Source organism: Streptopelia decaocto (assembly GCF_964273445.1).
Source record: "Streptopelia decaocto genome assembly, chromosome: 4".
Lineage (NCBI taxonomy): Eukaryota > Metazoa > Chordata > Aves > Columbiformes > Columbidae > Streptopelia > Streptopelia decaocto.
Genome location: NC_138658.1, coordinates 21,028,812 through 21,094,855, shown reverse-complemented (window position 1 = coordinate 21,094,855; position 66,044 = coordinate 21,028,812). Strand labels below are relative to the sequence as shown.

The following is a 66,044-nucleotide window of genomic DNA, read 5'->3' as shown; positions in this document are numbered from 1 at the left end:
ATTCATAAGCTGTAGTAAGCAAATGAGAAACTAAGCACTTTGTAAATGGTGCATCATTTTGACTACTTGATCTGCTCTACTGACAGAACAGTTTGGCATAATTGCTGGCATACATAATATTTTCAAATGACAACTCTCCAAACAAGCCAGGGCCTGAGCTAACAGCAGTGAAAGCTGCCTATTTATTCAGCTGAATTCTAGATTAGTAAACACTACAGACAACTAAGATGGTTCACGACATGAATGCATCTCTCTACCTTCAGTACTTTCCAGTTCCACAGCACACGCTGGTATCTGTCTCCAGCTGTAGCATTAGATGTGAGAAGCTAATTTTGCTGCTATACCCTTTTTCTGCCACTCCACCACAACTGTTTTGAAACAGGCCCCCAATGCCTTCAGTGTTGCCTCCACACGTAGTTTTGATTTAACATTGGTAGCATCACTTAGCTCATGCTGTTGCTTCTGAGTCATGTCAGGCAATTCCTAGTGGAGCAGCTTCATCTCCATGCTGCTGTAGATATTGGCTGGTAACACACGCAGGGGTACACATATTGTTGCTTTGCTACTGGGAAAAACACTTCATCAAGAGTGACTGTCAGAAAACGATGAACAGCTCTTCAAAGAAACCTGAGAGACAACAAAATATGGCCACTAACAAAGGTCCAGGGCTTCCAGCCACCTTTTGGTATTACACTGATGCCAGGATATTGTCACATTAAGACGGAGAAACTAAATTTTCAAACATCCCCATTTTGTTTTTGCGTCTCAGCATTTGGCTGTCAAGTTCCCAACAATTAGCTGGCACCACAATTAAAGAGCACCTTTTGCAGGTGCAGAAGCAGTCAGGCGAGCAAAGATACAGTGACAGCAAAGAGACTGATGGCAAGAGGGACCCACAGAGAGGACAACCAATATACATTTAGTGGCTGCAAATATGCCAGCTCAGAAGAAAAACTACAGCTGAGTTTCAGCTGTGAGCAGCCTGTAGTGGCATGGCCACCAATGTGGAGTTGGACAGAGTGACCACTAGTTAGAGTTGTATCATTACGGAAGAATGATATCTGTCTGCAAAAAGGAGCTTGCACAGCACAAACTATGAGATGTTCTGCATGTATCTGTTTATACCTGGTTTCAGAATAAAAGCTCAGCATTGAAAGTATTTTCCCTATCACCAGAAGGAGGCACTTTTCATTTTCATCCTAAATCTTCCAAAAGTATAATGCCTAAAAAAACTTGCTAACACTGATGCATAAAACAGCTTCTGAAACCTTAATTCTTTTTCCATAGTAGGAGAAAATCCTATGCTGTAATGCTGTTTGGAATAAGAAAATCTTGTAACCAGTAACACCATAATACCATACATAATGCAATTTTAGGTCCTTTGAATGTTTGGCCTATGTTACTTAGGTCAGCCAGGTGGTTACTATCAGCTTCGGGTGCTCCACCTGGTCAAACTGCATCCTTCGTGCTCCATACTGGGGAGCTGGCCGTGGCCTCCTGCTCTGGTCAGTAGCGTCACAGACTGCCTTCCCTGCTGTCCTGGGGCATGCAACTGGGTTCTTCTTTCCAGAACTAAGTTTCTGACAAGGAACTGCAAAAAGCCTGTTAAACTCTCAGAAAAATCTGTGACCAGTCTTCAACCTCACGGTCTTTTTTTTTTTTTTTTTTAATCATGCCATATTTTCAAGTATTTCTTCATAAGGACTAAAACTAGCAACGTTCTAAAATCTCTTTATTCTTCCAGGCTTCCCAAGGTGGAGAGGACAGGCAGCTACAGGCTTTGGGAAGCTACAAAATGCAAGCCTCCGCTTCCAGCTGGTACTTTATCTTTCTACTCTGACTACTAGTGAAGGTAATAACTGCAATGATAGTTATAATGATTTTGCTGTCAGACTGAAAAAGCTTCCAAAGCAGATCATCCAGATGGCAGACAAATATAATCTAATCAATAATATATGAAAAATATACCTATATGGCTAAGAGAAGACTAGAACTGACAACTTTCTAGAGACACATTCCAGACTATATTTTTCTTTCCAAGTTGGAGTTTAAGATCATGCTAAATAGCCATTTCTCTAAAATATAATAAATATGTCACTGATGGCAACATCTTGCCTTCTTGAAAGGCACTACCAGCACCCTTATATACCACTCACAGCATGTACATACCCTCTTTGTTAACTGCAGATCCACTGTCTAGGTGACTTATGACTTAAGTATGGCAGGGGAATCAATTTGATGTATATGGGGTGAACATACCCCAGATGAGAAGCTACTTGGTAGACTTTTGATACCTCCCACTTCAATAATAATAATGTCTATCTCCCCTCCTTGTGATTACTAAGCTAAAGGCACAGTCTGAGAATGAGAGCTTTCGCTTTTTTTTTTTTTACCCTAATGCTGGAATTCGGGTTTTGGGCTGAACCACTGTCCTCATGTAAGCTGTGATTCTTTTGTGACAAGGCACATTACAAAGAAGGTAAAGGATAGGTATGTTGCATAAGAGGTTTTTCCTTGAAGAGTTTTGGAAAGCTGAGGAGTTTCTGAACTTCTTAAGAATTTCTAATAAAATTTCTCTTTATTGTTTGTCCTAATGGAAACAAAATCTTTATGATGTCAGTGACTCTGCCCACATCTTTCTCCCAGGCTGAATACCTTTTGCATCCATAGGGCAACTGCAGCTAGATTTGAGAAAGGAGAGAGGTCTCAAGGCAATTATACTCCCACTAAGTTTTATGCAGAAAGGGAATGCACAAAGGACAGGGTCCCTGAAAATGCCTCTGTGTGTATGCCTACCAGGTATGTATAAGGGAAAGGCTGGAGCACAAAATTATTAAACATCTTGGAATCCACAGGGTCCTCCTTTTAGGATATTGCCCTAAGACTTTGTGTTAGCTATGAGAAAAACGAACCTCAGCCAGATCTTGCTCATTCTTGGATACTATCTCAAACAATAACAAAATGCAAACCGACAGGAGAACTAATCCCAGCACTCAGCCAAATACACTCCCAGATGAGCCCATCTCATTCCAGCACTTGGCCTGAATAACGGAGTCACTATTTTCCCAGATTTTGACCTTGAATAGTCAGGTTTATCTTACTGGGTTGTCATTGGCCTTGGCACACCATTTTTTTGAATTAATTTCCAAATCCAGTATGCGATGACTTTGTACCGGCACATCATACTCTGACTTATCATCCAAATGGGGCAACGTTAATGAATTATTTAAAATGTGCCAGTACAGTCCTGCAAGGGTCACCTGAATTTCCAGCTTCTTTTGAAGATGATGGCAGACTAGCTCAGATGATTAGAAGCAGATCTCACTGTATGTTTGCTTATTCTTATTGTCTGTAGCCTAAGCATTTGTGACTTGCCACTGTTACTCCAAACTGGAAGTGAGGCTACATGCATTAGTCTGTCTTCATGTCAGTGGTTCTTATATTCAGGTATTCCAACTGTGTTCCAAATTGCTTTCCAGGTCTTCATCAGCCTTTCATTTCAGCATCAGTGCCCAGAGCTTGTGACATAAGCCATACCTGTTGCTTTCTGCAGCTTCTCTGTTGGGATAGCCTCCTGATTTGCTGTTAATACTTCAAAAGATATAATTCATATACTGAAATTATACACTGTGGAAATACCTAGCATTTTTATAATTTCAAAATACTTTTAGATTTAAGCAAAGACTTTTGCACAAAACACATTGTCAGTCTGGTTTGTGCAAGGTCACCTTTTGCTTACTGAATATGCAAACTGAGATACAAAACGGATACATGTTAGGAAAAAAAAAATAGTGTCAATGTTATTTAGTGTTGGAGATTAAAAGAGAATCACCTTTTCAGAATGTCATGGTTTTTACATGACCTAGCCTTTGAGACAATATTTTTTGTTAAAGTAATGCAATTGGGAGTTTCCATTAATAGCCTTCTTTTTGAAATATAGTTTATATGAGTGAGTAGAAGCTTTTAATCAGAGAAGACAAAAAACATGGACAAAGCATGGGCACCACTGCAGGGCTGCATGGTAAAAATGAATAGTGCAGCTCTTCTGGAATGGTTTTGATGGTGTAAGCCTGGAATGACTCCCCACTGTGACATTTTTATTCCACAAAATCATTGATTTATTTTGGAAGACAGTACACATACACACAATTACCCTGAAGACCTATTCTGACCATCAGTGCTATGCGGGTGAGTATGGAGCATGATTTTCAGAGCCATATGCAGCTTTATTGTTGTCTGGTTCACTGAAAAATCTGTGGGAAGATCATGGTTTAAATCTGGCAAATCTCAACATAAAAGCTCAAGTCTGCAGCTAGAGCAGTGTGAAGCATTTTAATTTATATTAGCAGCATTTTGTTTTAGTTTATTGAAAAACATAAACCCTTTTCTTAAACGTATTAGTTTTCAATGTGGATTAAAACCAAGAGAAAATAAACTAGAAAACGTTCATAGATTTTCCTCTTCATGCTTTAACTAGCTAAGAAATTAACTGAACTTTTATAAACTGAAAACAGAAGTGACTGTTTCTATGCATGTATGAAAAAGTAAGGAGTTTGGAGATAACTTAATCTTTCAACAATTTTTTAAAGCACTCTGTGAATAGGCCAAGAGCCTAGAACAGTTTTCAGGCTGTGAGCCACAGAACCAGAGGAACTCGAGGAATTCAAGATGTCTCTGGACTGCTTCCAGGGCGTCACAGAAAGATAAGGAAGAAAAGACAGTTTGCTGGCCAGATAGCTGCACAGCCACAAGAAATGTTTTGTGAATCTGCAGCCGGGAGGCTGATCTAAACCGTTATCAGCAGTTAGAGAGGAGCCGTCTGTGCCCGCACGAAGTCCGTGTACAGAAACATCTAGAGAAGTCTGCAAAGTCACTGTTGTGTGCTGGCCTTGAACCCTATCAGTATCAATGAAAATCTCAATATTGTTAAAGAGCTTGTTGCTACTACAGTTATCATTTTTAACTGGGACATAACAAAACTTTTTGGTGTTACTGCTTATTCAGGAAAATGAACATTCTAGACTTTAACCTAAGGGTTTTTTTCTTTATAACTTGTATTAATAACATTGTGTAGGCAACAAGTTTTACAAGCCACGTGATTAAGTCAAGAGAGAAGGGATAAAACAAACAGAAAAATACCTGTCATAAATAACCTGTATGGTCATGTTGTTCTATATTTATATTCTTCTCAGAGGCCATAGCTGTATTTACACCAGAATTTCTGTGACTAACTAACAAGTTTCATCTTTTCCATAAATGCATACATATAATTTGTCTTAACTGGTTTTGAAAAACTGAGATAAACAGAAAAAGTAATAGTAGATGTGAATGCAATAAGTATATACTCCTCTCTAGTTGGGTACATATTCAAAGGTCCTAAGCCTCAACTTGAAAACTCTGTAGAATGGTGACCTATTTTCCATTTTCCATGCCATAAAACCAAACCTCAGCAGTAAGGTTAAACCTGTGATAGCCAAGCACATATCCCAGTATTTTTACATGCACAATTGAATTTTTAAAAATCTCAGCAAACTCCTATAAACAAGCTTAAAAAAAAAAAAAAAAAAAAAAAAAAGACCTCTATAAGAAGAGTGAAGGTGGATTTTGCACAGGATTAACCGCTTAGGAAGGCTAAGAGTGAAAAACAAATTAATCCTTATGTAGCTAAGAACTCTGTCTCTGATTCAGCAAAGCATTTAACAAGCCTCTATGAGATTTACTGGAGCTAATGAGATTTAAAATGCTTAACTTTATACTTGGATTCACATTGTTTTCTGAACTGGCATCTTTAGTAACAAGGGAGTTTGTTTAAAAAAGGCGAGAAATAAATAAACAGTTTGTACAATCTTCATGGATGCAAATCCTGTCTGCAGCTTACTTTCACTGAACTGAATAAATAGCAGAATAATCGAAAACTTATTTGTACATTAACTGAAAGTGAGCTGTAGTATCAGAAACACATACCTAGAGACAGAAATAGCTGTCAAGTCATTTAGCTCTGTCATGCAGAACTCGTATATATGTTCATAGATGGCCTTTTTCAGATTGATAAACATTCTTTGAAACTGCCTGTTTGTGGGATAAGAAGTGACAGTCCTGTTAATACTTTGGCACTTCTATTTCCAAACAGTTAAAAAAGCCACCAGACTTCATTTGCAGTCTCATGCAACCACAGAAATATAATAACAATTGCTAATAATACATTGTACTAAAATCGCTTGTGCAGACAGCTTGTTGTATTTCAGTCTCTACAGAATTTACACACTGTTTTAAGAAAATTCCTAACTATTTTGGTTATAAAGAAAATCACCATAATATGAAACAGTCCTCTGTATTTTTGGCTGTTTCCAGGCTTGCCAATGTAGCTATATCCCCAGTGTGGGGGTGTTTTTATTTAATAAACACTTCAAATCTTTATTTTAGGTCAAGCATATTGTTGTTGTTAAGCAATTATGTAAAAATTAACATTAATAAAGGATACTGATAGCTGGGAAGAGTAACTAAGAAACAGTGTGTACTACTGCCTCAAGTCATCCTGGGCTGAGTATCGGCTTTAAGTTTCAGAAATGACTCTACCAATGTTAGTATTTTACAAGTGTTACCCATACATTATCTGGATAGAGTTGGAAACCACTAAAAGAGGAGGTAGGAAGAAATGTTTTTGCATCTTGTGTAACTCATCCATCTCCACTTCTCGCTATATCTCTTGACATGCACGGGAAAAGGTAGTCCCTTTGAAGAAAACCAAGAACTTATGTACATGGCATATAAACAGCAGATAAGCCAAAGGAAGATATAATACTCCATTCAGAAAGAACACCCCAAAACATTGAGCTACCTAGGCTGACAAAGTAAGTTTTACAACCATACATAACATACATGTCTATGATATACCTGAAAAGTCATTGCAATTGCTGGCATTATGTTTGCAAGACAAAGAAGGTCAGTGGAAATGATCAGTATCTAAGAGATGCAGACTAAGTACCAAACAAAATAAACCAAAACAAAATAAAACAAAACATAAAAAATGTACAGTAAAAAAAGAGTGCATTTTGATTGTGGGATTATATGATAGCAGCAGCCCTTAGGATGTTAAATTAGATGTTTAACAAACGCAGCCCTTATTGGGGGTTTAGCAAGAATTTACAGGAGGAGAATGTATGATTCTGGTCAAATATTTGCAGCCTGTAATGGCCATGGCAGTGGCCCTACATAGTTAAATGTAGAATTCCCTATGGAAAATATAGTGTTGCTATCCAAAATGTGTAGGGTTTGTGGTCTTTTTAAGACTTGATCCAGCAACAGTGCTGTTAATCAGGGGGCTGAGCAAATGCTCTCCATCCCATAACCAAAGCAGAGGTTATGCTCATACTGTCACCAAATAAACCTGTTTAGGTCCAGGAATAGCTCTTATTCTCCACAGGCACTGCCCGAGACCTGGTTACCTAACACAGGTCTTCTGAGCCATTTTGGTGGGCTCCCACCCTCCTTTCCAGGTGTTATAAATGCTAAGCTAGGTCTTCCTGGCTAGACAGGAAACCCATAGGATATAACAGAAGGTTTGATGTGAATTAAACACTGTTATGAAGTTTATGTATGCATCTCTTCTGAGTGTATGTATGGCAAATGCCAACTTAATAGAAGTGTTCCTTGTTATGAATTCCCTTTATTTGTCTCAGTCACTAAGGTAAGCTTTTGATTTCTTCCTGTTAGGCAAGGCTGACTTCTTGCAAGATAGTTAATTTTATTAAGGAATTCCTTAAAGACGTATTTTTACAGTCACTTATAAGAGCAGCAGTATACAATGAGGAATGTAGTAGCCCACACCCATATAGTTTACAGTTTGTCCACTAACCAGCTGTGTTACAAGCAACAATATACATGCCAGGTAGTTCAAATATTGTTATTTTCTCAAAGGGTAATGTGCTCCAAGCATATGAATAAACTTCAGTTCCAGCTGTGTTCAAATCTCAATAATTATCACACTTGAAGAATGGGAAAGTGAGGAAATAGTCCATTTTCTTAAGGAGAAATTGATGGAGTATCACAAATACAGTAGCAAACAATCAAATTTTGAAGAAAAATATTTGACTGGTATCCTTGAGGGTGCCACATTTATTAAGTATCACTAACACTATTTACTTTCTCCTAACCAGTAGGCCTCAATGATAAAGATGAAAGCACTTAGCACTCTCCTAGATTACAGTTACAACTCTACCCTAAAGTAGTCTGTCCTCTGATGCTAGAAAATAAAAACCAAACAACCTGCCTTGTATTCATACATAAAAGTCTTGACTTTCTTTCAATTTAAGCTTCAAGAGACACTAACTAAAAAAAAGAGATAATTTCAGAGATACTCACTGGGTTTCACTCACAGCAGCAGCTCTGTTATTCCACCCACAACCATAAGAAGTGCCAAGATCAGGTGTGTCCTGATCACACCTCTGAAAGTGAGGCAAATAAATAGCCATGAGCATTTGGTTTCTGGTGAGGTGAACTGCTTACACACAGCAGTCCGCCTCTTCTGACGCTTTGGGGACTGACACAGACGGCTAGTCAAAGTACTTTCAAATAGTAGCTGTATGCTGATGGAATCCCTGTTTTTCAGACTCTATTCCCCCTTAAGAGTAGGTATTTTTTAAATACTTGCATCTCTTCAGCTTTTAAGACACTATCAGGAAAGCCTGTCAGCAATGTTCTGTGAGGACAGAGGGGAGGGAAACTTGGTTGTCAGTACCAGATTATCACTAGCTATCACACACTTCATGCGCTCTAAGGTATAAAGCCAGGAACAAATTTGTGTTACTTTGTCGCAGAGCTCAAACTCAATTGCTTTGTGATGTGGCCACATTGATGTAGCTGCTGAACAGAAGACCGCAATTTGGACTGTGCTTATTAGACTTGTAAATACAAGCAATTCAGGATAATAGGAGCAAAATCCTTCTTACTGTACAGCTACTTGGAATTACCCGTATCTATGTTTAGAGAAGAGAAATTTGACAGAGCAGTAAAAGCATATCTGTGTACATTATTCATGTACATTTATCTGTCAGCAGATACAGTTGAAATCCTCTTGATAACTCCTTAAAATATTGATTAAAATAGTATGCATGTTTTACCATTACTGGAGACAATCTTTTATGTATTCAATAAGCAGCACTTGATAACTCACTGGTGAATTAGCACGTAAATTAGTCAAGTTTATTTAAAAGAGGGAGCAAAATTTTGGCTAACTTTAAGTTACTTTATAAGCATCGCAGGAGTCTTACTTCTAAACTGTAACTGCCACGGCACAGCAACTCTGTATTGATGAGTTTCCTGTTACATTCCCTAAACTGTATTTATTTAGCTGTGCAGGAGGAGACTAATGATTAAAGTACTCATGTCTCTTTGTGGCTGAGGGAAAGCATCAACACTTCACAGATTTCTGGGAAGCTAATAAGATGCGCGGCCGATACTGCATGCCAAGAAGTGGGCAAATTGCAGCAGAAAATCATTTTGAGTCGCTTCACTCATCTGTGCTGAGTCATATCAGTTTCAGTGTCTGTGCGAGCAAGTCTGTGTGAATTCCACATCACACTTGAAACTACCAGAAGGGATTTTTGCCTGCCTTTAATATTTTTATGGCTAATTTACAACAGCTGCCTGAAAAAAAATGCAAAAACCAATTGAAAAATGCAGACTCAGATGGTATGTCTGAACATCTCATATAGCCATAACTTAACAGATCCTAATCCAATTGCGCATGTGCCATTATGGAAAAAGTGTTCTTAGGGTCTGTCTGTTAGATTCTAAAGTGATCATCAATAGGCAGAAGTACTATAGTACAAAATTGCTACTAATTCCTTTTCATTTTCTGACAGAGCAGCTGATGCATCTGTTTCTCTCATCCACGCTTTGCCAATTGTAGGCCTGGGAAGTGGCTCAAGGCACCTCCCTTTGGCAAGGTGGGTGAGCAGAGCAGAAACTGATTTATTTATCAGTGGAAGCACTGAGGCACTTTCACTCAGAGATACAAGTTCTGAACCCTGGTTTCCCTCCCTGTTCTCTGCATTGCTCCGCAAAAGGAAAAGAGGTGATGCCGACCAAGCAGCAAATTGTAATAGCCATGCTCAGCTCAACAGTCCTTACTGATAGATTGGGTCAGAAGGCAGAACTAGCATTCATTTTATTTCCCCTCTCTGCTTGTCTGCTTGCTGACAGCCAGAGAGGAAATAGCTCTCGATGATTGTCACGGCTTTAATTCAGACTCAAGTTAAAGGCTTCGGTAGCCTAACCTAACACAGTGCAAGCAATTTCTGCACCAATTCTTCATTACTGTGTTGACATATGGAATAAGCGCCTTTATTGTATATTCCAATAATCTACCCATGAGCAGATAATGTTAAAAATATACAGGCCCATGGCAATTCCTATTTTCTGACTAGATACAGACAAAACATAAACCTTTGTGGAAATGAGTGCCATTGCTTTACTGCCATTGAGGATCTCAAACTATCCAGATGGAGAACACAAGTGGTGGCTACATACCATCCATAAGAGAAATGGATACAATTCTCGCCTTACCTCTCTCTGCTTCCAGCGGACCAGCATTACCTCAGATTTATTATATCTCTAGTGAGGTCTCACCTGTACTCACCTGAACCAGATCAACCTTTCAGTGGTATGAGATGGAGAGGGATAAGCCTTGGTTTCACTGGCAAATCAAAGCAGCAACCCACTTTTTGCTGCAACTCTTTCAACAAATTCCAGTTTATGCAATAAAGGGATGGACAGAACTAGAGCTTTTGAGAGTGCCATTATTATAACGGAACTGTGTTAAATGCACCTTTACAAATTCTTTTTTTTTTTTAGGATTTTTCAATTCACTGTGAGTTTGTCTTTTTTAAAACAGCATGTGAAAAAATTATACTTGGAATATAAACCACTTTATGGAATCATAATTTCAGCAGACTTCCAAATAGTTTTGCTGGTAGAGAAGAGCAAGTCTATCAGAGAAAAATAAACATATTCTCCAACTCAGTGCTACCGTTTATATTGTCAGGAAGCTCCCTGCATCCCTAGATCATAACAACTTACAACAATGTAACCTAGGAGTTAGACAGTGGTATGAAGGTTTATTAAGTCATCCTACTTCCTAGAGCCGTGTGCTTTATTCAGTCTAGAGGATTCTTCCATTTCTCTTAGAAGATCGTTTGAACTAAAATAACTCAGAGAAAAAAAAGTTGCTAGCCTATATGCTGCAGTTTATCACATCTGTCTCTAATTTAATCATACTAATTAGCTGAGCTATCATAAATATCATATTCTCCTTCTGTCATCACTGTTCACATTCTCTGTGTTTATCTGCAGATGCCATGAGCACTTATTTGTTATTGCTGTACAGTGAACATTGTTATGTCAGGAACCCTACTGTGATAAATCTTCTCTTTAAAAAACATTCACCCTAAGGGAAAAAAAAGTATCCGCAGCTCTGTACCAAGTGGTAACAGGCTATCAGGTTGTAACAAACACTCAAAGATTTTACATCTAAGAGTTTGTCATATGTTAGCAGTTCAAAGCAAAGAGTTTCAGGAGCCTAGGACTAATATTAACTATTTTTAAAATCTTCATTAGCGTATTAGCTATGCAATTTAACTCCATGTAATCTTTCTTGTAAGGCAATAACGTACAATTTTTTTCAGGCAAATATAAGAGCCAATGTGATTATATGTGGTACTATTTTGTGATCAGGTAGAAATAAACAGTGCCTCTAGCCTCTTGGGAGCACAGACAGGAGTTGCAGCTGATCAGAGGAGAAAGAACAAGAAGAGTCTTAAAATGTTGACAGTTTTTGAAATATTTGGAGGCATATTTAAAAAAAAAAAAAAACAAACACAACAATTCAGTGCCATTGCTTCTACACAACTGTTATCTTCTACATGTGATTGTTTACGCAGCAGACACATACTTTAGCTTGAGAAATTTTGCAGGAAAACATTTAATTTCTATTTTTTGTTTCTCTATCAATATTCCATAAACTATAATCAGGTTGTGCTTTTTAAGGACATCCTTTATTACTAAAAAAAAAAATTAAAATCAAATGTTCAATGTCACATTTTGAGGTTTTATGCAGTATAACTGTAATCCAGGTCATGGATTTAGAAGACACATTTTTTCCTTATGAAGAAGTACATTTTGCATAATTCAGAAGAGTTTTACACAGAACTGTATGCTCAGATGGATAAAGATGTGAAAATTCCTCAAAATCAAAGGGAATTGATACCCAGGAGGGCAAAGCAGACAAAACAGCCCATCAGCAATTCAACCACATGAAAGACCACAAAGAAACTCCAAAGCCACCCACGCAGCTGCCTGAGGAGCCTGTCAAGGAATGAGAGGCTCTTGTTCAGCTCATGTTGCTGCTGGAAATGTGTTTGAAGAGTTTGGCAACACATCTGGATTTTACAAGTGGCACACAAAGATGAGAAAAATGAAATTGGATTGAATTATGTGCTGCAGTACACTGGTGGTGTCACATCGCAGCTAACTAGTATGTAATTTAATTTACAAGATAATGGAAAAATCTCCTGCATTTGTTTCTTCCAGAGGGGCAGCTGATAAACATATCCACAGTGTAAGTACAAACTTAACCAGATAATCACCTAAAAGGCAAAGAAGATCCTTTTCATAGTATCTTAAACTATGTTTATTTTTTATCTAGAAAGTCTCTGTTCCTGAAAAATGATTATTCAAGCCTTGAAAATCAGAGATCTATAAAACCAGACTAGGGATGGTGAAGAATCAATCCCATTGTTTCTGCACCCTTCAGAAACTACCAGTACTTACTGGTAGAGTAACAGAATAACAGCTATTGTATCACTTTTTATCATTTTCTACCTGTTTGTTTTATATGAATCTGACAGAAATGCCCCACCTTACGTTGTCTTTCCATCTACGAATCTGAAGACAACCCTTCTCAAAATTCTTTGCTTTCCTCAGTCAAAAAAGCATATGACAAGAGACTTATATTTTCAAAATATTTGTCAAGAAGTGTTCAAAATGACTCATCTTAAATTTTGATATCTACTACACCAGCGTAACTCAGCTGGCTGCACTGAAATGTGAAGAGACTTTTTGATGAGAAAACACTTATTTAAAGTATATTTTAAATAGATTATTTTAGATGCCTTCACATTGCTGCATGGAGTAGAGGGGAGAATGAGGAAAAACCTGGAACACTGGAGACACTTGTCTCCAGCGCTTGTTAAATGCTCCCTTGTTTTGTTCACTTTGTGAATCTGTAGTATAATGAACAGGATCTTAAATACACATGGTGAAGGCTGTGAACTCCTTATTCAGTCTCTGTTTAATCTCCCACAACACTTTTTGTTTAAATGTGTGAGTGACTCATAGCAGTGGCTTCAGCCCAGCTTAGCACAGACAGACTTTGTGCGTGCCCACACAAAGACTGATGAGTCTATTGCCACTGTTGGCTTGTGAGATTCCCACTATCACTACCTTGAACTTTTTTGAGGAAAGATTATTCTTTGCAAGGGCCTCTGCCAAAGTATCTCATACTCTGGTGGTGGGAATAGTCAGAGACAAAAGATTCTATATCTTCATTTTCATTTATGACCTAATGTAACAAATTGGTTTTTTAATTAGTTCACATGAAATATTTGTCCTGCGAATTATGCTTTTTATAGGCCCCTGTGTAATGCTATTTTATTTGCAGTTATAAAGCTCTCTAGGCAGTACCTTTTATATTAAAAAAAAGTATGTTGCAACAACATTCTCAAAATCAGAATCTGCTCACATTCTTATTGTTGCACACAGTTAGGAGATTTCAGTGGCCAGAGCAAAAAAATTATTAGCTTTGACCATCCAAATTAAAATATTAAATCCTCTCTCACATGAGAATCCTCTTCCTCATGCAAATTTCCAGCACAAGACGAGCTTAAAAATAGTTGTTGTACAGTATGTTCTGTAGTTGCCCTTCCATTCCCCAATAATCAGACAGCACGCTTGCTCAATATGCAGATCTTCTGCTTGAAATGCAGGCAGGAAGTGATTATCCATTAAGTACAGAAGGTTCAGCCTAGCGGATCATTGCTGTACTAAAATGACCTAAATTTTTAAAGAAAGAGTTCTACCCCACTCTAGTTTTCTGAGATGAATTATGTTTTTTCTGATGAAGCATTTTTTAGCCAGATCAGGTTATTCATATGGCTTATTTGCCAGGAGCTTGAATGCCAGCATCAAGCCTGAGGGAGGCTGTGGAAATGCACCCCTTGGGGCAGAGCAGGATCTCCCCTTTTGGCACTGCCCCTGAGCTCTGCTTGGTGTAAATGATCCTGCCACCACACTTGGGGATTCTGGTGGCCTGTTATTAAGTGCACCAGCAGTGGTGAAGCATAATGGGGTTTAGTTGTACTCGAAGTTTTGCAGCAGTTCAGCAGTGTGCTCTAAAACTCAGTGGCATATTTAAGGCATAAGAGCCAACCAGTTCTAATTCCTGGCTCTTATGCCTTTAAATATGCAAGAAATTTTAATATACGATATATACTCTACTGAGGCATCATGGGAAAGTGTATACAGTTTAGGATTAGGATAGGATTGAATTAATGAAATTTGACATCAAAATTGAGGTAGGAGTTGACGATATTGGAATCTCATCCTTAGAGTTTTACATTAATTTTGATGTAAACCCTGTACATACTTCACTGGATTTCTACTGCATTGAAATATACCTGAACTGAATCTGGTAACAGGCTACTTCTAACTCGAGATCTGCCTCCTGGTGAAAAGCATACTTGTGAAGCTTGTACTCAGGGAATGAATTCAAGTCAGGTGTTTTCCTGAAGAAATGTGGTGGCGACAGCTCTGATTTCAAGTTACACATTTCAGAACTTTTTCTTGGCATTCATGCTGGTAGACTAAGGCTTTCTTTGTCTGTAGGGAGACTACTATTACCTATGGGTCCCATAATGGACCTATAGCTCTGAAGATTTTCCTGTATTTATATGGAAGATGTGAAGTAGATAAATTCTGAACTGGCAAACCATAATTTCTGGTCCTCGCTTCACCTTTTTAAAGACGGCATTTGTTTCTCAGGCTTCACATAGGACTACTGTAATTTTCTCTGGATTTGCAAAGTCCCATTTTTATTGAAGTCACTCCAGTCAATCCTTAGTTAAAAATCTTACTCTTGGGTTTCACAACCAATATAGGCTGAACTAATAGTTTTGTGCACACAGCTGGAAGTCTCCAGATGTACTAAGAGGTGCATTTTACAGCTGACCAGCAAATTAAGATCCTTGAGTGTACAATGGCATGCATTAGGTCAGTCTAGACCTTAGGGCAGCAAAAATGACTCATTTCTCTTCTGATTATACCATCGTTTTTCCTTTTTTTCAGACCTATTTCTACAGCAATCTGATTGACAAATTGATTAGAAGTTGGGAGAACATGGCACTACATGAGTAAGCTTAAATACTACATAATGTAACATACCTTACAGGAAGTGACAATACAAGAAGTATCAAGAAAATCTTCTGTGTTCCTCCCATTTACTGCATTCTATAATTCAGTCTCGACTTGTAAAATGAAAGCTGAAAGATACTACTACCCAGTGATGGAAATATATTCTGGTATAATTCATCAAATACCAAGACAGAAATATAATTTGGATGCCTTCCCTTGCTAGCAACATTCAGTGATGGTAATCAAAGTGGTAAATAATTAGCCTGTTACTTTTCTAGATGTTTTTGAGACAAATGATCTTACAGATGCTTAAACCTATCCATCTATGCATTTATCTAAACTTCTGATGAAAACTGACAGCTTCCACATTCAAGCATCCTTTAAGCTCTGAGAAGGCTGGAAGAAGTTCATAAAACCTTTTGCTGCTAATGCTATAACATGAAATAAGCTTTGGGCTTCACATTAGTCATGATGTCTCATCACAACAATGGGGCATAGTGAAAGAAGGAAGTTGTTTCAAGTACTAGTTGGGTTCACATCATCCGCATGGCTACCAGATGGGGCTCTGAACTGCCTGGAGATTCCTCCTGGGGGCTTAGAGTTGTCCACGCACTCTGCAGCGGGATGAATGGGCTCTCTGTGTCACCGCTGCCCCGCGTGTGAAACCCAGCTGATCACATCTGGTGAGAATCTTGAGGTAGGCCACTGGAATAGACATCACCAGGGAACCCATGGGCAGAGGGAAAGGCCAACAGCACTTCCTAAAATTTCCAGGAGTTCCTTAACTGTCTGGTTTATGTGATTTATTAATTCTCTGGGATTATGCAGCAAACTTCTGCAGCTAGAGAGAGAAGGACATTTTCAGTAGCTGCATGGATTTTAGTGCTGTCCTACCAGCTGAAGCTGGAGAAGGCTTCAAAAATCCTTTCTCAGTCAGAGGTCAGGAGTTACAACAAGGGAACATGACAGGAAAAAGATGACTGAAATCTAAACATTTATGTTTCCATTAATCAGAATATATAATATAAATACAAAAGCACACCAGATTACTTATCTGTAATACAGAGAATTCTAACAGTAGTTATAATATTTTTATTTTTGATGTATTATGTTTAGCTGTGTATCACACAGCTAAAACTACAGCTCATTTTCTGATACTTGAAACATTTGTTTTCAGAGTTGGCAAGTAGATGTTGACTTGTAGTGAACTTAAAAATCAGACATAAATTTATACATTAGGCTAAGTAAAATATATAGAGCTTAGTCTCTTCAATTCATATATTAGTCACCTACTAGAGACAATGTATCTCAAACCACTTGAAAATAGTAGAACATCTTCACTCACAGGTTTTGTATGTGAAACCAGCTGTTTTAATAAGCTACTTCATTTAGAAATTAAAGCTACTTGTGTATTATTGCATATTTTAAAAATATTTTGAAATGCAATATGTGATAATTTTTAGCTTGTATAACTGTATGCAGTGGGTTGTTTTGTTTTCCTTAAATATCTCATTAGCTATTTGCTGGTTTGCTTCTTAATATGTATCTTTTTGTATATTCATATTAGTGAAGTCAGGTCAAGAAGTCTGTCTTGTACAGAGAAAAGAAGATGGTATGATTTGCAGTAATTCTTAGGTGTCTTAGAGAGATTGTTGAGAAAATTGTCTCTCTCTCACTGATGAGTTTGAATTTTCTTATGGTGAATATCATTGTATGACTGAGCTTGATGCTATATCCCTTGTGTTCTGGTCCAGTGGATTTCATGGATTTCAGGATACAACTGGTCCCACACTAGGAAAGGTCACATCTTGTAGCACTATGTAATGATGGCTGCACAGTTCAACTGGACCTGTCAAAAGTCTCGGGTACCTCAGGACACGAGGCTTTATGGTTTGGCTTGCCCATGTGGAATTACTCCCATTTTGAGTTGCAGAGATAGGGCACCACAGACCTTTTGGAATGCAAGGGAGAACAGCACTAGTTAATCCTTCATATTTTTTTACTATTTAGTCAAAATGTTGGAGTATGTGTTAACATCTACATACCTTGCAGGTTGAGCTGCTTGTAAAATTCTCACCCTTCTTATGCAAAAAGTATTGCTGAGTTATTTAAGAGATGTGACTCCCAGAATACTGGTGCTTGGTTTATCTTGTAGCAGCTTTGGTTTATCCTGAAAGCAGACATCATGGAAGGACGAACATCTGGGTCATGTTTTAATGCCTTTCTTAGCAACCATTAGGAAGCAACTAACCTGTTAAATTAAAACTTCAGTTTTGATATGAGGACATGGTGCCAAGAATAAGAGGTCTAAAAATGAAGCTCTCATGTGGTTGGTAATGTGGGAGCATTATTTTTTCTGAACAAATCATGAACTCACAAGTTTTGTGCTCCTAGAAGTGTCATTGCTTGAACAAGATATAAAACTAAAGTCCAGTACATATGATTAAATGAAAGATGAATAGAGAAATATTGATTGGGAAAACTGTATTCCATTGAGCTGAATCTCACTTCTCTCGTAACTGTCCCATCATTTTGCTCTGCACTGATAACCAGTCACCATGATTAAACCCAGAAGTATCTACCTTTTAATATTAACTATTAAGACAATTAATGTATTTGTACTCATTTTTCCTGAGTAGTGTCTGCACTGAAACATGAACACAAAAGTGTCTGACTCTTGTGGTATGTCAAACCCAAATGAAAAAAGAAAGCGCTTAAATCACCCAAGAGTTTGAGGTTTTCAACCTAATTTTCAAACTAAACCATTCAGATTTGCTTCAGAAACTAATTCAATCTTCTGGATCCTTACTGGAAATGAACCCGTAATCTTTATCCTTTAAAAAACTTATCTTCTTTTTCAGCAATACCAGACTTCCACTGATTTCACTTGCTACTTGGACTGTCCTTTATTATACACCATAAGAGGAAGACCAGCAGTAAACAATCTTCTAAACAGAGAAATTACTCAAAGCTGTATGTCAGGTACTTTGATGTCAGATACTCCTGTCTAGGAGGCATGTTCTCACCACATGGTTCTTGCAAGGTATTCACCACTTTATGAAGCATTGACTCAAAAATGTTCAAATCAAGGAGGAGAAAAAAATCCCTTTCAAGGATTGCAGTTGACCACAGTTCAGCTTTAAGACATGAAATGATGCACGATAGTAAATGCTGAAGCATGAGTGAAGAGTAAAAAGGCAGCCTGGACAGTGTCTCTGAAAGGTTTCTTCACTGTTTTGTTCACAGAAAAAAGTTTTATTTCTATTTTCCAATCAATTCGCTCTTCTTGTGCCTGATTGGTTTAGGTGAAGCTAAATAAGAAAATCAACCAAACAAGTGCTTTTTGTAAAAGTAAAAGCTGTGCATTTATGCGGAAATATAATTTCTTTTTGACAAAGAGGTCTTATGTGTTTTCCTTACCTGCCGCACTATGGGGAAACACACTTCCATTCACTTTGTGCAAACTGTAATCATTTGTACTCATGTTTTATTGCACCCTGTGCCCATTGCTGCGATTACAGAAATTTCACATTCCCTCAAGAAATATTTTGTAGTTAAAAAATACACACACACATATATATAGTCCCGAATATTCTGCAGCTGAGACAAGGAAAGTTACTCACTGGCTTGTCAGTTTAGGGGCTGATGCGTTCATTTGGTGTTGCACAGCACAAAAACAATCTGTTCTAGGATATACAGAAATATGGCTTCACAGCCAAAGACTAGAAACACTGAGAAGTAATACTTGGACAACTAAAATTAACATGAGGAATCAAACATATTTTCCTATGTTCTATCTCATACTATGGAATGGAAATGTTTATTTTGCTGGCTGATGTTTATCCACTAAAAATATTAACTGACAGAAATTTTATAAACACAACTAGGAGAAAGAGCTGATAGAAACAGAACGTGAACAAAGTTCATGAAATGTATCAAGGCAAGCACTGTAGGCCCCATTTCGTAAATCTAGAAGAAACATCCATATGCCAAAAAGTAAAGTTTAAGATGTTTTTTTACAGTGAACGAAGAAAGATGTGCAGTTAAACGTAGGAAAGGAAGACAAAATGTCACTGCACTGTAATGAATCCATTTCAAATTGTAATAAGCAATGAAAACCTTCACATGTGATAAGCTTCAACTAATGCCAGCTGTCACTGTTACCAATTTCTGCAGATGACCATAGGGATAGATGATATGCCATCTTCAAGGAGGCATAGTTCCTCTTATGCTGTATCAAACCTGGGGACTTTTCCGTTAGCACAGCCTAGTTGGGCAAGTCCTGAGGCTGGTGCAGACCTCAGCACAAATTTTACAAGCTACTCCAGCATACGTTGAGGGTATCTGGACCACAAATCACCCCAGTAACTCACCCACTTCATCCTTGTACATACAGACATCACTGACTAATTCTGCTATGGGACACTGAGAGCCAGAATGCTGTGAAGAGTCAAAGAGGGACGAGGAGCCAGCTCAGTTATTAGAGGAACAGTGACCTCAGAGTGTCAGTGTGGAGGAGCCTGAGCAGGTTAATACTACCTGGGGAGGTAAACTTATCAATTAATTATCCCATGTATACAACTGAGCATTCTTATTCCAGCAGGCAGGATGGATGGAGATTTTACTTAATGTATTCAAAAGTTCAGTCTGCATCATTCATATGCTAACCTGTTTGTTTTTTCTTGGTTTTATGAATTCTTTTATTTTAAAAATCAGAGTATTCTGAACAAGGAAAAAAAGTAGCTTCACAGGAGAAAGTGACAATTAACTGTCTACTAATCAGAAAAAAAAAAAATAACCTAAATTCAAGGGCAAGAATTCTGCAGGAAACGCCTGCAGGTTTGCTCACTGGCTAGCTAAAAAAATGTGAAGCACAGCTGAGATGAAGCAAAGGTGGAGTGAGCGGCTGACATGTGTAAGGCCTGGGCAGAAAAGCTCCCAGCTTCCCAGCCTGTCCCACCCAAGTTTAACATCTGTGGCCATTACAAGAAGCAGAAACAGAAGGGGAAAAAAGGTGGGAAAAGTGTTAAGAGAACAGAAATCACAGGGCTTCTCTTACCATGCATGAAGACTGATGAATGAGAGATCATTTTCTTCCTAATGATCTGTAAAGTATGAAAAGTTCTTGAATCTGAAACTGTGTAACTACTGCTTATTTAAGGGTATGTCTGTGTACATGGGGGTATCTATACATGATTAATTTGGGATTTGTGACAAGAGATGGTTTACCTAAGGGAGAACATTATGGTGTTAGGACCATAGTTCGAAGAGGAATAATTTTAAAATTTCCTTTGCAAACCTCAATATCCTTTTGGTTAAAAAAACTTAATGAAAACTGGTTTCTCAAAGCAGTTCTGTGAATATGGAGACAAGTCACTGAAGTGAGAAAACTTTATTCCTACTTAAATGAGAAGCTTATAGTTAGCTATAGAACCACTGCTGCCACAAATATACACAACCACCACAAAAAGGGTACCTGGTCTGCTATGTTCAGTTTCTACTATTGTACTCAGCAAAACACATGGTAGAAACACAAGTAACTTTAAGCATATGCTTAACCCTTTCCTGAATTGGAGCCTAAAATGTTTCTAGTATTCTTTCCAGTCCAGTGCCATCATTGGATTAGATGCATGGAACGTGAACAGCATAAGGGAATGTGCCTATTCTAAGGGAGAGATTCTTTTAAACTTTCTACACACCCTAGATTATTTTCTGTCCAATCTTTCTTCATTAATATTAATAAAAGCTTGTGTATTCAAGACAGTTATAATACTGCATTACATTAGTCAGTGGCTCTAATTATGTTATTTCTTGAATTCCAAATTGACTCCCAGCCTTACTCATTTTACCAGGTTTAAATAAGAATATGATTCATCATTTACAGAAAGCACATTACATAAGTTACACAGTTTCACAACTGAGCACACTGGCTGTCTGCACTGAAGCTACAAATAGGAACAGAAATACAGATGATTTTCTATCCTTAGTTTAATTTCAAACTTAGACTATACTAAAAATCATGTGAGCTCTGGCTGAAATAAGAACAGAAAGCATTCATCACATGTTTTAGATGTTCCAAACTAATAATAGTCTGGGACTGGTTTTCAAAGAAAGATATAGCTGTGCTTAGGAAGGGTGTGAATACCAAGTATAGCTGCTGCAAATAAAAGCTTTGTTTCTTTGTGTGTGTGTGTTGGATTCCTCATGAGGAAAATGTATTCCATATGAAAAGTGTTTGCTACAGGCAGATCATACAGCATCAAAATTCTGGTATATTCAGCAGTGTTCTGTGGCCTACAGATGTGACTCCAATAATAGTAAGTGAGCTCATCCTTAGTGTGGAAGATTATTCATTAGGGAGAGAATAATGTAAGTGATATGATCATTACATCACCTTTTCCTGTACATTATTCTCACTACAGCTGACAAGGAAAACATTTCTCAGTTTTAAGTTACATTATTTTCAAATTTTGCAGAGTCTAGATACAAGTGGTCTTTGAAAGTATATGTACTTTTAAAGTTTCATTTAATAACAAAGAAGGGCTAATGATGCAGTGTTGAATTATTTGTCCAGTATCTCTATCTGGTTTTTTTAATATAAAATAGCTATTCCATAATATTACATTCCACATCTATTAACACTAGCTATTTTAGTTTTAGGTAAATGTTTTGAAGAAAAGATGTTTTGAGTCTATATAATCACAGAATGAAGGCTTTTAGCTGAAAGACAGGATCAATCTGATTAGTGTAAAATAAGCTTTAATATTAAACTAAAAAAAAAAAATTGGCAGAAGTTACAGACTCGGAGAAATTACAGCAATAATGTTTCAATGACGATGGAGTCAAAGAGGAAATATGGAAAGATTTCTTGGCTCTTTATGTGCTTTTGGTAATAATGGTTTATACCCCTCTATTCAAGGATGAGGAGAAAACCACATTCATTATGATTAGGATGGAATTTATCAAGATAAACAGTGTGTTTACTGAAAGTACTGCATAAAGGAGGGCATAATGTAAATCAACAGCAGAAGCCTTCCTAATTTTGAGACTATGGCATTCACAATTTTGAAATTATGCATATCTTGGTCTTATTTTTCCTAATCACAGAATCATTTTGGTTGGAAAAGGCCTTTAAGATCACAGAATCCGACTGTTAACCTAACACTGCCAAGTCCACCTCTAAACCATGTCCCAAAGAACCTCACCTATGCGTCTTTTAAAGCCCTCCAGGGATGGTGACTCAGCACTTCCCTGGGCAGCCTGTTCCAATTAAATCAGACGGCTCTTCCACACATTCTCAGCACCTGCCATCAGAATGAGAAATACTATGAGCAGTTTGTATAAGCCTCAGCCTAGACTACATTAGTACAGACATAAACATTTGTGTATCGTGGCCTAGTTCTTCAAGTTTCCACTAAACGAGGATGTTGTGAGGATTTGGAATGCTTATGTGAAAATCTTACATAGCATTTTTAGAACTGAATTAATTTAGCAAAAATACCCGTTTCAGAATGTAATCAGTAGTCCTATTTGTATTGCAGACATTCTTCAGACAATTATTTTTTTAAAATAAACCCATTTGCCCTATTTAGTGTATTTGATTGAATATTAAGGTGGGGTGGGGAACAAAACTGACTTGATTCGGTTCTGCTGCTTTCACTGGCTTACACCTATTTGCGTAACCACTTGGCACTGTCAACATTGATAGAAAAAAAAACATGTTGTTGGCTTAACCATGGGAGAGTGCAACTGATCTAAGTATTTTGTGTAAGGAAATAATCACAAAATATTTATCCTGGTTTTGTCTTCTTTGCTATGGTATCTACCTCATGTACTTGTTGCATTCACAAGGATTTCCTGCTGTTGTGTGCACCAACCTGTTGTACATGTGTTTCTACTTCTGTACTGTATTGTTTTTCCTGTCTAAACAGTTACCAAGCAGTGCAGTATCAGTCACCAAGCACGTAAATGCTACAACATCAATAGACAAGTCTCCAAGATACAATTAAATGAAATTCTGGGAGCCGGCTTGTGGATACAAAATTCCATTTTCCCCTTCTTCCTATCATTCCCAGATGTGAATAGAAAAAGTTTTCTCTTTTTTAAATGCAGATATCTCTATAGAACCATGTGCAAGAGCTACGATCAGTAAGTTGTCTTTAAATGTAAGATTTTTCTGATATAAGGCATTCTAATGCCCTGAGAGTCTATATTATATGAGTGTAGATAAACTTGCAGACCAGTGCTCTCAGGAAATCATTTGCAGGGCCAAGCCAGTTTGGTAAGCAGTGCAATAAAGACAATCTAGTTTGCTACAAGCTGACATCTTTAACATTACTTGTCATTTTTGTGGGGTTTTTTTTGTGTGTGTGTGTGTGTGTGTTGGGGTGGTGGTGGTTGTGTTTATTTGTTGTAGTTTTTGTTTCATTTTGTTTCATGTCCTTACAACAGGGAGTACAAAATTATGTCACTGTCACTGAGACTCCTAAAATGTTTTTTCCCTCTTTGCCTCCTGCTCTAATTAAAAAACTGAGATTTTACTAAAACTTTATTTCTTTTCCCCTATAATTGGTGTTTCCATGATTTTTTTTTGTTAACTTCCAGTTTTCCTGTGTGTTGTTGTTCAAATATTTGGGGGTTCATACCTGCAAGATTTTCTCCCCCACACACCCAAGACCTGGAAATAATTTTTATCTTTGGAGTAGTGGTATTTTTAAATAATTATAGGCAGACCTATAAGAAAAATATCAAGCATCACAAGATCTCACAGCTGTAAAACTATGCCTAACAATTTTAAAACAAAACAATACTTTTTGTGATGTGGATGAAACTACATGTTTTATATATTTTTAATTCAATCATTCTTCCTAGTAATGGCGCTACTTTAATCAACAGATTTCAAGAAGAAGCCTGTAATTTACAAGTCTTCAAGAAAATGATTAAGGGCAGTTTCCAGAGTAGGTATTATCCATCTAATCAAAGCTCTCATATGGAGCCCGATACCGAAATGCTTTACCATCACCTCTCAAAAGACCTCTGTAAGATACACAAGTCCCACCGCTCCGCAGGTGTGGGAAGCAAATACATTCTTCTTCTGGAGCAGCAGACCTCACCGCTGGCAATTGTGCTGTCCCACATCTGCTGACCGTGTTGTGTCACCAGAGCACATACTCACCAGGGTGCCACTGCCAGGGCAGCGTGTCTATCTATGAAATTTTAATGGTTATAAAAGAAAGTTTGTCATGAGTGGGGGCATAAGCTTTAGGTGCCGGTGCTGTTATGTCATTAGTGGTGGGGTTGGTGGCTAAGGGCAGGTGTGGTTTGAGAAGACAGTTTCTTTCAAAGGAAGGGATGTGTTTTTTGCCAGCTTACAAAGCTGTGTGGGAACACGAGACCACTTTTCTTAGAAAACTTTGTCGTGTAGATGAGGCCAGAGGAAATGAAGCTCTCTGGTTCCCAGGACGCTTGTCATGCGGCCGAAGCCAGCTAAGTGCTTCCAGCCTTCTTTCCTCACCACTGATCATTTCCACGCATGCACTGACACCCTGTTTGTTCCAATGTGATTGTGGAGCTGAATAATATACCAGATCAGAGAGCTGATCCAACTTTAAAAGCACCCCTCCTCTTCTCCCCTTTTTTTCTGTTTTTGAGGACATATTGTTGAGAGAAACATCCATAGAATGGTCCCTGCAAAACTAGGGACCAGATCCTTAATAACATTACAAACAAAAAGAAATTAGATACCTAAATAAATCCATGAATCTGATCTTATACGACCTGGTTAGAATGGTAAGGATCCGAATCTGCAGATTCTGCAAGATTCTTCAAATTCCATTACATTTTTCAGATTCTACCAGATTCTTCTCTGGCATCCCAACACCCCTTTAATCTTCTTTTTCATTTGGTAAATGAATAGCCCTTTAATCTGGCACCCTCTAGATTCTGAAGTTCTATGGATTTCACAAATTTCACAAAGATCAAGAGAGGTACTAAAAAAGTTGACTTACGTCCTAGCTAAGGGATATGCAAATGCAACAGTACACCAACTATGTTTGCATTACAGATATAATTGAATTAACAGCTTGTCATGGCTTCTTTTGCAGCTTGGCTACCTCCATTTTTGATAGATAGATTTAAAAGATTTCCTCCCTTTCCCTGAGATTAAAGATTGTGATGAGTATTAATTAGCCACCTGCACCCATAGGATAGTGCTGCAGCTTGTTTACTTTACAAAGGCTGATGCACCTCTGGGGAAAAGTCATGGTGTGGTGGTTTTTGTTTTAAACATTTCCCATTCAGTACCTTCAACAAAAGTTTAGCAGTTTATGCAACTTTCATCATACATTTGGAACTCCCCTTTTCTCACGGGTGATTCTACTGGCATTCCATAGAAGAGAAAACAAATACTGTTTATTTTCCTTCCCTTTTTATTTTTTTTCTTTTTTGTGAAGCGATTCACACATTTGGGAGCTGCAGAACTCTGCTCCCTGTACCACGTAAAATGGAGGCTTGGAAAATAATAGTAACATTTAGCATTCATATGGCTCTTCCAAGAGCCATATTAGCATGATGCAGATTCCACTAAATAGCCAATTAAGATATAAGAAAAAAAATCAGAAATACACTAAAGAAACTTCTCAAATCTTTTAATGCAGTGATGCTTGAGTAGCTTATTGTCAAACTGTGTCTTCGAATGAAGCACTATTTGATACTAGCAGCTGATACAGGTATAACTTAAGCTGTATTCTGATTCTTGCTTGCTATTTTTTGTTTTCCTGCCTAAGAATGGTAAAAATGTTCTGCTTTGTTTGGCTTTTATAGGTTCTGACTCAGTGGCGGGCAAGTACTACTTACAGGCCTGATGTAAAGCCTAGTGAAGTCAACTGGAAAGTTTCCAATGACTTCATTAGATTTTGGATTGGGTCTGAAGTGCAGCAATTTATTCAACTCTGGAGCATAAATTATGGACATAAAACCCAAATTATTTGTGTGTCGCTGGATTACTGACAGCAAAATGTATGATGTCAGAAAAATAATAGGCAGAGATAGCCTGCACAAGTTGGAAAAGCTTAATATATAGCCAAAGATAGGGGAATACTCTTTGGCAAGAATAGAGGCAGTTTCAATTCCAGTGCCGATGGAAGAAAGTTGAGTAATTTGACAGACAATTATGTGAGAAGACGCTGTCTGTCTCACTCACCACTCTGCTGCCTGATCATTGGACTAATATCTGGATGAGCTGACAGTCTGCTATCACAGCAGGAAGAGCCCTGAATCTGTAGCAACTGATGGAAACCCCTTTGGAAATGTGAAGAATTCCAGCGGCCCAAACGCAGAGCAGAGCCGGACAGTGTCAACCAAACACATCAGCCGCACTGGTTGCCAGAGTAAGTGTGTCAGTGCTGAAGAGAACTGAATGTGAATGTTACTTAAGCAACAAGAAAACAAACAATCTCCACCTGCAACACAACATTTTGTTTTAGAGGATGATGTCCCAAATATTGTTTTTCCTAAATTTCAGACTATATGTCTTGATGAGTTAGGAGTGATACAAGTATCTAGGTACTTGTTTCAATCAAAACTTAATTAATTTCCCTTTGTTTGAAAACCTCAGAATGCCAACATTTTGCCCTAGATACCCCAGAGAGACTTACCAAAATATTTGTTAGAAAATGGCTATTTGGTTGAACAAACTTTTCTCGGGTGATTATTTTATTTCAGCATACGATAATCCAGTTATTGAAGAGTAATTCTATTTTGTAAAAAGATTAGTTATTTTGGAATAAACCAATTTTTTGTTCTGGAAGAGCCTATCCAAGCAAAAGCTGCTATCTGGGAGTAGTTGATGATGAAACAGCTTTGTCAATCCACTTATAAAGCTGTGTAAAACCTTAGTATTCAAATATTGATTTCTCCCAGATCAGGAGTATTTATAGCTTTTAGAATTTGGTTCAGGTTATTCTTTAGCTAGGCATACATATCTTCAGCTTCATCTTATTAGCAAATCAGAAAGGATTTTTAGTTAGAGAGGTAGTTACATAAGTTTATGGTTTAAGCATGTTAAAAGAAATACAAAATCAGGATTTAATGTGAGTAAAATACCTTTACATCAGTTGGTCCTGTTACATTGTAAGCAACAGAACTGGAAGATGCACACACTGTTCATAAAGTTAATATGCAAAATAACATTATAATGTTAAAAAGATACAAAGATGCAAGTTAAACTTTAAAATAATAAGGTGTATATCTTCAGTTAACAATTTTTGTCTTATATTAACTTATATGCACAATTTATTCATACAGTAGTATATACTGATTTTTCAATAAATGTTTTGCCATTAGAAGCCCTCTCCATCTCCCAAAAGCAAACAAAACACCATTTGAATGAGTAAAAAAAACATTTTAGCATTCCTTTTCTCTTGAAGTTTTGCCATATTTTGACTCCCTTTGTTTTCACAAATTGTTTTCACAATCAAAACAGGGATGCACGGGGAAATTGGACAGGCAAGTGGAAAATAAAAGCCAAGGCTTTTTTTTATTATTATTAAACCAGATGACACAGCAACGAATGCAGATAAGGTAATGGACAAACACACCTTTCCTCAGATCACACCTTTGCCTTAAAGTATGGCCATTTTTTACCACTATATCAGTACAATAACACATTCTCCTCACAAACCTTTCCTTGTTTACTGCCTCATATTGCCATGGTCGTATGAATACTATCCATGCTGGAACAAAAAAATTGGGAAAGGAAAAAGGGTACCAAGAATAAACTCTTGCAATAATACTTGGAACAAAAAATTTTGAGTAACTAGAAATACTCGTCTTCTAAAAATCACTATACAAGAAGAGATGCTTTTCTGGGATAATTTTTTCTCTTTATTTTTATATTGGCTGTAGCAGAAACTGTCTTCTTTTTCTTCAACAGCATGTTTTCCACTGGGCATACGACTTCACCTCACAGGTGCTGCTCACTCTTGCTTTGTTCCAGTAAAACATGTACTCAACTTTACGTATATCTACTCCCTGTGAATTAACATCAACAGATAATAAACTATTTGATGCAAAAAGCTTTGTTTCACATTATTAAAAAAACTTTGGTAGGGTTCCCAGGCAGGACTTTTACAGGCATTTTCCCACATAAGATGGGCAATTAGACAGTATGAAAAGTGACTTCCAGTTCTCAACATTTCATTTCATTTGGGAGCCAATGTGATTTAGTGGCTAGACTAGTTTAAAAGACAAGGAGCCAGAAGAGTTTAACATTTTCAGGAAGGCTGAGGCATTCACTGAATTACCTTGGGCTAATCACTTAACTGTTATGTTCTTCAGTGCAACCATCTGTAATAGGGGTCAAAACATCACCCCTCCCAAACACTCCTTGAAAAACAGATGCTTAAGCCTAGTTCAGTTCTGCAAAGTAAATAAATTACAAAAAAGAGCAAGGCAAATACAGCATGAGAACAAGACATTCCTTTAGCAACCTTACTAAGTTGAATAGAGATGCAGATGCAATTAAAGTCTACTCAAGTGCAATGTTGTATATCCTTGAGCTAAAAGCCAGCACTCTCTGATGTCTACTTGGTTGTTACATGTTCACTTCGAAACCACAAGGCAAAATTCAGACTTCAGTTATATAGCTTCAACCTCACTGACTTCAGAAAAAACAGTGGAAATCCATGGAGTAGTATCCTATGAAGTGGTGTCTAAACGTCATGAACACAAAGGCAGACACTTCTAACTCAAGCAAATAGGCATCAGCAGCATTAGTACTTTGCGTTCTTTGTTGAAACGTGCTTACTTTAAAGCCCTGTGCATTTTTATGGTACTCTATCAAAGAGAAAACAGTTGTCATAGCCATTGTTCTAATCTGGACACTAGCTCAGACTATCTTGTGGAAAACAGCAACACTATTACCATATAAAAATGTACAGCAAATGGAAAATTAATCTGGCAGTTACGGCACAAGAACAGAGATCAGGAACCCACCCAGGTTCCATTTTCAGATGTGTCAGATGCTTCCTGGATGACCATGTGCATGTTGTCAAATTTTGATGTTCCAGTTTCCTCATCTGCACAATGGATCAAGCAGCACTTGTTAAAGAAGTTGTGTGCTTTGAGACTGAGATGAAAAAAGGCTCAAAAGGTCTGAAGTTAAGGAGGAACTGCACACTGCTAACTATGGCAGTCTAACTCAATTATTTTCCTTTTCAATTAATGCATCATTCAGTTAACTTGGCATATCATTGAAAACATTCTGCAGTAGAGGCATACACGGTTTAAATGCCTGTGCCATCATCAGCTGAATTAATACTACCTTTCACACAGAATACACATGCATTTTGTACTTAAAACCATGTAGAAGTCCCATATCCTACCAAAATGCAGCATGGTACGTGGAAAGTCTGTGGTTTCAAACGTTACTTGCAGTGGTTCACAAAACCTGGGAACACAATGATATTTTCAGCAAAGCAGTGTGCTATCGCTTAAACTTATTTTCATAATCACAGCTACATACTGCAGTACTGTCACTTCACACAGTAGCAATAGAACTAGACCTAACCACAGCACAGGGACCCACTCATGTATCACTTCAGCATACAAAAAGCCTCTCATGGCATCAATCTAACAAAACAGTGTATTTGTGCCCCTATACAGCTGGCAGAGGCAGAATAGATGATGAAAAACAGCCTGACAATCCCCTGCTGCTTTATTTACACCTCGGAGTTGTTGTAGTACAATGCCTAGGGAGAGACTGAGCTCAGAACTGGACACTTCTCAGCCCTGTGCTCTGGAGCTGGGCTGCATGCTTCATGTTTTCAGTCAAAAATACCTTTGTATGGTGGTGAAGGTTTTTTTGTTTGGTTGTTGTTTGTTTTATTGGGGTTCTTCGTGTGTTTTGTTTGGGTTTTGGGTGGGGGCAGCATGTATTGCGTGTACTGATTGTGTTCCCCTAACAAAATATCAATTCAGAAGTTACTGCCTTGATCCCTCATCTCACGCTTGAACACATTAAAAAACCCTAAAATGTTCAGGGAGCTAATGCCATCTAAAGGCTAATAAGCTCAACTACGATATACTGCCACTAGCTTTATGACCATAAGGAAAACCACTGCATCTAAGTGCTACAGATTTTCACTTATTTTGTTACTTAGAACAGTATAGGCACCGGTAGGCTTTAGCTAGAACGGGGGAAAAGAGTAGTTCTTATTACTCAGCGAGATTGTGTCATTCAAAGTCCATCTCTTTGTATATAATTTTTAAAAAGCTTACTTATCACCAGAGCTTTATTAGTATTATGATTTATCCTGATTTTATTTATGAATATTATTTCATTACACTTGCACTTACTTTGAGCAAAGTTGTTAGTAGTATGCACTGCTGCTCATTTCAAAACACATCAGAAGTCAAAGAACAAATATTCTGCAGCAACGTTAGAGATTTATATATTTGAATGATGTTTTTTCTAAGCTTTGCTAAAAGACAGTCTCCTCCAACCACATGCAGCCTTCCTAAACATAAAGGAAAGCACCTGGTTTCTAGAAGTTCCTGACATTGTGCTCAATTTAAGTGTAAGGCTGAAAAAGTTTCCTCCCTGGTAACTGCTCCGAGTCTCTAAAATAAAATAATAACAAAATCTATCAGATTGGCTAATTTAAAATGTAATTTTAAATATGTTTGCTTTACAAAATAGATACTACAAAAGAAGTATTATTAAGCAGTATGGACTTTCTGTTCAAGCTATAAGGAAAGTCAGGCTGCTGAATTATTCATCTTTGTCTGCTGAAGTGTTAAACCAGTTTTTGACAAGCATCTTCTTCTGCAGGCAAGGTGGCAGTGTTTTCTTAATTTCTGTTTATTCAATTAGCTCAGTTAAATGAATTATACTAGCTGACTGTTTTTTTTTTTTCTTTTTTTCCATCCATAAACTGGAAACAGATGGAAAGAACAGGATGATCTTTACTAGTTCAACACTCTTGAAAGGCTGAGTGATTAAAGGAATTAAATTCTCTTCCTACAAGTATACTTCAATTTTTAATAAAACCTTTTTCAAAGCAAAACATACTTAGAATATCTTCTTAAGAAGAAGATTCAAATATATACTTATAGTAATCTCAATTACCTAAAAGCAACTATATAGTTTTTTTCTCATTATTTTCTTTCAATTCTCATATTTATCCACAAGGAGCTTGATATGAATCACAAGTAAAAGCATAATAATTACCTATTAAAAAAGGAAATTAAACAGTCCTAATTTTCTCAAATAGTAAAATGTATGTAAAAATTAAGAATCCATATAAATGTTATGTTTAAATCTGAAATGCTTCACAGGTAGATAAAGCATGCCCTCTTTGTTAGCAAAAAGAAATGCTAAATTATGCATAAAGACTATAATCAGCAACTGTAAATCAAGATTAAAAGCAGTCAGAAGGCAAAATGTTACATGATTACTACGTTTTTGAAGGGTGATCATTTAAAACTCAAGTAGACTGCATTTCTGTAGTTCCTTGAGATGTAATGAAGGTGTATAATACTGGGAGTGTATGATGTTTGACTCGTCCACAGAGCACAAAGATGCAGTCAGCTATAAACAGCATGCAACAGTAATGCAACCATTACTATATTCTGCTCTGATTGCACTGCCATTCTGCAAGACAGACATGAAATCCAGGCCTATTCTTCATCAGCAGCATTAAAACCAAGTTTGTCTGCACACAGAGATCCATAAATAAAATGGTTTATGTTGAAGCCGCTCTTATCATTCTCTATTTAAGTCTGATCCATCACCCACTAATGGCAATAGAAATCTTCCTACCAACTCAATTAAATGTTGGACTGAGCTATTTATGCTGTGATGTCAGGAAAAGTGTATTTTTTCATTTCAACATGTAACAATATCTCTTATTTACTGTTTAATTATTTTGTAAATATTTTTAAAGCTTCTGCACAAGGGGCATAACTGTTTTGTTGCTGTCAGTAGGAACACAACCTGTATAAGAAATTGTAAATATTCAGAAAAGACTCCAAAACCAAGTAATCATGACTTGCCAGAATACCTACATCTTACGGGGAACCAAGCTCACCATGGAAGGATTAAATGAAAACTTTAAATAGGCTTTTTGAATTTGCTACAAGGGGTTTTGGACAGCTCTAATGTTCTTGGTCTCTCAAGCTGAAGTCTGATAGGGATCTCACCTGGCACTACACCAGAACCAAAACCTGTCATCTCCTCTTCATCTGTTTTCTCTTTCCCACAGTCTCCCTCTCTTGTGTTGGTGTTTGTGTAGCGAGTGGACAACAAAACACTCTGTAGACCTGGCCTCACCGAAAAATACTGCAGAGGAACGCTTGCCTGTCAGCCAGGTCAGTTTTCTCCATGTCCAGCTGTGTTACTGTACCTGTGCGCCAGCACCAACACAGGCACATGAAGCCACTACCAGCTCACATGTGTGCTGTTTTGTAGCTTCAGAAACCTAAGACCAGAAAGGGATAAGTGACTTACACTGGATTGTTTTTTAACCTACTATCTCCAAATGTACTGTTCATGTGCAATCCTCTATTTAACATGCACAGAAAGGTTGACTGAATTGCACATTACCAGGCAAGCCTAGTTGTTTATTTCACTTCATATTCTTTTTCAACTAAAAACAGTTATTTCAGACAAAGACAAAAGTCTCCTAGTGGACTACTAAGCAAATAGGTAATCTAGAAAGATTTTTTCCAACCAGACCACATTTTTTACTGTCTTTATGCATCAGGCTTTATCACCACAATTAATACGTATGCTAGCTAGGTTAAAGTATTTGTTTATTTATTTATTTTCTTAATTCCCCCTAAACACTTTGGGTTGATCTAGCCTGAATAAGCATTTTATTTGGGAAGAAAAAAAAAAATAATCAAGTTTGAACTTGTCACCCACTTGCTTACTCTTCTCACAACCCTCCCACTACTGATCTGCAGAAATTTTACACATTTCTTCATGCCGGTTACAGCATCTCTGGGAAAGAGCGACGCGTTATGAGAACACACGCTCTTGCTGTGACTGCACGACGCATCCTGAGGGCACAGTTTTAACAATTCTTCCTTTTGGCAGCGAGGCCGATGGGATCGCCGGCTCCCGCCCCACAGCGGGCTGGCAACTCGTCACAAGAATCACTGGCCACGAAAACTCTTAAAAACGCTTCCCGTTGCACCTCACAATTCGGCTAAACCACCCGAGGAAGCGGTGCCATGAGGCAGAGAGAGAGCCCCGCGGATGCCGGGGTGTGAGGATGGTCCCCAGAGCCCCCCACCTGCCCTTGGCGGGGGCAGACCCGAGCACTGGGACCTGCTGGGGAGGGGGAAGAGAGACGTTCCCCGGGCCGTACCACTGCGTGCCCCCTCTGGGTGGGGACATGAGGCGGCTGCCGCTCGCCTCGGCACCATCCGGCTCCCTAAAGCCACTCAGGGACGGAGCCTAGAACAGTCCCGCGCGAAACGCCGCTCCTTCCTCCGGCACCTCGGCATTCTCGTCGGCCGCCTCTTTCCTCCCCTGTACGGCAAATGGTACGAGCCGCAGCAGCCCACACAGGTGTGGCCGGTGGGACAAACCAACTGCGGCCGAAGGGGGGGGGAAACGGTGCGGGCGCGCGCTCGCTCGCGTGTGCGGCGAAGAGTGATGAAAGGCGGTGAGGCGGGAGGGCGAGACCGGGCCGGGGCTGGCAGCAGCCGCATCATCGGGGAGCGACGCGAGCAGCACGGGCGCCGCGGGAGATTGAATTGTCTGCGCCGCCGCTGGGGCCGCTGCCGCCACTGCAGCCGTTGCTCGGGGGGAGGAGAAGGAAGAGGAAGAAGGGCCCACGCGCCCGCCCGCCCCTCCGCCGGTAAGTGCCAGTCAGCGGGTGGGGGAAGGGAGCGGGCCCCACCGCGCCGCGGCTCGTCCGGGCGGGGAGTCCGGCCCCACCGCCTGGGCGGTGGCTCGTGTGGCCGGGCAGGCAGGGCCGCTGAGGGGGCAGCGCCCTCCTGGAGCTGCTCCTGCTCCGGGAGGCCGTCGGGATGCAGGCCGAGGGGCCGCCCCTGTCCGGGTGTCCGTTCCCGGTCTGTGCCGAGGCGCCTAGGCCGGACTTGCGGACTGGGAGGAGGCTCCTAGTGAAGCGGCGCTGCGTGAAGCGGGAAAGGGCGGGCGTGAGGCCGGGTTAAAACTGGTCTCGTCTCTTCAAGGTTGCAGTTTGATGAGTGAAGGCAGACTGCCCCCCCACCCGCAGGGCTGGCCCCTCCGCTTTGCTGGCCCAGGTGTTGGCACAGGCAGGCTGTGAATTGAAAAGTGAATCGCAAAATTAATCTTGGCTTAAAAATAAAGTTTTATTTATATATATATATATATATATTTTTTTTTTTTTTAAGATTGAGTCAGCTTCCTGAGCTGTTTCAGTGCATGGTTAGCAGAAGTGCTTGTGTAGGCAATAGGGATTGGGAGGCTGGTGCAGAGGAGGAACTAGTGGTAGTGGTAGAAGTGATAGCTGAAAGTGTTAATAAAACTACTCACTAATTAGAACATGTGGAGTAACTCACGAGTTATAATTTGGTCGTTCTTATCTTGGTGGAGCATTTCGTTTAAAGTTGAGGTGTATCAAATGTCTTTCAGTGGATGTATTTTTCCCTGTGCCTAAGAATCTGTGTGTATATACCAGCTAGATTTCTTCAGTGAGAACTTCACCTTTTTGGAAATAGATTGCTTGTTGTATAGCGGTACTTAGAAAAAAGAATCTGCGGGCCACTGTTGCCTGATCGACTTCAGGAGTTGGTTGCAAAAAGAGTGGGCTTTTAGGAAACGGACAACTATATGACTTTAATTCTTTAATTTTCTCATTGTGTTCACTTGTCAGAACTAAATTTACATTCTGCCACATACTGGATGAAGTGTGGTTTTGCATCTTGCAGATGTGATGAAAGGCATTTGCCTTTCCCCTAGCTGGCCTTCAGAATCACAATGACAAAACACTCAAATATGAGAGAAGACAAATTTGTGGATATGTTAGAAGATAGTTCTGTCCCTAACTGTGACAAATATGGTAAGGAAAAATGAGATATTTCTAAGAAACTAACTGGACAGTCGTTTGTTGGTCTCAACAGCATCTTGCCAAATCACTTATTTACAGAAAAAGTGCCTCTCGCCTGCAGGACTCTGCTGGTCTTAGTTTCTTAAGTTAATATGGTAGCTGAGTCAGTGGCCTCAGCTGTTTGTAGTTCAGTCTTGTTAGATGACCTTTCCCGTCTTCTCACCAGAAGTTTGAACTTTCTGTCCAGCCCCTTGCTAGTATTTTTACCTCGCACTCCTTGTCTCAACCATCCCCATGCTGCTTGACCAGCTCACTGTGTCTTGGAGTTTCAGATGCCTTTAGCGCTTTACTTTCACTTTGCTCAGTTTCTATTCTCCTTCTTTACAGAGATCGCCGGGGAATTTGCTTTTGTTTCTAGCAGACCAACATTCTTTTGGGCAAACATGGGCTTCTGTTAGGAAAAGGGGGTTTGATACTGCTTATACAGAGCTGCTGGAGCACTTTCTCCTGACTCAGCCTGGCTTTTAACTTCCGCTTATTCAATCAGTTATTATTATATACGGATCTCGGCTCAGGTCACAGGCCTCTCTGGTCTTATTATTGCTGGCTGAAAATAAAACAAAAATCAGGGTTTTTGTTCCTTCTGTCTTCATCTACTGAGACAGCTTTGTAGCTTTCCCTCCTAGGTAAGTCAAACAATCACAGTAAAAAAAAAAAAAAGCGGGGGGAGGGGGCGAAAAAGCATTACAGGTTTGGAAAGTTTTGGTTTTTTTTGTGCACCAAAATCTTCTAAATGCTGTTTTACAATACCAAGAGCAATTTAGTCATGCAGTTGTTATAAAAATACATTTTGCTTCTTACCACTGAGAGCAGTATACACAAAAGTAGTATCTTAGAAGTACTGAACGTCTATGGCTTTTTTTTTTTTTTTTTTAATTTTTATTTCTTAATTTAACTAAACCTCCCTTGGCTGCGGCGGGCTGCGCTCCCCGCCCGGCTCCCTCTTCCTCCCCCGCCAGGACTACCATTCCCAGCAGCGCCCGGGCTAACAGTGAAAATAGAGGCCAGGTGACGCTTTCTTTTTTTGTTGTTCCTCCTCTGTGGCCCGGCGGCGGTAGCACATGTCCTTTCTCTTTTGTTTTCCGCCCGGCAGGCCGGCAGCGCGCCGGGGCTCACCGCCCCGGAGGAGCAGCGGGACCGAGACCCCGCCGGAGCCGTTCCCGGGAGCTGCCGCCCGTCCTGCCAGAGGAGCGTAGAAGCGATATTGTTTATGGAGCCGCAAGTCCAGATCGCGGAGTAAAACTTTGCACTTTCTCCCCCCATGCAAGTTGATAACGTGAGACCGGCTGCTTTTCCTATTGCTGCTGCTACCTCGAGTGTTGGGGGGAGGACCCGGCGCTCTCCTCCCCCAACCTGCTGCTGTTTCCTTTACCCGGCCCTGGAGCTGCTTGCTGGGTTTGCTTTGCCATGTGGGGCTAGGAGAGGTGCAGCGATTCTCCACGGCCTGAAGCGATAAACATGGAGTCGACGTGCAAAGCCGACGGCGGGGAGCAGAGTCATCAGGGCAGCGGTACGGCAGCCCCCGGGGAGGATTCCATGGACTGCTACCTGCGATCTCAGGGCTTGTACAGGAAGAGAGTTGCCAAGGATGGATCTTGTCTTTTCAGAGCTGTGGCCGAGCAGGTAACTAACTGCTTACATAAACGAAGCTACTTAGCATGAAAGCATGGGAAGTGGGTCTCATTAGCGGGTGATAATTGGTGTTTAAAATGCAGACAAGTGTGGGTTAAGGTTACGCAGTCATGTGCCAGGGAGAAAAAAAATAAATATTTCACGGGAGGGCAGATGAGTTCTCCCTGTACAGCCATCAAGAAATTGTTACCTGTTTTGACCTTCCGCTGCAGCCTCAGAGCTTTTTTTCAGTGTAAGATTTCAACATTCGAGCACAAATGCTTTGTATGAGACTAGCTAGGAAACTGAATTTAGTGGAAAAGGCTGAAAAGCCTTGTTCTTAGTTTTCTTAATTATTTTACTATAAAGTTAGAGAAAGTGAGTAATTTGCTTTCAGTTCTTCCTGTTGAGTTCCCCTCCCCCATTTCAGTGTTACTGTTAAAGGAAAAAAGTGACAGCGTCGTCTTAAATACAATACGCAGCAGTGGGAGCTCTGGTGCTTCTGATTCTGGGAGCCCGGATTCCTCTGATAATTATATACAGTTAACTTTTATTTTTAATTACTTTCCCCACTGAATTTATAACTTCAGGCAAGCAAAAACAGTTGTTCTGAAGTGAGTGTTTATTTCAAGAGAATAATCAATGAATATGCATTGATATTCTAATGTTGTTCATTAATATTTATAGAAGGTGTCTTCTACACTCCAGTATATGTAGAACTTTTACTTAAATTTTTAACATCCTATTATTTTATTACAGGGAAGGTCTTTAATTCAGAGTTAATAGATGTTTATGCACAAATTTGGCCTAATCTCTGTACACTTCATGAAGAAAAACTGAATTGATCTGAATTAGGAAGTGTTTTATGTTTAGGGCAATGTGTAAGGATTGCAAGAGAGGCTGCTATTTAAATTGACTGGAACTTACCTACATTGTGGTGAGGATGCAGAAAAAGACACATTAGAGTTAACTCTGAAACTATGATGAAAGTAGTATTTTTCTAGTAGAGATTTGAATAGGAGGTAGAATGCAGGTATCAAATGGGGATCTGAATTCCTGGCTTCCAAATCAGTGCTTGGGCAACAGACCTACACCTCTTAAAGTCAAGAGACAATAACCCTGCACTCTCTTTTATTTGGTTGGATTTCATTTGAACAAGTGCATGTTACTATTTGATTTCCTCATCCACTCCTGCAGTAACTTCTTCAATTAATTGAAATCATTTACAAAGGAGTGTGTTAAAGAATGACAACAAATGCTTCTCCTCTTGCTTAGTAAATCCTCATAAAATTGAAGATTTTAATTTAATATGTTTGTGAATTCTGCAGTTACTGAATTTTTTTATTAAGTAATCGAGGTTTCACCTGCATAAATATGTTGTTAAATATTATTAAAAATAAACCTAGCATGCTTCCAAGCCTGAATTTAGACAACAGTCTTTATTTATGAACCGTTGTCAAAAGTTTTAGGAACCAGTGTCACTTTCTTCTTTTTCTCCATTTGTAGGTGTTACATTCTCAGTCTCGGCATATTGATGTTAGGATGGCTTGTGTAGACTATCTTCGTAAAAACAGGGAGAAATTTGAAGCAGTGAGTATTCTTGTTTTCTTTGTGAGCATTTTAAAAAATGTGGCTTTATTCCTTCCACTTTTCTAAGGTATATTCTGCTGTTTCTGAGAGTATTAGCATATACTAGTTGGTGCTTCTCAAAGTGTGTGCTCTTTAAATTAGTTGGCACATATTGGTAGTGACTCATTTTCATAAGCCTGAAGAAGGACCTGTACACTGCTTGGACTGGCGGGGTGGAAAGAGTGGGAAGAGTTTTTAATGCTCATTAAAAAACAAAGCAAACTTGCTTTAATAGTCTGTAGTGGAGCTACCAAAATCTGAATTTTATTTTATTATAATGCCTATTTAATGAAGGCCATAAAATGTTCTTATTGTGCTATTTAGTTGTTTTTGCAATATATGAGCGATTTGACTGCTGAGATCAGTGAAATTTATTTCAGGGTCTACAATTCATTATGTATTGCTACTGTGTATTTTTCTAAACATCTGTAGTGAAGTTCTGCTTCGTCAACCATAGGCATAAAATATTTTTAGATTCATCTATATTTGGCCAATGCAGTCAGTGTTGACATAATAAAATCCTTTTTTTCTTCCCTTTAAAAAAACTGTAATAAATGATGGTGTTGGTGCTAGTGTTTGTGTGTGTTCTAGTGTATATACCACCTAACTGATTTTCAGGATAGCTAAACAAATGTGTAAGCATTTGTTATTAGAGGATTATTACTTAGCTCTCTCTTTCTGTTCTAAATTTACCCAAACTTAAAAAGGCTGTTTTAGATGCATATTGACATAGGGAAGAGAAGGAGAGCTGAAATAAGGATGTGTGTATTTGCTATAATTTCTGACAAAGTGCCCTGTGTTCAAATGTGACTGATTACTGTTAATGTGGAAGTTGTCAAGAATGAATGACATGAAATACAGTGAGTCTCTCAGGGAGAATGCAGCTCTGACTTCACTATTTCTATTTGCAAGGACTCTTCATTTGTTTTTAGTCCATCTGAGAACTTACCAGCTCTTAGATCTCTCTCTCTCTCCCTCTCTCCTTTCTTTTTTAATTTTTTCACTGCTGATTTTAAATCCCTTTCTTTCCAGAATTACCCCTCTCAATCCAGTATCTGCTTCTCTACTTCTGTTTTCTTGTTGTATTGTGTAGTGTTTGGAAATACCATGGCCGTTCTTGGCTCTAAATGTGTTTCCCCTGCCTAGTTCTGGCACCTTCTCAGCTGAGTAACTGCTTTGTCAACTCCAACTGGTTTTACTGTCTTGGTCTCTCTCCTCCACTGTTCTTTTTTTAATCAGACTTGACCCAAGTGATGTGACCTCTTCTCTATCAATCTTTGCTGTCCTTCTGAAAAGTCTCTTTAAGTTTCTTGTCATTTTTCAAAATGGGTTTTTTATTTACAAGGTTGAAGTGTTTCATACCTGTTCTCATTTCATAGTGTTCCTACTTCCTCCCTTACATTGCTTAATCTCTGCTGATCTCCTGCAGTCTCCATATCTCTTAACTTTGTATTGCTAGCTTATCTCTCTTAAATAAACAAAAAACCCCACAACAACAAAACCAAACAAAAACCAACAAAATAACAACCAAAAAAACTCCAAACAAACAAAAAAACCCCACACAAAACCACAACCAAACAACAAATGCCTCTTTCTCTAGTCTCTTAGTTTAAATATTTACTCATCTGTCTTAGTACTTACCGGTAGTACTCACTGAAGTTTCTCTTCTCTCTGTGTACTGTAGCCACTTCAGCTTGGAATTCTGTCTCTTTCATTCCATTGATATTGCTGTAACCAAGGTTTCAGGTGACTTTATGTAACCACTGTCTTAATTTTCATCCTCATCCTTTCTTGAAGTGTTATCTTTGGTTGCTACTCTCTTCGTTCTCTTTTTTAACTCTTCCATTTTCTATGAGAACTTTCTAGTGCCCTTCCTTTCTTCCTCCATGCGTTATATTTAGGTCATTTATTTTTAAGATGTGAAACAACTGCTGTCCATGGTCATGTTTTACTGATCCACCTTTTAACTTCCTACCTGAGTCTGTCTAAATTGAAAATTTTGGCCCAGCGTTTTGATTCTTGTGAACAACACTGTCCAGCCAGGTTCAAAACGGCTAAAGCAGAACTTTTAATCTCTCTGCTTCTCACAGTTTTCCTTATGATCGTGTTTCTTAATTATTATGAGTAAAGAGGTCATACTGGTTGTAGCTTAAGTTCATAATGGGAACTACTTCTTTCTTTGGACCTCTATGCATATTTAACTAAATGAAGCAAATGGTGTCTAAATAGCATTTTAAAAATACAGGTTCTCTGTTGGCCAGCATGGCTGAAAGACTTTGAAGTTAATAAGTCTCAATTACCGTAGCTTCTTTCTCTGGCATTGACAAATGTGACTTTGGTCTCTTCTTGCGTGTTAAGGAGTGCAGCTGAAGAATCACTTTCTTAGCTTGGCACTTACAGTGTAGCCCTATTGTTTGCATCCTTTCACTGAAGATAAAAGCAGTTTGAAGTGATGCAGAAAAGAGAAAAAGTGCCTTATGATTTGCCTATGCTATATCTTATGGCTACTTGGGTACTACAGAAACGTGACTCCCATTTCTGATTGTCCATTGCTGCCTGCTTTAACAAGATACTTGAATAAGCCCACATATGCTCTCCCCAGTGATGCTGTGCATGTCTGGGATAAATTGCCCATAAATATCTACTTGCCAGCAGCTTTGCTTTCTTTAGATTCCCTGTTTGGCTCCTGGATTTCTTTTTGGGCTTTTGCTTCTTTGGTTTGGATTGTGTGATGATTCTAAAAGCTGTTTATGTGGTTATTTTCTGGAATGCAGACCAATGTATTTGGGCATTTATTCCCTCATCTCTACAGCACTTTATACTTAGATTGTTAGTTCTTTGAGGGCACGCTAGTCTTAAATTTCCAATGGTACATTCCCATTGGTGCAGTGGGTCATAGATTGGGGATTCCATACACTACGCTAATAAAAATAACTATTACTTTTTTTTTTTTTTTTAAATACAGTTCATAGAGGGGCCATTTGAAGAGTATTTAAAATGTCTGGAAAATCCACAGGTATGTTAAACTTGATTTTATAATAGAAAGCAGTATTGTTGTTGGAGTTGATGGGTAATGCGTTATTCTCACAGATGTTTTTGACTTGGCCTAAGAGGTCTTCGAATTATCTGAATATATATTTTTGTTTGTACTCTATATTGTAAAATTATTTGGGGATTTTTTTGCATGTCTTGATTTAAGTGTTGTTCCTCAAAACTCTACCCAAATGTTTCCAGCCTTTGCAAACACCGACAAATATACCATGGCTACCTTTTTCTTGAAGACAGCCTTGAATAAAGGTCTAAGAGTTTAGGCGATTGAAAGACAGTTACTGATGTGAGAAATATTATAGACAGTAGCCACAGGTTTTTGTGAATATATTGATTTAAAGCAAAATTATCTCCCCTCCCCAATTTGATTTTAATATTTTTAGTAATTTTAGTATTTTTATTAGGGAGTTAACAATTTGTGTAAACCGAGTGGGATTGGGAAAAGAGGACAATCTAGTCCAACGTTGCAAAATCTGTTAATTCTCTTAAGCATTTATTTGTACATAACTTTGTTAAACTTTCCCTTCATAGAAAGCATAATTTATTTTTCCACGTCCCCTCGGCTCCCACCATACCTACAGCATCCTTAGTTAGAATGGCTAACCAGATGATTCTTTATTTCAGTTTCCAAAATTAATGGTGGAAAATAGTGGATGTTAGCCTATTCTGCTTCTGTCTTGCTTTGTTTATTCCAGGATGTTTAATCACAAAGCTTTGTGAGTCAAATCTTGGGGTTATACGCTGTGCTAAATAGTAGATTGTGCCATTTTCTAGTAGAACATACTCTGCTCTGAACTACAACAAAATAAATGGCTTACAACACTGCACTGTGTGTATAGAAAATGTGTTTTTTATACATCTGTTAATGTTTAAAAAAATATTTCTGAGAAACATACAGTAGCTCTTTTACATGCTCAGCAAAATTAATATTGTTGTTCTAGCTTATAAAATTGTCATGACAATTTAAAAAAAATAAAACTCCCAGCCTGCTACAAATTCCTGCCCCAAATTTAATTTCAGTTGGTTTTAATTTAGTAAGTATTAAAAACAAAACAAACAAACCCAAACCAAATGAACCAAATCCAAGAAGTAACAAACAAAACCCCCAAACAAACAAATGAAACAAGAGGGGGATCTAGTCACATCACACTGGAGCAGTACAGCAACTGGGCTGGTAAGGGAAGCAACGACTTTTACTTTTCCATGATTTGAATCTGGTTTATGGTGTTACTGATATGTCACTGTTTAACAGCTTTAAAGAGCAGACTTGTGGTCTCTCTTCAGGTGTTGACATACAGCTGCTTGCATGAGAAATGCAACTAAATATCAGAAGTTTATTTTGGCTGTTTGGAAGTGGTCTGTATACTTTGTGTTGGATTACTTCACAAGATGATGTCAAGATATTTGTATGGAAGTTATCTGTGTTTTAGGCAGGAGTGTTAAGCCTCAAGGTTCTTTTTCCAGTTCATTTATAGGTAAAGGCGCCTAAAACCAGACAGTTTTGAAGGTAGAGAGTAACGTTTTTTAAAAGTACTTGATAAATGTGATGCTCACTTTCTTAAAAAATCAATTTTGAGAAGCTAGATTACTTGTCATTTAATAGAAGAAAAAAAGAAAAGTAGTATCACCTTTCAAAATCATATTCTTTAATGATAGATCTGCATTTATTTGATTGTGCTTTATTCTCTCAGTTTTCATACAGATCTGTTTCTGCTTTGGGGAGAAATCCCACTAGTTTGTACCCCTTAACCTTACTGGTTGAAAAAACCTTCAATTACAAAATATCTCACATGAACTCCAGACTCAGTGGTGTTATATTTATTTTTGACACTTACTTCTTGCTTCTCTTGATCTGCACACATGAGGAAGTATAGTAATTGTGTGTTTGATTTAACTTAATTTTATTTTGTTTTGTTTTTTTTTTTTCTATGCAGGAATGGGTTGGACAAGTAGAAATAAGTGCCCTTTCTCTTATGTACAAGTAAGAAAATGTTTAAATATATTTTATTGAGATCAGTTCAGTTGCTTTTTTAGTTAACCAGTTGGAATAGCAAAGATGGAATTGTATGTTATACTATAGTTCTCAAAAAAATTCCAAATATACTTTGAAAATTGCAGATGTCAAGGTATGGGGGGGGAAAAAAAAAACCAGAAAAGCGAGCTTTGAAAGTGACATTTTATCTGGGATTTGAAACTGGGTTGCACAACTAATTGTGGGTGGAGTCATACAGTTTGTATATTGTTAATTTTCATATCTTAATTTTTCTATTAAAATTACTTCTCTTCCTATTTCTCACCAAGGCTTTGCTATTAACCCTGTTGCTAAGCTGTGGTCTGTACCCATTTCATTATTACCCCTGCGCAAATGCTGTGGTGCAGCTTAGTGGTATGAGCATTGCAGGCTGCCTGCTAGAAAAATTTTCAAAACCTGCTTGAAGAACTGTGCTGGTTCTGTCCCCTTGATGATGACTACCTGCCAGCACTGCAACAGCAAACTATCTACTGGTTCAGTCCAAGCTTCCCAAAAAGCTTCTTTCCGTTCTTTCCGTGGAAGAGACAAAAGATGGATTTTTTTGCCGCTTTAAATCCAGCAATTTGAGTCTAGTGAACACTACAGGGTGTTCACCTCCACTCTTGCTGGAGTCTTTGTCCAGAGAGAAAGGGAAACCAAACCCTCTGCCCTCTGCATGTCTGTTTGTTTTTTTGTTTTTTTTTTTCTTTTTACAGTGTATCATCTATTTTAAAGAGCAGGATCACTACACATGTAAAAACTGAGATATCTGGAGGGCATGATTTTCAGGGATGCTGGAGGTTTGGTCAGAATATCTGATCTTCAGGCAATGCTGATAGATAGTCTGTTGGGCTTTCAGCGTGCTCCTCAGCACACGGTGGCAGCTGGGCCACTGCTGGGGAGCAGAAATGTTGTGTTGGACCCTTCCGAGCACAAGGCTTTGGTTTGGGGGGCAAGAGGAGTTTCTGAGCTCAGCCATGGGCTGTTCTGTTAGCTGGCCTCTGTGCCCAGAAGGGTTCCTGCACTCATGTAGTCAGTCTCTCAGTACAGATTTAGCCTAAGCCATTGCCTTCCTGAAACTTATCTCTGTTTCCTGTCTCTCTTCATAAACTGACCTCCTTTATGTACTGGTGGATTTCCCAATGACAAAGTCTAATGGATTTCGCCAGGGCTGAGGAGCCATCATCTTTCTAGACTCAGCTCCAGAAAGCAGTGTCTGGAAATTGTTTTACTTGTCATTGGCTCTGTGCATGTTGTGCCAGTGCATCTTTTTCTGGTAAAAGTAAGCCTTTTCATGAAAGTAAGCCTTTTTTTGGCTGGTGATAGTTGCACTCATCTTCTTTAGTATTCTCTTCTGGCAGGTGTTTTCTGTGGTTATGTCTGTTCCTTGAACTTGCCTTCAATGTTCCAATTCTTAATACTTTTTTCTCAGGAAAGATTTCATAATATACCGGGAACCAAATGCTTCTCCTTCGCACGTAACTGAAAATGGCTTTTCTGATAAGGTAAAAAAAAAAAAAAGTTTTATGACTACTGTGAAAGGCTGAATTAAGACTACTTTCTAAAGAGCAAATAGTTTAATGTGAGTTTTATTATTGAACACAATGAAATGTTCTGAGAATTGAATTTTAACAATTTCTTTTGTACATATTTAAGGAAGTTGTTCTGTTAATAGATGTAGCACTTCTTTTTAAATAGGTGGTCCATATTTGGGGTGTGATACATCTTCCTAGTAATGTAAAATTTTGTAAAAATCAATTTGCAAGTGGTGCCAACTTACATAGCTATCTCTGTCTTAAATTCTGTTTTACTTTTGATCAAATTCCTTTTGGTTTAAAAGACATCCACTAAACATTTTGATTGTTTTATTGACTTTTTAAATCTTGAGAGATTATGAAGTGCATTAGTACATTAAATTGAATTTAAAACATTGTGCTTATATGACAAATCAAGTGAAATGCAAACCCTAAAATATGTGTGGTTTTTTTGATAGGTATTGCTGTGCTTCTCAAATGGAAACCACTATGATATTGTTTATCCCATAGAGTATTCAGAAAAGGCTGCTCTGTGCCAGTGTAAGTATTATCTTGCTTAGTCAAAAACATGTATTTTTTACCAAAAATTTTAATTATCAGCATGAAGGCTCTATATTAAAGTTTGTCATTCTTTAGCAGTGTGGTTTTCCATTTGAATTGTCAACGACTGTATGATTTTACGAGAGCAATTATGTCCTGATTCTTGACAAAGCAGATGATATACCGAGAGGAGAGGACTTATCTGCCTCTTCGACTCTGAGTGGTCTGATATAAACAGAAAATATTAGTGTACTAATTTATAATCTGTTGCATTATCTTTGGTCAGCATTGTAGGTTTAATTTTGTATTTCAGACCTCCTTGTTAGCAAACTAATTGTTTATGTCAAAATTATCCTTGCATGTATAACTTGTCACAGAAATCATGGGGGTAGCACATGCAAAAAATAACTGTCTTCGTGGATTATTGTATTCTTTACTAGAATGCAGAAGTGCCCGAAGGTCCTAATCAGGTTTGATGTGTCCCTACAAGAATCCTGATTATTTATAAAGCTTTGCCTATTGCAAAGTTACCAAGGCTAAGGCCAAATTTACCTACCAAGAAACCTGATTTCTAGTAGTTTCATGCAGATCCATTAAACCATTGTAGTTGCAACTGGTTTTACTTCTAATGCCTTCACTGGTTTGGTTAACACATCAAAATGCTTGCTTGGTTTGGTGGAAATAATTTGAAATGCATCTGTAATGGTGGTGTAAAATCTCATGTACTTTGTAATTGATTCTGCCCTTCTACTTTCTCCTCTCCTTCCTCAGCTCTGCTGTATGAGTTGCTGTATGAGAAAGTATTTGATACAGATGTAAAGAAAATCATAGCAGAACTTAGTGCTGCTGGTATGACGGAGGAAAGTAATGGCAGCAGTGAAGTATCTGCTTCAGATTCAGAAGATGACAGCTACAGGTAATAGGGATTTAAAAGTTATTGTAAGATGACACTGAGCAGTACATGTTAAATGAATTTTCTGAATTTCTGATGGGTAGTAGAATCGAGTGGAAAAGCTTTACAAATTACTGAGAAACACGAAGAGGTAAAGTTAAAAGTATGATGAAAGAATGAAATATGTAATCTTTGCTGTACCTAAGGACAGGGTCCTGGTTCCTCTGTTTTTCCTGCAGTGTAGCCTTGGGTCTCTTGACATAATGGAACGTTGCCATTGAAACATGTCCCTCTTCCTGTTTAAACCAGCAGAATCCCCTGGGATGATTGGCAGTGTGCCAGTCTGGCATGGGAAACTCCATGAGAATTACTTGGCTCACTCCTGCAAACGAGTTACAGGAATCTAATCAGATTTGTGTTGCTTTCACATCTAAGGGCTGAAATGCCTACTTGAGAGGTAGCTGATGGAGAAATACAGATGCAGCTTGCTCCATTTTGTTCCTTGATGTTAACAAAGGGATTATATTTGTGGACTTACATTCCTTTTGCTGGACCTGGATGCTCTAGCTAGCTTTGATATTTTGACCCACTGATTCCTTTTGGACAGCAAATCTTGGTCAGTGCTGTTTTTTGCATTTACATACTGGTAGTTTTTCTTCTGTTTAATATGGTTCTTCAAACCCTGCCTTCTATGAAAATCCATTGAAGCCATGGAGCTGTATGAGTGCAGCATGCCCCCTCTTCCTGCTGAACGTCATCCAAGTCCTTTCTGGGGGCTCTGCTGTAGTCTGTGTGGCACGTAGTAGAGGTGATTCACGGAGATGTTGGGAGCTGAGTTTTTCCTCAAGCTGAAAACAACAGAAAGGAAGAAGATGAAAAACGCCACAGAAAGAAAACCGAGTTCTAGGAAAGGGATTAGCTTCCTTTTTTGTTCCCTAGTATTTGTTTTCCAAACATTTCCAGTTAAAATACAAACAAGTATTTCTGCCTCGGGGAACAATTATTGTAGTCAAATGTCAGAGAGTGGAAACCTCTGTTCCTTTCTGTTCTTGGAGCTTTCCCGGTTTTCGTACACAGTAGCATAACCCTGTATCTTTGGGAGTCATAAGAAAATATAGTTAACCTCCCTAACACCTTTGTAAATGAAGGTCATCTATTCGCTTGAGAGTATCCAACTCAATGTTTTTGATTTAAACCATATGTCTTATGATGCAAGAGCTAGTGTGTGTGACTCTTGACCTAGTTAAACCAAATTACAAGCACTTTGCTATGTTTATGAAGTCTTACATGTTTTGCTTGTCTTAAAGTTGACTTCAGCTTGTTTCATTACCTAGTTTTCCAGAAGGTCGTCTTAGTTTTGTAAATGTGAACTTTTCAGTTATTATTATTTTTTTAAATAAAATAGCTTAATTTGGTTTTGTTTTGGGAGAAGTTAATGCTGACAGTTCCCTACAACAGCTGTAGGGAAAAATATCTTCTTTTTTCTCTGTGGAATGTAATTTTCAGCAATGCCAGGTGTAGAAAATAGGAACACCTTAGAGTGCCTGATGCCAGTTAACTAATAGTGTGGGTTTTGTTTTGATTTTTTTTTTTTAATGTCTGCTTCTACTATGTTTTTCTTGTGTAGTCACACAAATTTTAGAGAAATATTTTTGTTTCACTTCCCTGCCCCTGTGCCCCCCCCCCTTTTTTTTTTCCTTAGGTGATGGCTAAGTCAGTACACATAAGTTAGGCTTCCTAAAACTTGCACTCAGAAACAAAAATATTATTTTTAGCTTTATATGGTATAGAAATGTAGCTGTTGTTTTAGGCCTAGCTTTTTCATTTAAGAGATGATGTTCTGTGGTATGCTTAATGTGGAGAAATATGATAAGTTGGTAGTTTCAGTATTTTTATCCACTTCCAAGGTGTTTCATACCTGATTTCCAGGCCTTCTTAATACTATATTAACACAGCTCCTTCTGTCCTTTTGCAGAAGTAAAGCTACGACAGTTAGTGATATTAATGGATTGAAGTCCCTGTCTGGCAACAAGGTATTTACATGTTAAGAATTATTTTCTTTATAACAACTTGAACTCTGCTATATTTTTCAGTGTTTACTGTTCATGAGAGAATCTTGAGTCTCTAGTTTTCTTAACATGTAGTTTCTTAAAAGCTACTTATTTATTTGAAAAGTAATATTTGCTTCTGATGTGCCAAAAGATGGATAATGTCCTTTTTAATGCTGCTTATTTATTAATTATGTTCCAGTATGGTTAAGATAACATAATTGAATTATTTTGTCAAAGCTCTTTATGTATTTTCAGCTTCTTTATTTTTCAGTTTAAATCTTGAGTGCAGTGATTGAAAAATGGAAAACTGTAAATCTTAAATCTTTGTGTCGTTGACCATTTAGCACTTTGTTCTGTTTCGCACAGCACCTTAAGAGCAATGGGAATCCTACCTTGTTGGACTTACCTAAAAAAGTTCTTAAATCACTTAATCCATCCGTATACAGAAATGTTGAATATGATGTTTGGCTCCAATCCAAATGGGGTAAGTAAGTGAATACTTCAAAGTTCCAACTTTTGCAAGCTGATGTGGAAAGTGGAGCCCTGTTAAAAAAACATGATGCAAATGGCAGTTTGGGTTTAGGCAGCGCTCATCTTCATATGGGTCAGTCTGCAGATTAAAGGCCTGAACTGCTGGTTTGCATGTTTACTGCATCAAGAAAGTAACTCTTCTGGTGTATTAGGACTAACAGTATATTACTGCTAATGTATTTACAGATCAGCAAAAACAAGATTTTTCTATTGCTGCTGGCATGCAATACTCAGTTGGAGATAAATGTAAAGTAAGTAGTATTATAGTTTATTGGGATGTTAACGTTTTGCCCAAGATGCCAATTTTCCCTCTTTGTTCGCTATTTTGATATATAATTATTAATATTAATATATAGTAATAATAAAAATGAATATAATTATTCTAAATATTGTTTGCTTGTGTCTTCAACTGTGCATATGCTTGTTATGTAATTGCTGGCAGTGTTCATGACATACAGCCTACATGGAGGGTTAGAGACACGTAATAGAACATACATTCAGTGCATTTATACTTCATTAAAAAGTCACAAGGTTAATTTCAGGAGTATATTTAATAAGGTGACTGTGGACCTTAAGTGTGCAAGTAAGTTTGTGCGGGCTTGCTTGCCTGGTGGGTTCTTGCTTGCTGGTGTAGACCGCTCACCTCTGTGTAAGAAGTAGGTGCATTTAGGGCAGTTTACTTGGTTCTGTTGGTTGGTAATGAATGAAATTTTAGTGTTTTCTGTTATGTAGGTTTTTCTCTGGAGGGACCAAAACCAACATCATAGTTCCATGTATTTATGTTTAACTCTGGAGTCCATGATTACTGTTTGTAAATTGGCTTTGTTCTAATCTCGTTACTTTCAAGTAATTTAATACCGCTCGCTTTAGTTACTACAGTTACTGAAGCTCCTGAAGTTTTGTGTGATTTTTCCTATTGAAGCATTCAAAGTGCGTTAAACAGTTGCTCTCTAAATTCTGTTAAAATTTGTAGTTACGTATTACTGCTTAAGAAGTAGTAAGATTTGCCATTGAATTCCATAGTACTCAAAGCTTATATTAATCTCCTGGTACTTAGGTAAATATGGATCTTTCGAAGATGTTTGACCATTTGTTAGCTATTGATATTCACGTGAAAATATTCAGTTATGTTTATCATGTAGCACGGGGGCTCTTTTAGTTTGTACTTTTTTATTTGTGTAATAGAATGAAGCATAGTGAATAAATTGCAGGAAAACCCACTTTCTAAACTTTAAAAACAAACAACAAAACCCACAACAAAACAAACCTACCCCCACATATCCCCCAAGCTCCCCCATAACAAATAAAAAACCCCTAATTTGAAGTTGATTATTTATTGCTTGATAGTACAGGCTTAAATTTTTATATTTGTAAGACCTTAAGGCTGTCTTGTTTATTATTTACTAAAGGGTATGAGTATTATTAGTAGAAAAAAACTCCTGTAATTAACATACTGTCTCAGTCAAATTTTGTATATATATATGGCAAGACAGTAAATATATGGGGTAAAAACATGGGAAGGGAAAATGAAATAAATAGTGAAAAGTGGAGTTGACCAAATTAATACAACTGGAAAGTGAAATGTTGTGGCAGAAGGTTATGAAGTTTGTATTTAACGGAAAAATTTTGAGAACATAGAATGTCAGTTGGATAAGTAAAGCTATGATCATGTCTGAACAACTTGTTTTCGTTGTTTTTAAAAAAAACTTTCAGAAGAATAACTTGACAAATAATTGGTGTTCTTTATGTTCTTAATGAAAATAAATTTCACTGAAGTTGGTAATGAATTTTTCTCTTCTTTACATGGATTTTAACACGGAAAAGTTTTGGGAATTATTCTAAAAGAAGGTGTTTTCAGTAAAGCTGAAAAGCTGATTACTTCTAACTTTCTCATGTAGTTTTGAAAGCCATGTTTCATTAAGTAGTGTTACCTGGCAAGCTTTCTGTGGTTTGGTTTATATTTGTTTCTTTTTAAAGTAGTTTTGTTGTTTATTTCTGAAGAAGCAATATGGGTTGAAAGTTTGCTTTTGATATATTTACTGAATTACATGGTGTTGATCTCTCAGGTCTTCTGTTGCCTAGATTAAAAGTTCTATTTTTAACATTGCTGATAATTTTAGAGAGTTATGTCCTCTCATTGTCTTCTTTGAAGCTGATGCACCTTTTTTTTTTTTTCCTTAGGTGCGCTTAGACCATAATGGAAAATTTTATAATGCCCATATTCAAGAAGTTTGTTCAGAGAATGGGCCAGTTGTTGTATTTGTAGAAGAGCTTGGAGCAAAGTAAGTGTTTCAGGCTCTCTTGGAAAAGAGTGCCAACCTGAACTTTGGTAATGGCAGCATTACTTGAATTCAGAGATAATTTCTAGAAAATTGTTACAAAACTAACATATTAAATAGAAAGGAAAAAGGGGTTCTGCATTAATTGTCACTTCAGAGGGGTTTTTTTTGTGCTATATCTTATAGTACTGATACTAATTGCAGAGTATAGCAGTACATTAGTATTAGAATTTTTTTTTTCTGTACAAGATTCAATCCTAAACAGATTGACACCATCACAATTAAGTGTCGCTTGTTGTGCTTAATAATTAGATGCTAAATTTGTGACAAGCTTTTCATAGTAAAAGGCCTGTCAAAGCATCTGGCTTCTCTGGTTGGGTAACTCTGCTGATTTCATTCAGAGTGCAAAGCTGCTGTTCAGATCAGTGTCATCTTTGCCCTATCTCTGCGCATGCTGTTTAATAAAACTGTTTAAAATTATTGTTGGGGGTTGCAGGTTTTTCTGAGTGTTGTTGGTTGGCGGCTGTTTGTTTTTTGGGGGATGAATTTTTGTGTATGTGTGTGTGTGGGTAGTGATGGTGTGTGTGTGGTTTTCTTGTTTGTTTGGGTTTGGTTTTGGTTTGGGTTTTTTTGAGACATTTTCTTGAGCTCTGCTGTAAGTTCTGTAACTCTTCTGGGGCAAAAAAAATCCCACAGTTGAGTGCAGTTTGGGAAAAGGAAACACTTCCAGTCAAGGTAAATGAGGGAAGAAGAAAGATGCCCAATAATGTCATGCAATCTTCATCTGGGGCAGGGGGGAAAGGCAAGATCTCAATATTGCCCTGCAGTTTGTTCCCTTTGAAAACTGAGATTTAACCTGATTCAAACTGTTTATTCTAGATTTTAATGTCTTCCTTTCAAACAATGTGAACAGTTGCTTGGACATCCTACAGCATCCTCAATTAAAATGCAATAATTCCTCTGAGATATAGTGTTTTTCAATCTTGACATCTATTGCAGTGTTTGTCATAAACTTACCTGTTGAGTGTATTGCCTTTTCTGATAATTTTCCTTTTATGTCTGCCCTGAAGACATTATAATACTTCAGAAATGGCTTATCATTTTTTACTGGCTAAATTTGCATTGACTTATCACAGAGTTTTGTTTTGTTGTAAAAAAAAAAAAAAAAAAGGTTTATTCTACACACTGCTTGTGTGTAATCATAAAGAACAAAGGACTTTGAATGCAATGTTCTCAAAAATGGAAAGATGCATCTGTCTTAGTAAACATGTGGTATTAATGCAAGCCCCAGTCTGGTCTTTAAGACATTTTTCCCTTTGTCATTCCTTGTTTTGTAGGCATGCTGTCTCACTGAAGAGCCTTAAACCTCTTCCACAGGCCTCTCCTATGGAGGGCTGGAACACTGTGCCAGGGAAGAAGATAAAAAAGTATTTCCCAACATGGGGGCAGAATGCTCAGCCTGGTAGGATTGTACCTGTCTTTGTGTGGCAGAATCTTTTATTGTCAGATGTTTTGTCCCAGAGAGCTTAGAAAATAATAATAATAATAAAAAAAAAATCTGTTTTCACATGTTTATCACAGATGCTGATTGCAGAGGGCCAAAGAATCAGAGCAAGTCAATAAAACCCCAGTCAGCACTACCTCCTCGACTTCAGCATACTGTGGGAACCAGGCAGCATCAGTTCTTATGTTCTGGACCCCAACCTCATCAGACCTCAACTGAGCAAAAAGCTCCAGGCAGAAATCCTTCCCAGACTGTAAGGTAAAGCGGTAAAACATCTTCCTTATCTTGTACTCTAGCTGAGCTTCTTGGAGCCTTGGGCACATGCTTCAGATGCTTCCAGCATGCTCTTTTGAAATGTGTTGCCATCGGATTTTTAAGAAGGGTTCCAAGTCCATAAAAATACACACAAGTACAAGAAAAAAAGTGTTTGTTTTAAAACCTTTTTCAAAATTGCTGTTATCATGAGCTCCCACTTTTTTTTTTTTTCCTGCATGGCAGCATCTCCCTTGGAAGGACTCTGCACAAACTGCAGTTTCTTCTTGGAAAGCGGATGTTGCTGCTTTTTTTTTTCTGGTTGGGGCTGAAGTAGTATTTCAAGTAGTGCTTCTTGCGCATGGCTGAGATCTTCCCTCAGCTTCTGCACAGCCTGCCTTAGAGGGCTGCTTCATATTATGGCTGATCACTTGGAGTATGAGAACAACATTTTGCCTGAATTATTTCTTAGTGATTTCTTGATTCATTGTGCTGCTGCAGCAGAGTTTCTGTTTTCATCATTGCCACTCTTCTTCTGTCCTATCTAAAAGACTATTCTGTACTTGGATACATAACCAAGCTCTTCATGGTGTATTCTGTCAATCTTTTCTATTGTAACTCCTTGTGGAATAAAGTGGGCCAGGGTGTCTTTGAAGACTGCCAAATGCAACATTTTAAGGGCCTTTTTCTTTTCCCTTTAACCTAAATACATGAGGATCCTGAAAAGTAATTCATAAAGCTCGAACAGTGATGTTAATTTTGTGTAGTGATGCTTCAGAAATAGGAAATTATAATACGTTTTCCTTTTTGTTATTGTATTTAGAGAAATCCTCTTCCTCAACTTTCTCTTGCATCTTTGTAGATAGGATGGTGGTCAGTTCTCAGTTGGCACACAAATGGATTAGATCACTTGATGTAGGAATTAGTTTTTTTTTTTTTTAACTATGGTTTTAAAATTACCATTTGTTATAGAGTCTTTCAAAATTGTATTGAACCAAATAAATCATGGACAAAATCCATTATTTCCCCTTCTTAAATTTTATGTGCGTGGTTAAGTTGCTGTAGGCAGAAAGGGATCTGGTATGTGTGGAATCACATAGGCAGTGCTATATACTTATAATCTTTCTTCCTTCTGAACCGTGAGTTTGTATTGTATTTGATACTGGTGATAATTGAATTTCTTTATCAATGATCCCATTTCATTTTTTCCTTTACAGAAAATCAGACCGGGAGAGAACTGAGGATCTGAACTATGGCAGCAGAGATTGTAACTACTTTGGCCTGTCTCCCGAGGAACGCAGGGAGAAAGAGGCTATAGAAGAATCTCGTTCACTTTATGAGATCCAGCAGAGAGATGAACAAGCTTTTCCCGCTCTTTCCAATGTATGTTTTTATTCATTGTAATTAATAGTGCATTTTTCGTACTTGCTCATGGACCATTAATTAGCAATTGTTGCTTTGCTGTCCTTGCATTACACTACAATTCAAAGGGTCTTTTGTTCACACTCTCTTTCTATGTAGAAATATGTAAAACAACAATGCTATGTATGTTCAAGATAAGGCACATACCTAGTAGTTTCCCCTGGGAATAATTGATGTCCATTATACGCATTTTTTTAGGCATGTAAACATGGTAGGGACACAAGCTTCCAAAGTCTTGGGCTTCTTTCTTCACATTCCCCCATCTCTGGAAGGCGTTGCTCTCCCCTACAGTTCCTCGCGTGTTGTCTTTTTCTCGTATGGTGTGATCAAACTTATGGGTGGAGACTTGTCTATGTCTGAGGGAACAATGTAGCCTTTCGATTTTGAGAGGTTTATTCTAGAGACCCTTGGGGCTTTTTGTGTTTAAATCATAGGGCAAACAGAACCAAGAACCAGGCTGGGAAGAAGGAGTAGGTGAAAGATGGGCCTTAAATCTCTTGCTTTACGGAAGTGACTTCCTGTGCTGTATCTTTCAGTTCTTGAGCAGTAATTACTGGTGTAATCGAGAAAAAATGTACAGGTCTTATGCTCCGCAAAGAGCGGACTAAGACTGGAGCTGAAGGGAAAGAGGTCACTTGCTCCGTCTCTGAGCTGTGGTTAACAGTTGCTATATTTGCTCACCTGCAGGAGGAGGATGTGATTTTAAAGCACATATTGTCTGAGTGAAGCAGGGTTTTTTGTCATATAAACTAGTTACATGAATGCTTTTAAAGAACACTTTGTAAAATTTAGCAGTGAATGAAAGAGTGGATGAATCTGAATGGTACTGATCAAGACTGCTTCCCCCACCCCGCCTTTCTGCTTGCCATGGGGATAAGCATTATATGGCGTGAGGGCATAATAGTATTGTATCAGATGATGACAAACTGTCATCAGACTTTTATATAAATTCACATTTCTGCTTCTTTAAACTTCTTTAGAACCAATCAGTCTGTCAGGCCGCTACACAGACTGTGGATAATTTAAACCATACAAAGTTCTCAAATACTGAGAGAAGAAACAGCAAGTGGACAGCAGAGGTGGAAGAGCAGAAGGATAAAGGTAAAAATAAATGCTTTTAGATCACAGTGTGGGTTTTTTTTTTTTTGTTTGCTTGTGTTTATTATCAGCCTCAGAATTTGTTCAAGATAGGGCATCTGTTTAGGCAACAAGGAGAAAAATATCATGAGTAATAGTGCCAAACTCAAGGTAGCATAGGTTAGGGAAGAAAGTACATGTTTTTCAGCTTTGTGAACGTGGCTGAGAGAGCAGGCTTCTTGCTGGGATTTTTGTCTTAAATAGGAATGAGAGAAATTAAAAGACTGTTAGAGCCACCTTTAATTAGATCCTGTTGAAATTTTGGGGAGTGTGGCTGAAGGTGCCAGTGGGAGGAATATTAAAAGTGCTTACTGCAACCAGTTAAGAGTATTCAGTGTGGCATGGTTCAGAATTAGCACACAATGTACATAAAGAGGGGAGATGGTGTACAGAAGAGTTGACAAACTCCCTCTGTTTACAGTACAAAGACCTGTTACATGGTCACATTTTTTTTCCTCCCTCCTCCTAATCTGTTATAACACTCTTCAGCTTCTTTTCATTGACTCGAAACTTCCTCTTCTGTGAGGAAGTGAAGTATGGCAGTAATAAGTGAAAGCTGTGGCTATTGGGAGGTAGTTAGTAAATCTTCGCCACATACAACTCATAATATTTTTTTTTTATTATTATTTTTTGTCCTGTCAGCTTTGCCATGTCTAAACATTGAATATGGTCTTAGTTTCTGCCTTTTCTTTTTTTGACTAAATAAAATTCAAACTCTTTTGCCTCCTCATAGAAGGCTGTTCCCTCCTTTGTGGTTTTTTTTTTTTGGTTGCCTTATCTCTGGCAACATCAGAGGCATTGCTGTTGTGTCTTTGCGGTATTTGTCCTCCTGGGTCCCTTTTACAACATGTAATGGTCTCAGAAGGACTGTTGTTACCTATTTTTCATTCTCCAAATGTCTGAAAACCTGTTTCATTTGAAAACTTGTTTCATCAGCAATGGCAAAAGGAATATTCATTATGAGAAAGCTCTTCAATACGCTGTCATGATAGATTTTGCTCAAGTGCGTGGCATGTACGGCTTTCTCTGTTTTTTTTGTAACACTCTGGATTGCGTTGCCACTTCTGAAACTAGGTGAAAAATCCTTTGAGAATAGCCGTGCTTATTTCTGAGTATTTTGAGATTGCTATTGGTGCTTGGGGAATTGGCAGTAATCCTCATAATCAATAGTTTTAATTTACATTGCTGTCTACTTGTGATGGTGCATATACTAAACTTTTTAAAAGTACATATCTATTTAGTGGCTACCGTAAAACTTATGTGCATGAATTTGATAAGCAGTAATAACCAGATTCTAATATAAACTGAATGTGGAGAACTTGTATGGATCTTATCGTGTGAAGTTTGTTGTGACTGTTTTTCAATACCCTCTTCCCTTGCCAAGTGTTTGCTTGTTCTTGAGAAGTTAAACTTTCTGCATCAGTCTCAAAACTTTCCAGATCTTTTGAACCATAGAAACCTCCTGAACTGATCCGTCTCTTACTCAGTCAAAGATAGATGAGATCTATGCTTCTGTTATCTTAACCCTTGAATATGGAAATGCAGATCAGAACATTTTCACTTTAATTGAAGTACAAACTTACTTCTTTTTCACTAGGGGGGATTTATTTGTTTAAAGAGCCAACTACATTTCTTTCCTGCTTCCCTCAAGCCATCACCAAAACTGCTAAAAACATGAGTGAAGAACTCTTGTAAAGCTTTGAAAACCCAGGCTGAAGTAGCTGCTGTGTTACTGCCCTAACAACTGCTTATTTTAGGATGCTTTGATAAAAAGAGTAGTTTAAATTTTCTGTAGTAATATGTGCTGAGGTAGGTTTTGTTTTGAGGATTTAACTGGCTTAAATTGTGATAGCTATAAATGGTATAGTAGTTCATTTACTACGTTATGTCTTGGTGTTACAGAGTCAAATTCCAGGCAGATCCATGTGAGTCAGAAGCTTGAGCCAAATTCATCTGAGGTAATTTTAAAGAAAATGCTGGTTTTTTTTTTTAAATATTATTGCTTCTCTGATACATGGTTAGCAGAGAAATAGCTGCCTTGAGAGCTGTGATTATTGCTACTGCTGCTTTACAGCTTTTAGTGAAATACTTCTAAGATTAGAGGCTTGTATTGCTGTCAGCTTTCCTGAGCTCTTGTAACCCATACTTCCTCTGCAATCTGAGTTCTCAAATCTGGGCTGGCAAGAGCACTTATGAATCTGAATTTGCAGTTGCTTAGTACAGTCTGTACTTTCATTATAGTGGGACCACAGATTTGCTGTTTACTAATAGTGACTGTGCTAGCAGACCATCATCTCTGAAGTTCAGTGAAGATTTGTGGCCTCTTGTTGCCTTTTAATGATTGCTGTCCTTTCAATGAGCAAAATGTTACACTAGTATAACAGTGGTTGGGTGCTTAGCCTACTTTGTATGTAGTGTGGTTTACTATCTGTGAATGCCTCTTTGAAAAGTAAATCACACTACTAGACTAGCTGTATCTGTTGTTTCTGACTTTGCTTTAGAAGAATAGTCAAGATGAGAGTCATCCAAAAGCTTCGTCTCCTTTGGAACAAGTGAAAACAGATTCTCCGATTCTTGCTGAGCAAGTAAGAAATGTTTGTTTGATTTCAAAGCTTTCCAGTCAGGAGACTTCAGACAAGGAGCAGCTTCTTCACAGCCATGTGTGTATTATGGCTTTAAATTATATAGTCATTTCAATGGTGATAATGGTAGAATTTAATACTTATAGTTAGGAATCTGTTAGGTCCAAAATAAAGAATGTATAAGTATATAACATATATATATAGAAAAATATAAAATATATAGATAATAAGGTGTTATTTCGTATCTTTCTTCTAAGATAACCATGCTTTTAACTTTACCTTTGCTTTTTCAGGCTTCTCCAAGGTTATTTGTAGTCATTTATGAGGGTGGCTTTTCTTTTGGGTGGGAGAAACTAAATTAAATGTCTGCGGAGGTGGTTGTAACACTGATGGCTGTTTGTGGTACAGGCACAGTCTGGGTAGAGCTCAGTGCAGAGTTCTTCACCCAGTGACATGATGTATCTCAGACTTCTCTTATGTACACAGCCTGATTTCTTACTAGTTGCTATTTTGCTGCGGTGGTAGTCTGGACAACACTGAGTCATCAGGCCCACTTTGGTAGAAGACAAACATGTTAGGGGTCACCAACAGTGGCAATGTCAAATAATTTTACATGATCTCTTTGTTTTTACAGAACCTGACAGAATGCTTACCAAGCATAACTCCAACACCCTCACCGGTCTTTTCTGAGGTGCATTTATCTCCAACAGTGCCTTCTGTACCAGCCATTGTGCCAGCTTGGCCAAGCGAGCCAACAACCTATGGACCAGCAGGTTTGAAGAAATATTAATGTAAATCAAACTACTAACCCTGCAAAATACTTTGTCTTCCTAAACTGAAGATGCCTCCAGGAGACACAGTTTCATGTAACTTCACATTCCTAAGGCAGTAATTTATAGGAATGTAGTTTCTCACTGCTGAAAGCTAGTGAGAGTTCTAGTAGATCTTTGCTCATACATTCAGTTTTCTTTACTCCCTACTAGGAGGTGGAAGAGGGGTGTGTACTCAACTCTCTGTTTTTCTCCTGAGTGGGAGAGCTTTGAGGGGGTTTATTCTGAAGATCTGCTTAAGGTAAAACACACTGTCAGCGTACTGAAGCTTGACATGTGTTTGTGCTCTGTGTCCCATGTAATAAGTTCTTTGATTCACCAAGGACTCAGCTTGGGTCTGGAATTAATGAGATTCATTTGGACCTGAGCTGCAAAACGAGCGTAATGTTTTTTCTGCACTGTACCCGTCTTCCATTACATGGCATTAGCTTATGTTCCGTATTGCTCATTAGATCAGGTGCTGTATTTTATCCTGCTGTTTTGGGGTTTTTTTTTTTGAAAAAGAACTAGCTTTCAAGTCAGCATATTATGTTCACGTGATACTTTAGTTAAGGTAAAAATCCTGTCATGCTTGACTACATCTGTGACAGAAGATATATAGCCCAGATAATCTGAGCTCAGATTAAAAATTGACCGTAAATGACTAGTTAGAATGAGCACTGCAGAGATTTATGTCTAAGTTTCAGTTCCCTCCCCATTTTTTTTTCCCTGCTTCCTATCACTTTCTGGTATTCAAAATTTTAAAAATAAATATGGAAAGGATTTAGCTATTCCTGGAAAGCCTTAACTGTTTCACTCTTTCTGGAAACTATTCCCTGCATTTAGCCCAATCTTCTTTTGTTTGTAACTTCACAACTCTCAAGAATTTCCTCCTGTGTCTTCCTGAGTAACATTTTTTCTTCTTTTGAAACTTACTTTCCTGCTGTAATTTTCTTTTGTGATTTTATGTAGTTGAGCTATAATATATGTTTTTTTTTTTCCCTTAGGTATTCCAGCCCAAATACCTGCTTCTTCTTTGATGCCAGCCCCAGCAACAGGACCTGACTCTGTTGTATCACAGGCTCAGGTAACATCTGCTTCAGTTGCTGGAGTTCCTGTGTCGATACAAGCCGTTAACCAGCCCTTAATGCCTTTGCCTCAGACTCTGAATCCTTATCAGGATCCGCTATACCCTGGATTCCCTTTCAGTGAAAAGGGAGAAAGAGCTGTTGCACCCTCTTACTCCCTGTGCAATACTGGGGAAGACTTGCCTAAAGGTGAGAAGCTAGAAAAAGGTCTGGATTTTATACCATTTTTCCTAGTGGGTTGTTTTCTTCTCCTTTGGTCCTGTTGCTAGTCTGTGGCAAAAGAGCTAATGGTTGTCTTTCCATTATTTAAGGTGAGGAATATTGAATAGAATGGTAATGCTTTAGTGTGCATTGCTAAAACTGTGATTATTTTAAATGGTTACACCTGGAAATCTGATACAATCATTTCATGGTTCTTAGTGTGACCCACCATAATGTGAGGTTTTGCAACTGTGAAGGATGTGCTTTGGGGAGCTGCTTCATCTTACAGTAACATGTTTTCTCTTAAAGTCAAAAGCTTCAAAAGTTGTTGAATGTTTCCTTACTGGTCTGGGAAAATATATCTTGGCACACTATAAATGTGGAATATGCTCATAAAGAACATATCATGTCTAACTGCACTTTGTTGGTTTGCTGAATTGTTTCTTTAAAAACGAGAAATTCAGTTCCACAAACCGTTAAACCTGAAATTTAAACTGCTGTTTTCAGAGTAAGATATCTAAAACCCACAAAAACCCCCAAAACAACACAACTCCCCCCGACTCCCAACCCCAACCAAATCAATCAAAGACATGCAGGCATCAACTTAATACCTGTGTTTCTCTACTGAAACTACTGCAGGAACTAACTTTTGCATCAGAGGCAGTGTAATATTTTAGGTCTTCATAGATCTTTTTCTGTGTTTTTTTTTCTTAGATAAGAATATTCTCAGATTTTTCTTCAATCTTGGTGTGAAGGTAACTCTTCAAACTTACTTACATTTTTCTGTTTGTTTTAAAGTTTGCTTGTATTTGGTAGTACTTACAGTGTGGAAGTTTGGTTTGTGCAGCTGTACACTTCAGTTTCATCTTTAAATTTGAAACACTTTCTTATTTTGTCTTCTGTTAACTGGGATCCCAACACTGGTCCGCATTGCAGTTCAAATCAACAGATAGGAATTTTATCTCAGTGATAGTGAGAACTCTTGGTTTCTGACTCTGACTATATACAGTCAACAGAAATTGTGCTTTACAAATTCACAGGTGAAGCACTGAGTTTGAAGACGCATTCTTTCGGAAGCAGTGTATAGTAACAGAGAAAAAACCCCCAGCTTTGATCATGTCTGTGTTACTGGCAAGGCCATTGCAATATAAATACCTAGAATGTCTTTCTCTCTGGACATTCCCTTAAGTAACCTGCGACTCCGTCCTTTCTGCTGAAGTTAAGGACAACCGTATTTTACTTTTAACCTTCTAAGTAATTATAGTAGCGGTTGATGTGTTTGTGTGATGCGAATCTGTGTGTGTGGTTGGGGAAGAGGCTCATCTGAAGAGGCAAAATTTTCCAGTTCTTGGTAAGAACTAGTTGTTTGCTTAGTTTTCTCTCTTCTGCACATAAAAATGTTCCTTTTTTTTACCTTCTCTTAGTCCTTTTGTCAGGCAAACTACCTTGGAAAAGGTGCTGAGTGCTCTTAGGCTTATTCCATGTAATTTTGGCCATAAGTAATGATTTTTCTTTGGCATTCGTGCATGGAAAGAGGGAATGCTGAGCACAACTTACAAACTAAATTTAGATTTGGTAACTGTTTACCCAATACAAGACTCTTTGCTTAATAGAACATCTGTAAGTCATTAGCAAGTGCCACTGCGATACATTTAAACAGCATTTTTTGCATAAAGCTACGTATATGTGGGACTTTCCTACTAGTACTATGTTATTTAGGATATGGTCTGTGATTTTGGTGCTAAAGCACCATCTGCTGGTCAGAGTCCTATGTTCTGGTGGTTGTGCTGCTCAGCTGCTGACCAGATAGCCTGGGAGACCTGGGAACTGCTTTCTGCATTACCTTGCCTGCTGATTTGGTTGTTCTGTATGGCCTGAAATATGCGCGCTTGGTACATGGTAGTCTTTTTCTTTTTTTAAAGTGAAAATAGGTAGGACTTTTTACTGTTTCGGTTGTTTTCCCTTAGAACTTTGAGAAGTGAACTAGTAGGGCAAATTGCAGATTAACAATTGTGATTCTGGAAAATGAATTTGAAATGTGTATCTCCAAACGCATAGCGAAATCTTGACTTACTAGCATCATGTGTTTAACTATATAGAAATTGTTACCAAGATTTCTTACTGGTCATAACTGTTACCTGTTTCAACTGCATTTGGAAGGAAAAAATAAATGAGAACATCATCCTGGAGTTCTAGATTAGAACTGAGGGCAGGCACTGTAAATAACACTGCCTTAACTTTCTGTAATTTACTGTTTCAAAATCGTAAATTAACTTTGTGCTCCTGTGTCTGCCTGAACATTCAAAAGATCAAATACTCTTTTTTTTTTTTTCCTTGTCTTGCAGGCATACAGCTGTCCCATGTGGGCACCCCATTCTTACTTGTACCCCCTGCACCAGGCCTATTTAGCCGCTTGTAGAATGTACCCAAACGTGTCCCTTCCCGTGTATCCGCACAACCCCTGGTTCCAGGAGGCTCCGCCAGCTCAGAACGAAAATGAAACTGCACGAACAACCAGGCACTTTCCTGTTCCGAGTGAGGCCAGACCCAATGGTCAAATTCCACAGGTTGATAGTCAGTCGCCATCGCTGCCTCTGATTCTACCGACGGCTCAGGTGTCAGAAGGTCAAGGACAGGTCTGTGTGGAATCAGAGAATCCAGTGCAAGCTCTTCATGCAAATTATGAGGAGTCCCTGAGAGGGAAAAATATGTTCCCACAACCAGCCTTTGGACACAATCACTTCTTAGGAGCTGTTCCAATAGCACCTCCTTTCTTTCCTCACTTTTGGTATGGCTACCCAGTGCAGGGTTTCATTGAAAATTCAGTAGCAAGACCTAACATTGTCATGTCACCTGAGGACAAGGAGGCAACAGCTGGCACGTCTGCAAACGTGTACGTGGCTAAGGAATGCGGCCCTCCGGTTCCTGTCGTAAACTGTGCGGAACAGCTTCAGAAGAGCACCAGCAGCAGTGGCTCGAACACCGTGCCGTTCCCCGTGGCTGGTGCAGGCTGTGACGGCTGTGCCCCAAAAGAAACTTCGGTGAGGGCACCTCCGTTGGAGCAAACTTGTCCCTCAGCCTCACCTGCTAAGCAAAAACCAGCTGGGCAGCAAAATCGTCCTCTGCAAATACAGGGGACTGAGAGGCAGACGGTGGTGCCCAACGCTCCCCCACCGTTGGCAGGACCACCACAAAATGAACTGAAAAATACTACTCCTGGTCGTAGGGAGAAGCCTGATAAGGTTAGAGATTCCAAGGGCGCTGGTAATCTCCAGACAGAAAGCCGGGCACAGAGAGCGAGGGAAGAGAGCTCTGAAGACGAGAGCGACGTTTCTGATATGCTAAGAAGCGGGAGATCCAAGCAGTTTTATAACCAGACTTACGGAGGAGGCAGAAGGCCCAGACTGGAGTGGGGTTATTCTAGCAGGGGAGGATACCAGTTCCAGAGAAACGAGGAAGCCTGGAAAGGACCACCCAGCAGAGGCAGAGATGACGGCTACCAGAGTCAGCGGAACTTCCGAGGGAGGCCGTACAGGAGTGACAGGAGAAGGGCAACACTGGGAGATAATCAGAGGGGGCATCAAACATAGAATGACTGAATAATGAACATTTTAAAATGCAAAAAGTAATTTGAAGTAGCAGTTTAAAATCTTTTTAGTGAAGTTCAAGGATATGTTTAACTTTTGGCAAGTAAAGACTAGGAAGATGTGAACTTCTACCACATGTTTTTGTGGAGATTATAGTTTGTTTGGCTTAGCATTTTTTCCTCAATGTCAAATTAGAAAATAAAATAAAATAAAAATAGTGTTTGATAATTTGGGTTTTTTCACCACAAAGGTTTGAGTTTGTGAAGATGGGTATATACATTTACTAGTGACAAATATAGCATTTGATGTGATGGTAACATTGCACCAAATATAAATGTATATTTTATCATACAATGCCTTAGTTCTGAACTGAGCTAAAGGAATTCTCAGCCTACTGCACTGTTGTCTTTGATATGCTTCCAACCCAAAGGCCTTTCATCTCAAAAAAAAATCTGTCAAACTTGAATGTTTCTCTTCAGTGTGTTACACGTATGGCAGCCAGCTAACCCTGTGTCTTAGGTATGTTGTATATAGTTCTTTTAATATTCATAGGGTATATTTTTGAATTTTAAAAAGCATTTATTTGTTGAAATCAAAATCAAGACAAGCAGTCAAGAACAGCTGTGTATGAATTGATAAAGATGGCTGTTTCCACCAAGAGTTCTTCATGCTGGTGTGACTAGAATGGTGCCTATGCCAACTGAATAATTACAAAGACAATAAAAATGTAGATGCTATGCATTTCCAAAATAATTCTGCATCTGTTATAATAGCAGAAGTTTTTTTAATGCCACTTTAACACTAATGCACTGACAAATCCTAGCTATTTTGTGAGGAGAGATGCATAAAGTACATGTTACGGTTTTTTAAGTTTGTATGATTGAGCTACTGTTCAGTATTCCTTTTGTTGTTGCACTGTTGATGCAAATTTCTGTTTTGCATGTACAACTTCTTGCTGGAACCACTTCTAAAAGCAAGATGGAGAGTCTCCACGTGCTCTGCTCTTCCCTACAATTCAGAAGAAAGTGGCTTCTGCCTTATATTTTTACACTGTGTCAGAGTTCTGATGCTGTTTCTTCTGACCCTGGTAACGATCTCTGCAGCGTTCCTGTTGCCTTTGCAGTTTGGACGTTGAGCTGTTCAAACTCGGAGAGCGCAGTGCGCACAGTGTTCACTCAGCTCTGTTGCTCTGTAAAATTACCTGTTGTGTATATTTTTATATCTCTGTAAATACTAGTGTAGGTGATGGTACCTTTTTGTTCATGTTTGAGATTGTACACCCTTGATCAGGAAAACTTGAGTGATAGCTACATGATGAAGAATTTCTTTTCAGATGCATGTCATGTATAAAACCGTAATTAAAATAACTGTTTGTCTTTTCACTTCCTTTCTAAATTAATTTATATATTTGAAACTGCTGCAATGGCATTAAAGGTATGGGTTTGGTTCTGATAGAGCCACTTGTAGACAGCACCAGAACTACGAACAATTAGTTAAGATGTAGGCAAGCTGCAAAATAAAAAGGTATGTAAACTGCGTTTCTAGTTCTTGTCCAAAATGGCAGTGATAGGGACTGTGCTGTGGGTTTTGGTTTTTTGTTTTGGTGGGTGGGTTGGTTGGTTGGTTTGTTATCTAAATACTTTTCCATTCAGGATTTCAAAAGAGGTGATGCTCAGGTTTTTTTCAGATTGAAAACTAAGCAAGCACTGAAGGATTTCATATTTGAAACCATTGCAGTCCTCTGTTTACTGCTTCCAAAGACTGAAAA

At 38.3% G+C, this 66,044-nt stretch overlaps 1 protein-coding gene across 5 annotated transcripts; it reads left to right on the top strand.

Moving 5' to 3' along the window:
* The first annotated feature begins 34,131 nt into the window (after positions 1 to 34,131).
* OTUD4 (OTU deubiquitinase 4) lies at positions 34,132 to 65,658 on the top strand. 5 transcript variants are annotated; one of them, XM_082050362.1, is made up of 22 exons: positions 34,132 to 34,331; positions 36,661 to 37,190; positions 38,685 to 38,768; positions 41,773 to 41,823; positions 43,790 to 43,836; positions 45,299 to 45,371; positions 45,860 to 45,941; positions 46,713 to 46,857; positions 48,809 to 48,866; positions 49,251 to 49,368; positions 49,602 to 49,666; positions 51,597 to 51,697; positions 53,032 to 53,156; positions 53,276 to 53,456; positions 54,668 to 54,833; positions 55,853 to 55,973; positions 57,912 to 57,967; positions 58,514 to 58,594; positions 59,226 to 59,364; positions 60,408 to 60,677; positions 61,404 to 61,444; positions 63,035 to 65,658. In XM_082050362.1, exons 2-22 carry the CDS (start codon positions 37,026 to 37,028, stop codon positions 64,277 to 64,279), a joined length of 3,414 nt encoding a protein of 1,137 aa, XP_081906488.1. In that variant the 5' UTR covers positions 34,132 to 34,331; positions 36,661 to 37,025; the 3' UTR covers positions 64,280 to 65,658. The 5 variants fall into 5 exon arrangements, with proteins under 5 accessions (XP_081906488.1, XP_081906486.1, XP_081906487.1 ...); XM_082050360.1 differs by having other exon boundaries at positions 58,514 to 58,669; XM_082050361.1 differs by having other exon boundaries at positions 58,511 to 58,594.
* The last annotated feature ends 386 nt before the right edge of the window (positions 65,659 to 66,044 follow it).

Coding starts and splice junctions, on each gene's coding strand:
- OTUD4 (XM_082050358.1), top strand. CDS start 37,026: ATGGAGTCGACGTGCAAAGCCGACGGCGGGGAGCAGAGTCATCAGGGC. Junction 45,372..45,859: donor AAAATGGCTTTTCTGATAAG/GTAAAAAAAAAA, acceptor TTTTTTTGATAG/GTATTGCTGTGCTTCTCAAA. Junction 61,445..63,034: donor TCTTCAATCTTGGTGTGAAG/GTAACTCTTCAA, acceptor CTTGTCTTGCAG/GCATACAGCTGTCCCATGTG.